At 41.0% G+C, this 72089-nt stretch overlaps 2 protein-coding genes across 3 annotated transcripts in view; one reads left to right on the top strand and one right to left on the bottom strand.

The window, feature by feature from the left end:
- Window positions 1-32375: 32375 nt before the first annotated feature.
- LOC123757417 (uncharacterized) lies at window positions 32376-41890 on the top strand. Its single transcript, XM_045740968.2, has 2 exons — window positions 32376-32804; window positions 41546-41890. The coding sequence occupies exons 1-2, from the start codon at window positions 32481-32483 to the stop codon at window positions 41744-41746; spliced, it is 525 nt and encodes a 174-aa protein (XP_045596924.1). The 5' UTR covers window positions 32376-32480; the 3' UTR covers window positions 41747-41890.
- Window positions 41891-66135: 24245 nt separating this feature from the next.
- The window catches only part of Tmep (Transmembrane endosomal protein), a 101980-nt gene continuing 96026 nt past the window's right edge, over window positions 66136-72089 (bottom strand). Inside the window, exons 9-10 of one of the 2 annotated variants that reach the window (XM_045740970.2) lie at window positions 68778-69019; window positions 66136-67986 (exon numbers count right to left, since the gene is read on the bottom strand). In XM_045740970.2, the coding sequence (XP_045596926.1) occupies window positions 68802-69019 (218 nt within the window). In that variant the 3' untranslated portion in view covers window positions 66136-67986; window positions 68778-68801. The remainder of the gene's footprint in view (window positions 67987-68777; window positions 69020-72089) is intronic. The other variant, XM_045740969.2, reaches the window with a different exon arrangement.

Raw genomic sequence — 72089 nt, 5'->3', positions numbered from 1 at the left:
AATATTAAAAAATATTAACTAGGACGCTTTTTTTAGATTTTGTTGTATTCAAGCTTAGCTATACATAACAATGTGTTGCTACTCTATTCTGTATGAAAGATGACACAGTGTAGATACAAAAACCAAGCTATAAGTTCATCTAATATTCCCATCTCACATAATGGTTAGTCATATATGGAATCATGGGAACAAATACCTGCCTCAATACAAAAACAAATCAACTCAGACTAAACAACTACCTATAAGTTCATCTTTTTTCTTTTTTAAATATCCTGAACGATTCCTATAGCCGGGGACAGGAAGACTTTTAGGTTTGTAGAGATGCCCTCAGGGGGGCCTGATGGGTAAGTAGACAGCGCTCGGAGTTTGTAGTCGTAAGGGTCCGGGTTCGATCCCCGGCGGAGGCGGAAAAAATAGGCAGTTTCCTTCACCCTGATGTATCTGTTCACCTAGCAGTATACATGTAATTGAGAGTTAGACAGCTGCTGCCTGGGTATGTGTGTGTGTGGAAATTAATATTAAGGACTTGCCTGTACCGCTATGCGTGTAATGGCTGTACAACAATGTAAGAACTATTGTATATGTCAATAAAAAGATATATAAATAAAGATCCTCCTAGACCAGTTATACCAACTTTCCTCAGGATGCAAGCCACAACAACAACAACAGACTGCTGTAACCAAGACTATACTAAATAAATATATCACGAAAACCAAGGCGATTGTCTCACTTCATAACGAGTACCGCTTAAAAAAAAATCTTAACAAGCTGAACGTGTACACTTGAGAAGAAGTATTAATTGTAATTAGTGGATTAAGTAGAATTAACAGACCCATTTCATTATCTTAGCCCATCCTCCTGTTTTAGAAGTACTTATAGTAAGGATGAGGACCATAGTATATATATACCGACGTACAACGTAAATAGAAAGTGGAAATCGGTACCACTGAGTTTGTAACGTACGATTATGTTACGTTGTTGGGTAGATTAGATACACGGTGTTAGTGGGTTTTCATATTTATTTGGTAGTCTTGCATACAGCAGTGTCGTAGACGTTGAGACGGAGCTTGGAGTAGAGCAGAGAGCTGAGTGTGGTCGGAGTCGTGGAGCTCTATGTGCGAGAGCGTTGTAGCTGGATGTGGTCCTAGTCTGCTGCCTGTTCTGTGTCGAAGCTGTAGTGTCTTGGGGTCGATTAGAACTGCATATGCAGAGTGCTACATTCTTGACTGGAAATTGTACCGTCCGCTATTCGATTGATTGATGAAGATTAAGCCACCCAAGAGGTGGCACGGGCATGAATAGCCCGTAAGTGGTGGCCCTTTCGAGCCATTACCAGTATCAAAAGATGATACTGGAGATCTGTGGAGGCGCAACTGCACCCTGCGTGACGGGAGATGTCTCCCGGACCAAGTGGTGACCAAATGGTGGTCCGCTATTCACATATCGCTTGCTTATATTCGGTAACTACACCTCAACTCCCTCCAATAAGATAGGAGGATGGTTGAACTGTTACCTGTAAATAGGGATAGGGTTATAGCTTGTGTAGTTAGTGCTAATTAGTTATGCCATTAGGATGATGAGATAATGGAGCGAGTATAAGGTTTACTCGCTACAGGACTCCCCCTGCCAGGGAATGGAAGAAAGCAATACAACAAAAAATACGAGGCTACTGTTCCCTGGGTCGCTGTGGAACATGTTGTCCGGTACCAAAAGATGCAGGCAGTGTGTAGACAAGCTCGGAGAGAAGAATGTGCATGATTGTTGCGTCCTTGGGTCGCTGGTGGAGCATTTAGATCCGGGGCGGATGGGCTCGGGCACCATGACCATAGGAGGTAATGTAGGCACGTAGGGAATCACTGTTAGAGCTAAATTATCCTGGAAGCAACGATCAAGAGTCGGAAACGCAAGCTGTTGGTCCTGTACTGCGCAAGAAAAGTGCTTGAGTCGGCATCATACCAGAATGCAGTGAACGTGTAGATGAATCTGATGAAAGAGCAGCTGTCGTGGGAGTCCCTGAAGGACAAGCAGTGCCCTGGCAGCGACGGAGAGTCTGCAGGCCAGGCTGTAGATCCTACATGATGTAGTTACTGATGAAGCTGTCAGTTGGGTGAGTAACGATCGTGGTGTAGCAAGCTGTTGCAGATAAAAATACAAAGATGATCGCTATGAAAATCATAGCTGAGGTGAGGGTGTCGGCAGCGTTCCATGACAGGTGGCTGCGGTCCACAGTAAGCTGCAACAGCGGTAGAGGTCCAGTGAGAACCCATGTTGAAGTCCGTCGTGGCTGGGTATCGTCGAAACTCTCTGGGATCACCAATGTGGTAAGTCCTATGTGTCTGTACTGTAGCTCACTGAATCTCTGTGGAAATTGTACTGTTGGCTATTCTTGTTGTTTTAGATTCAGCTACTCGGAACAAAAAGTTTGGCTATTCTCATATCGCTGGCTTATATTTGGTGACTACACCTCAGCTTCCTCCAATAAGATAGAAGGGTGGAAGAACTGTTACCTGTAATTAATGAAAAGATTGTAGCTTCTGTAATTAGTGTTAATTAGTTATGCCATTAAGATAATGAGAGAGTGGAGGTTTACTCTCTACAAGGCTTATCCTGTACCATTAGGCCGCCTACTGCCCTTTCCCCAGAATGCGACCCACAACAGTTGCCTAACTCCTGGGTACGGGGTTATGTTTATAATAGTTCACTATCGAGGAATAAGTTGTCTCTCAAGGAAAATGTGAAATATTAATGAGGAGACTTTTTTGTTTTTATTTTTTCCCCTCGACCAAATATACAGACCTCAGGATGCAAGCCACAACAGTCTCCACGGCACAGTGGTAAGACACTCTCCCGGCTCTTCGCGAGCGATTTGGCCATGGTTCATATCCCGGCCAGGGAGGATTGACTAGGCATCAATCCTTAAATGTAGCCTTTGTTCATCCAGTCGGTACCAGGGAATGGGTACCAGGTTAAATGATTTGGCGGGTCGTATTCCAGGGAAAAAATAAGATTGAGAACCTGCCCGAAACGCTATGCGTGCTAGTGGCTTTACAAGCATGTTAAAATTCTTGTGTATATAAACAAATAAAAAAAGACATTTTTACCACATTTGACTGTTTCCTGTAATCCTGCTAATACAGCTTGGAGCTCAGCCTGCGTTGAATAGACATTGTCAATTAAGCGGCGTCCAATAACAGTATCTACAGTGCCGATGTCAGTGACTCCTCATCCTGCCTTTCCATCCCTAGCTACTGACTCATCACAGTATACTGTATGTGTTTTCTGTAGGTCATTTTCTAATTATACAATCATATCTCAGCTCTCCTATCTCGTACATACTTCTTTTCTTTTGCCTGGGAATAATTACTACATCTACGTCACACTCCTCCCATGGTGGTGTGAATTGTCTCTTAGGCAAAGCAATACTTTTGGAATAACATCATACTTTATAACATTAAAACATAAGGTACTCATATATGATCTCTTATTATACTTTAACATAAATTATTCGATATGCATGCTAGTGGCTTTGCAAAAAAAGGAAAAATAGCAATCATATGTAATCTCACAGACCCATTGTACCTTCTTGTAAATTAAAATATTATTATTATTATTTATAAACAAGCTTAGGTATACACAGCAGTGTGCTGCTGACCTATTCTATATAAAAGATTACAGAGTGTAGCTACAAAAAAACTAAAAAAGCTAAAAAACTAGCTTTCAGTTCATCTAATATCCCTGTCTCACAGGATGGTTAGTCCTACATGAAATCAGGAGAGAACATGAAATATAAGGGTGACTGATCTATTTGCCTTCACTAGCACGCTCTAGGTTCAGCACAAGAATATCTTTCAATATTCTTGAGTGCATAAAGTAATTACATAGCGTAAATTACCTCATACCATTTGGTCTGAAATCACTAATAACAGGGCAATAATCACAGATATAGTGTTGGAGAGTATGTCCCAGCTCTTGTTTACATTGTTTACAATTTTAATGTTCACCATTTCGTGATTCATTACCTGCAGCCACCTACTATATATATGAATATCCCAGCCTAATTCTGGCAATTACAATGTCACACTGTCTAGTGGATGTTTTATGCTGCCCGTACATATAATTCTCGGTTTTAAACATGTCATAGCTCTTTATACTCCTGCTTTCTGGCCTTTGAGTGTCAGTAACTGATCTTCTGTTTTCCCTAATTTCCTGAAATATTACGGCTTTTACAGCAGAGTTTGGAATGCCAATATCCAACTCAATTTCAGGCTTATCACATGCAGTTTTAGCTGCCTTGTCTGTGTCATCATGCTGGACAACACCTATGTGAGATGGTATCCATACAAATGAGACTCTGAAACTCTTGCTCTTTGCATTAAAAATGTTATTTATAATGGATGTTACAACATTCCTAATGTCTATTTTGCATGTTGGGTTTTTAAGGCCGAAAAGCTGACTTTGAATCACAGAATCTCCACACATGGACCTAATTCTGCATCTGTGGAGCTAAGCCAGTTATTGAGTCTAACAATTGTGGTCTGTGTACATATGGTGTCTTTGTACATATGGTACAAACTTTGTACTTTGGTACTTTGTACTTTTGTACGTACATACTTTGTACTTTGTACACATATATGTCTGTGTACATATGGTGTCTGTGTACATATGGTGTCTTTTATGGCAACATACAGGATGTTGCAGTGCGACCTGTTGGCATTTGTAATAATTTCAATGGCATAGATTGCCACAAAAATAAAATTGATTCATAAACAAAAAAATCGTCTAAGGTCTAATGTACATATAATTATATAATTATATGTAACGTATTTTTTAAATTTAAATTGTATCGAATTTTCTATGTAAGATTTAAATTAAATTTTTAAAATATCATTATTTTTCTTTTTTGTTTTATAAGCATTTATGTATTAAGCAAAAAGTTTTTCACAATAAGTGTATGCTTTCAACAAAACTTAGAATATAATAGAACATTTGTGAAAGATTTTTCATTTGATGTAAGTTTAAAATAGTCTCTCTGGTTTATTTTTCTAATAAAGAAAATGAGAAGTATTAACTGGGAAGCTATCTAGTTATTTATGTTTTTATAAACAAGCTAAAGTATAGACACCAATGTGCTGCTACCCTCTTCTATATGACAGATTACACAGTGTAGATAAAAAACTAGCAATAAGTTCATCTAAGGCATAGGTTATGTTGGGTGTTTAGGTTCTGTTGGCGATTATTTGTATTTGTAGTACGTGGGTGAAGCAAATATCTGCCTCAATACACAAACAAATTAACTCTGACTAAACTACTACCTATATGTTCATCTATTTTCAGATATCCTAAGCGATTCGCATAGCCGGAGGCAGGAAGACCTTTAAATTTATAGATATGCCGTCAGGGGGGCTTGACGGCTGAGTGAACAGCACTCGGGTTTCATAATTCTAAGGGTCTGGGTTCGATCCCCGGCGGAAGCAGGTAGTAATTTATTACTACCTCTTCTCTACCCAGATGGTAGAGAAGAGGTCGTGGGTGTTCCGTGGTTGTCTAAGAGTGTGTAAGAGAGAGTCAATGTGTTGTTCGTGATAAGAGAGTAGTTTGTCAAGTTGTTTGTCTAATAACGTTTTCCAGTAGACATTGATGGCAGGAATGTTGGTACTATCATGAAGACTTTCGCTGGTATTGAAATCGTCCCATCGAGTGTTGAGTACCCATCTAAGTGCTCTGTTCTGTATTCTCTGAAGTTTTAGTTTATTAGTGGGTGTGGCTAAGGAAAGAGTTATTGGAGCATATGTTAGGAAAGGTCTAATGAGTGCTTTATAAAGGTGCATTTCAGTATCAGGTTTTGCAAATTTTAGTCTGTACAAGTTGTTCATGGCCTGAGGAGCTGTTGTATGTTTCTGTGTAATGTGTGTGTGAAAGAGTAGTTGTCGGTCAAGAACTGTGGTGGAAGGAGATACAGAGATGTTAGTAGGGTTAGGAGAGAGTGAATAGAGTTGAACAGTAATAGGACGTATAGCTCTTTCACAGAAAAAGTAGGTGATTTTTTATTTGTTGGAGTTGATTTTAATGCGCCAGTCATACTCCCATTCCGTTACAGTATCGAGTTCTGCTTGTGCTCTGCGTGATAGTGTATCAATGGTGTTGAGACATCATTAGCGTAGCAGATAATAGTGTGATAAATAGGCTCAGGAATGATGTTGATGTATAGGATGAAGAGTGTCGGGGCAAGAATAGAGCCTTGGGGAACACTTTCGTGTAAGTTGAAGTAGTCAGAGTGTTGTCGGAGGAACTTGATTCTAATTGTCCTAAGAAGTAAGAAGTTTGGTGGTGATGTAATGATCTGGGGCTCAGATCATTGGTTCTCCCTTCTCCCCTCTTTTCCCTCTCCTTCTCCCCTCCTTTCCTTCTCCCTGTCCCCTCCTTCCTTCTCCCCTCCCCTTGGCCGTCATTCGTCTCCTCTCCTCTTCCCCCCCCCCCTGTCGCCCATTTGTCAGGGTCAAGAGGTTGACCTGAGGGTAGGGTGGTCGTGGATACCTTGGCTTCTCCCACTCAACTTCCCCACTCAGATATTTCTCTCTCCACCCCCTCTCATCCCTCTCTGTCCCTCTCAGCAGCGGCCTTCCCCATACCAGGCAGAGTCAAATGTCCCTACTCCTATCTTAGAGGAGACAGGCTTGAACATAAATTATCAGTTTTGTAAACATTGCTCGCAGGTGTCTGGGCTCCATAGACGCGCCTTGTCCCCCTTCTCTAGCTGGGGAGAGCTGACTCAATCTTCAGAAATTCATGTAGCTTTCCACGACAGATCAGTGAAGGTGATTGGCCTGAGATAAGGGCCAAGTCCTTATTGGCCCTAGAGAGCCAGACCTCAGGCCTACGTGTTAAATGGTTGGCCAGGGCCAAAATAATGGGTGAAGCCCTGGGGCTGTATTAGATGGTGGGAGGAGCAATCCTTCCCAGCAATAAGTTGGAAAAACTAAATTTCATCAGTGTGTCTTGGGAGTGTATTAGGAACAGGGCCGCAAGCCCGTATCCTCGGGGCTGAGGGCAGCCATCAACATCGTGGCCGTAGTGCGGGTTTTTAAGGTAGAGTAGCACTTGAGTTTTCGTGTCCTCAATAAATATCCATTGTGCCTCTAGGGAAATAGAATAGGTGATGTGTTCAAATTGTCTTAATTTACATGTTTTCATAAAATAAATTGTATAGCTTGTCCAGTGGTATTCACTTAACTCCCCTTTGATATATTTTGCTACTTTGTCATTTTTAGGTGTTGTATTGGAAGCCCCCATGTTCTCCTACTATTAATAGATACTAAAGTTGCCCTTGGATTTAAATTAGTAACGTAAATTACACAAACTAATTTTCCAAAATTTATTTCTGAAGTTCATATTACCCGGAGTCCCATGGTTACTGATTCCTTGCCTTCCTGGGGGATCGGTGACAGACACATTCAGGTATGGTTGGTCGGGAAGGTGGTGGCAGTGCTTTAATGGTTTTTATTTTATAATTAGTAATAAGCGAATAACCCTTGTCCTTGGTGTATCTTCCTCATTTAATATTCCTCTTATATACGTGGCAGTCCAGTGAGGGGTCATGCTGGACTGTAACAGCGTTAAGCTGGGGTATTGAGTGGAGAGAGACGGAGAATTACAACAGAGAGCGTATATTACGATTATGAGAGATCACAAGATAACAGGATTAATACTGGGGAACATTGGGTTATTACAATAGAGGCCGCGGTTATTACGGCAGAGGGTAAGCGGTCGTTACAGTGATAAGGGGATGATTAAAGTTATTGCATAGTTTGAATTTTAGTCCGTCATGCCAAAGAGTGTCAAAGGCTTTCTCAACGTCCTTAGTGATGAGTGCAGTCTTGAGTCTTTGGTGCTGATTGATGCTGATGTAATTGGTCATGATATTTAAGGCGTCGTGTGTGGACCGGTGAGGCCGGAATCCAAACTGTTAGTAAGTCATTGTCTTCTAGGTGCGTTCTGAGTCTCATGTTGACCAGCCTTTCAAAGACTTTGCCAAGTGTCTCTAGAAGGCTGATGGATCTATAGTTTTTTGGATCAGTGTGAAGTCTCCCAGGTTTTGGAATAAGAACAGCAGTGGCAGATATATGAAGGTGAGAAGAAAATATCCAGAGGCAAGAGAGGCGTTGAATAAGTTAGTGATAGCAGCAATGATAGAAACAGGGAGTTGTCTAAGGAGGGTATGTCCAATGACAGGCGCACCAGGGGCTCTGCAAGGAGTGCCCATGACAGCTGTCTTGACATCAGCTGGAGTCTGTAGTTCAGCGCGTGAGTTGAGGTTGTCAAGGTGGATGAGATCGACAGGTGTAGTTTCATGTCTGTTTTGGTGTACACAGTCTTCAACTACTTCAGTGTTGGGAAGAGCAGTTGGTTCAGAAGGATGTAGATGAAAAATGCGTCCCCAATTGTGTTTAAAATTGATAATTACTTCATCACGTGTTAGTGGCAAGTTGTAGTGCAGCTAATTCTGCATCTGTGGAGCTAAGCCAATTATTGAGTCTCACAATTGTGGTGTGTGTACATATGTTGTCTTTGTATATTCTACAGGATGGTGCATTGCAACCTGTTAGCATTTGAAATAAATTCAAGTACATGTAATGCCTAAAAAATAAAATTTGCTTGCAGATAATTTAAACCTAGATATAAAAATTGTAATGTCTCCAATCTCCGTGGTGTAGTGGTAAGACATTGTTCTAGTGTTCCGAGACAACTTTGTCCTGGGTTCGTATCATAGCCGTGGAGGATTTACTGGGCGCAAATCCTTAAATGTAGCCTTTGTTTAACTCAACAGTAAAATGTGTACATGGTTGTAACAACGATTCTTAGGTGCGGGGATCGTATTCCAGGGAACAAAGAGTTAAGAACTTGCCCGAAACGCTACGCGTACTGGCTGCACAAGAATCTAACAACTCTTGTATATATCTCAAAAAAATGTATTTTTATATAAATATATTTAAAGGTATTTTTGAAATTGTAAAGTACTTACTATGTAAGATTTGTAACGTACGATTATGATACGTGGATGAGTAGGATAGATACACGGTGTTCAGTGGGTTTTCATATTTATTTATTAGTCTTGGATACGCTAGTAGTGTCGTAGACGTTGAGACGGAGCCTGGAGCAGAGCAGAGAGCCTAGTGTGGCCGGAGTCGCAGAGCTCTATGTGGGAGAGCATATGTTGTCTTTATATATTCAACAGGATGCTTATAGTATTTGAAATAAATTTTTGGGCATATAATGACTCAAAAATAAGTTATAATGATCAACTCTGACTAAAAATCAGGAGAGAACATGAAATGCAAGTCTGATCTATTAGCCTCCACTAGCAAAATCTAGATACAGCGCAAGAATATCTTCCACTATTCCTGAGTGTATGAAGTAATTTCAGAGCTCAAAGTACCTCATACCATTTGGTCTGATATCACTGATAACAGGGCAATCACAGATATGGTGTTGGAGAGTGTGTCCCAGCTCTTGTTCACATTGTTTACAATGGGAATGTTCACCATTGGGGGATTCCTTACCTGCAACAACCTGCCATAGATACCGATATCGCAGCCTAATTCAGACAATTACAATGTCACAATGTCTAGTGAATGTTTTATTCTGCCTGTACATAAAATTATCGGTTCTAAACATGCCATAGCTCTTTATGGCCTTTGAGTGTCAGTAACTGCTCTCCTGTCTTCCCTAATTTCCTGAAATATTGCGGCTTTTACAGCAGCGTAAAATGCCCATATACAACTCAATTTCAGGCTTATCACATGCAGTTTTGCTGCCTTGTCTGTGTCATCAACCTGTCCTCTAAAAAATAACATCGCTTTTGACCGTTTGCCTGTATGGCTGAAAGTGACCGTAATTTGAAAATGAAAAAAAATGAAAATAAATTTGGGATTTTTTTTCAACAACAGTAAGTTAAGGGTCCTCTGGTAGGTTAGGTGGGCAGGAAATTCTCTTAAAGTTTCAAAGCGTTATGAAAAACGTTAATTGAAAGTTTCTTCTTCTAACCTTACCGAATAAGCCGGACGACTCAAACAGAAAACGGGACAGTACCTCACTTTTGTGAGTCGATTTCATTTCAAATTACGTTCACTTTTGGCCATAGTGCGCATACGAGCGAAAAGCGACGCTATTTTTAAGAGACCAGGTTGGTAACACCTGTGTGAGATGGTATCCATACAAATAAAACTGAAACTCTTGCTCTTTGCATTAATAATGTGGTTTATAATGGATGTTACAACATTCTTAGTATCTATTTTGCATGTTGGGTTCTTATTAAGGGCCTGAAGAGCTGACTTTGAATCACAGAAAATTACTCCACCACTGTTCTTCAGTGCGTTAGTGGCAAATTATAGAGTAGCTAATTCTGCATGTGTGGTGCTAAGCCAGTTATTGAGTCTCACACTTGTGATCTGTGTTCATATACTGTCTATCCCACATTGCCACCTCGTATAATATGAAATAAATTCAAGGGCATTCAATGCCTCAAAAATAGAAAAACAAGAAATTATAATTCTTTGAAAGACCCTACATGATGTTGACGTCATTTTTATATAAATATTTTTTAATATATTTTTAAAATTGTATCTTGTTTTCTATGTAAGATATAAATTAAATTTTTAAAATATCATTATCCTATGTTATTTTCTTCCTAATATTTAAATCTCTAAAAAACTGTTTCTTAGAAAGAGTATTTTTTTTTAACAAATCTTAGGTCATAATAGAAATTTTATGAAACGTTACTCATTTGATGTAAGTTTAAAATAGTTCACCTCGATAAATTTATCTATTAAAGAAAATTAATAATATTAACTAGGACGCTTTTTTTAGATTTTGTTGTTGTATTAACAAGCTTAGGTATACATAACAATGTGCTGCTACTCTATTCTGTATGAAAGATGACACAGTGTAGATACAAAAAACTAGCTATAAGTTCATCTAATATTCCCATCTCACATAATGGTTAGTCATATATGGAATCATGGGAACAAATACCTGCCTCAATACAAAAACAAATCAACTCAGACTAAACAACTAGCTATAAGTTCATCTTTTTTTTTAAATATCCTGAACGATTCCTGCAGCCGGGGACAGGAAGACTTTTAGGTTTATAGAGATGCCCTCAGGGGGGCCTGATGGGTAAGTAGACAGCGCTCGGAGTTTGTAGTCTTAAGGGTCCGGGTTCGATCCCCGGCGGAGGCGGAAAAAATAGGCAGTTTCTTTCACCCTGATGTATCTGTTCACCTAGCAGTATACATGTAATTGAGAGTTAGACAGCTGCTATGGGCTGCTGCCTGGGTATGTGTGTGTATGAAAATTAATATTAAGGACTTGCCTGTACCGCTATGCGTGTAATGGCTGTACAACAATGTAAGAACTATTGTATATGTCAATAAAAAGATATATAAATAAAGATCCTCCTAGACCAGTTATACCAACCTTCCTCAGGATGCAAGCCACAACAACAACAAACAGACTGCTGTAACCAAGACTATACTAAATAAATATATCACGAAAACCAAGGCGATTGTCTCACCACTTCATAACGAGTACCACTTAAAAAATAATCTTAACAAGCTTAACGTGTACACTTGAGAAGAAGTATTAATTGTAATTAGTGGACTAAGTAGAATTAACAGACCCATTTCATTATCTTAGCCCATCCTCCTGTTTTAGAAGTACTTATAGTAAGGATGAGGACCATAGTATATATATACCGACGTACAACGTAATTAGAAAGTGGAAACCGGTACCACTGAGTTTGTAACGTACGATTATGTTACGTTGTTGGGTAGATTAGATACACGGTGTTAGTGGGTTTTCATATTTATTTGGTAGTCTTGCATACAGCAGTGTCGTAGACGTTGAGACGGAGCTTGGAGCAGAGCAGAGAGCGGAGTGTGGCCGGAGTCGCGGAGCTCTATGTGGGAGAGCGTTGTAGCTGGATGTGGTCCTAGTCTGCTGCCTGTTCTGTGTCGAAGCTGTAGTGTCTTGGGGTCGATTAGAACTGCATATGCCGAGTGCTACATTCTTGACTGGAAATTGTACCGTCCGATATTCACATATCGCTTGCTTATATTCGGTAACTACACCTCAACGCCCTCCAATAAGATAGGAGGATGGTTGAACTGTTACCTGTAAATAGGGATAGGATTATAGCTTGTGTAGTTAGTGCTAATTAGTTATGCCATTAGGATGATGAGATAATGGAGCGAGTATAAGGTTTACTCGCTACAGGACTCCCCCTGCCAGGGAATGGAAGAAAAGCATTACAACAAAAAATACGAGGCTACTGTTCCCTGGGTCGCTGTGGAACATGTTGTCCGGTACCAAAAGATGCAGGTAGTGTGTGGACAAGCTCGGAGAGAAGAATGTGCATGATTGTTGCGTCCTTGGGTCGCTGGTGGAGCATTTAGATCCGGGGCGGATGGGCTCGGGCACCATGACCATAGGAGGTAATGTAGACACGTAGGGAATCACTGTTAAAGCTAAATTGTCCTGGAAGCAACGATCAAGAGTTGGAAACGCAAGCTGTTGGTCCTGTACTGCGCAAGAAAAGTGCTTGAGTCGGCATCGTACCAGAATGCAGTGAACGTGTAGATGAATCTGATGAAAGAGCAGCTGTCGTGGGAGTCCCTGAAGGACAAGCAGTGGCAGCGACGGAGAGTCTGCAGGCCAGGCTGTAGATCATGCATGATGTAGTTACTGATGAAGCTGTCAGATGAGTGAGTAACAATCGTGGTGTAGCAAGCTGTTGCAGATAAAAATACAGAGATGATCGCTATGAAAATCATAGCTGAGGTGAGGGTGTCGGCAGTGTTCCATGACAGGTGGCTGCGGTCCACAGTAAGCTGCAACAGCGGTAGAGGTCCAGTGAGAACCCATGTTGAAGTCCGTCGTGGCTGGGTATCGTCGAAACTCTCTGGGATCATCAATGTGATAAGTCCTAAGTGTCTGTACTGTAGCTCACTGAATCACTGTGGAAATTGTACTGTTGGCTATTCTTGTTGTTTTAGATTCAGCTACTCGGAACAAAAAGTTTGGCTATTCTCATATCGCTGGCTTATATTTGGTGACTACACCTCAGCTTCCTCCAATAAGATAGAAGAGTAGAAGAACTGTTACCTGTAATTATTGAAAAGATTATAGCTTCTGTAATTAGTGTTAATTAGTTATGCCATTAAGATAATGAGAGAGTGGAGGTTTACTCTCTACAAGGCTTATCCTGTATCATTAGGCCGCCTACTGCCCTTCCCCCAGAATGCGACCCACAACAGTTGCCTAACTCCTGGGTACGGGGTTATGTTTATAATAGTTCACTATCGAGGAATAAGTTGTCTCTCAAGGAAAATGTGAAATATTAATGAGGAGACTTTTTTGTTTTTATTTTTTTCCCCTCGACCAAATATACAGACCTCAGGATGCAAGCCACAACAGTCTCCATGGCACAGTGGTAAGACACTCTCCCGGCGCTTCGCGAGCGATTTGGCCATGGTTCATATCCCGGCCAGGGAGGATTGACTAGGCACCAATCCTTAAATGTTGCCTTTGTTCATCCAGTCGGTACCAGGGAATGGGTACCAGGTTGTTAAATGATTTGGCGGGTCGTATTCCAGGGAAAAAATAAGATTGAGAACCTGCCCGAAACGCTATGCGTGCTAGTGGCTTTACAAGCATGTTAAAATTCTTGTGTATATAAACAAATAAAAAATGACATTTTTACCACATTTGACTGTTTCCTGTAATCCTGCTAATACAGCTTGGAGTTCAGCCTGCGTTGAATAGACATTGTCAATTAAGCGGCGTCCAATAACAGTATCTACAGTGCCGATGTCAGTGACTCCTCATCCTGCCTTTCCATCCCTAGCTACTGACTCATCACAGTATACTGTATGTGTTTTCTGTAGGTCATTTTCTAATTATACAATCATATCTCAGCTCTCCTATCTCGTACATACTTCTTTTCTTTTGCCTGGGAATAATTACTACATCTACGTTACACTCCTCCCATGGTGGTGTGAATTGTCTCTTAGGCAAAGCAATACTTTTGGAATAACATCATACTTTATAACATTAGACATAAGGTACTCATATATGATCTCTTATTATACTTTAAAATAAATTATTCGCTATGCATGTTAGTGGCTTTGCAAAAAAAGGATAAATAGCAATCATATGTAATCTCACAAACCCATTGTACCTTCTTGTAAATTAAAATATTATTATTATTATTATTTAAAAACAAGCTTAGGTATACACAGCAGTGTGCTGCTGCTTATATTCTATATAAAAGATTACAGAGTGTAGCTACAAAAAAACTAAAAAAGCTAAAAAACTAGCTTTCAGTTCATCTAATATCCCTGTCTCACAGGATGGTTAGTCATACATGAAATCAGAAGAGAACATGAAATATAAGGGTGACTGATCTATTTGCCTTCACTAGCACGCTCTAGGTTCAGCACAAGAATATCTTTCAATATTCTTGAGTGCATAAAGTAATTACATAGCGTAAATTACCTCATACCATTTGGTCTGAAATCACTAATAACAGGGCAATAATCACAGATATAGTGTTGGAGAGTATGTCCCAGCTCTTGTTTACATTGTTTACAATTTTAATGTTCACCATTTCGTGATTCATTACCTGCAGCCACCTACTATATATGTGAATATCCCAGCCTAATTCTGGCAATTACAATGTCACACTGTCTAGTGGATGTTTTATGCTGCCCGTACATATAATTCTCGGTTTTAAACATGTCATAGCTCTTTATACTCCTGCTTTCTGGCCTTTGAGTGTCAGTAACTGATCTTCTGTTTTCCCTAATTTCCTGAAATATTGCGGCTTTTACAGCAGATATTGGAATGCCAATATCCAACTCAATTTCAGGCTTATCACATGCAGTTTTAGCTGCCTTGTCTGTGTCATCATGCTGGACAACACCTATGTGAGATGGTATCCCTAGAAATGATACTGAAACTCTTGCTCTTTGCATTAATAATGTTGTTTATAATGGATGTTACAACATTCCTAATGTCTATTTTGCATGTTGGGTTTTTAAGGCCGAAGAACTGACTTTGAATCACAGAATCTCCACATATGCACCTAATTCAGCATGTGTGGAACTAAGCCAGTTATTAAGTCTCACAATTGTGGTCTGTGTACATATGGTGTCTTTGTGTATTCTACAGGATGTTGCAGTGCGACCTGTTGGCATTTGTAATAATTTCAATGGCATATATTGCCACAAAAATAAAATTGATTCATAAACAAAAAATCGTCTAATGTACGAGTTCTAATGTACATATAATTATATAATTATATGTAACGTATTTTTAAAATTTAAATTGTATCGAATTTTCTATGTAAGATTTAAATTAAATTTTTAAAATATCATTATTTTTCTTTTTTGTTTTATAAGCATTTATGTATTAAGCAAAAAATGTTTCTCAATAAGGGTATGCTTTTAACAAAACTTAGAATATAATAGAACATTTGTGAAACATTTTTCATTTGATGTAGGTTTAAAATAGTCTCACTGGTTTATTTTTCTAATAAAGAAAATGAGAAGTATTAACTGGGAAGCTATCTTTTTATTTATGTTTTTATAAACAAGCTAAAGTATACACACCAATGTGCTGCTACCCTCTTCTATATGACAGATTACACAGTGTAGATAAAAAACTAGCAATAAGTTCATCTAAGGCATAGGTTATGTTGGGTGTTTAGGTTCTGTTGGCGATTATTTGTATTTGTAGTACGTGGGGTGAAGCAAATATCTGCCTCAATACACAAACAAATTAACTCTGACTAAACTACTACCTATATGTTCATCTATTTTCAGATATCCTAAGCGATTCGCATAGCCGGAGGCAGGAAGACCTTTAAATTTATAGATATGCCGTCAGGGGGGCTTGACGGCTGAGTGAACAGCACTCGGGTTTCATAATTCTAAGGGTCTGGGTTCGATCCCCGGCGGAAGCAGGTAGTAATTTATTACTACCTCTTCTCTACCCAGATGGTAGAGAAGAGGTCGTGGGTGTTCCGTGGTTGTCTAAGAGTGTGTAAGAGAGAGTCAATGTGTTGTTCGTGATAAGAGAGTAGTTTGTCAAGGTGTTTGTCTAATAAAGTTTTCCAGTTTACATTGGTGGCAGGAATGTTGGTACTATCATGAAGACTTTCGCTGGTGTTGACATCGTCCCATCGAGTGTTGAGTACCCATCTAAGTGCTCTGTTCTGTATTCTCTGAAGTTATAGTTTATTAGTGGGTGCGGCTAAGGAAAGAGTTATTGGAGCATATGTTATGAGAGGTCTAATGAGTGCTTTATAAAGGTGCATTTCAGTATCAGGTTTTGCAAATTTTAGTCTGTACAATTTGTTCATGGCATGGAGAGCTGTTGTATGTTTCTGTGTAATGTGTGTGAAAGAGTAGTTGTCGATCAAGAATTGTGGTGGAAGGAGATACAGAGATGTTAGTAGGATTAAGAGAGCAGTCTCCGTGGTGTAGTGGTAAGACACTCGCCTGGCGTTCCGCGAGCGCTATGTCATGGGTTCGTATCCTGGCCGGGGAGGATTTACTGGGCGCAATTCCTTAACTGTAGCCTCTGTTTAACGCAACAGCAAATGTGTACTTGGATGAAAAAACGATTCTTCGCGGCATGGGATCGTATTCCAGGGACCATAGGATTAAGGACTTGCCCGAAACGCTACGCGTACTAGTGGCTGTACAAGAATGTAACAACTCTTGTATATATCTCAAAAAAAAAAAGAGTGAATAGAGTTGAACAGGAATAGGGCTTATAGTTCTTTCACAGGAAAAGTAGGTGATTTTTTATTTGTTGGAGTTGATTTTAATGCGCCAGTCATACTCCAATTCCGTTACAGTATCGAGTTCTGCTTGTGCTCTGCGTGATAGTGTATCAATGGTGTTGAGACATCATTAGCGTAACAGATAGATAATAGTGTGATAAATAGGCTCAGGAATGATGTTGATGTATAGGATGTAGAGTGTCGGGGCAAGAACAGAGCCTTGGGGAACACTTTCGTGTAAGTTGAAGTAGTCAGAGTGTTGTTGGAGGAACTTGATTCTAATTGTCCTAAGAAGTAAGAAGTTTGGTGATGATAGGGGGATGATTAAAGTTATTGCATAGTTTGAATTTTAGCCCGTCATGCCAAAGAGTGTCAAAGGCTTTCTCAACGTCCTTAGTGATGAGTACAGTCTTGAGTCTTTGGTGCTGATTGATGCTGATGTAATTGGTCATGATATTTAAGGCGTCGTGTGTGGACCGGTGAGGCCGGAATCCAAACTGTTTGTTAGTGAGTAAGTCATTGTCTTCTAGGTGCGTTCTGAGTCTCATGTTGACCAGCCTTTCAAAGACTTTGCCAAATGTCTTTAGACGGCTGATGGGACTATAGATTTTTGGATCAGTGTAAAGTTTCCCAGGTTTTGGAATAAGAACAGCAGTGGCAGATATGAAGGTGAGAGGAAAATATCCAGAGGCAAGAGAGGCGTTGAATAAGTTAGTGATAGCAGCAATGATAGAAACAGGGAGTTGTCTAAGGAGGGTATGTCCAATGCCAGACGCACCAGGGGCTCTGCAACGAGTGCCCATGACAGCTGTCTTGACATCAGCTGGAATCTGGGGAGTCTGTAGTTCAGTGCGTGAGTTGAGGTTGTCAAGGTGGATGAGGTCATCAGGTGTAGTTTCATGTCTGTTTTGGTGTACCCAGTCTTCAACTACTTCAGTGTTGGGAAGAGCAGTTGGTTCAGAAGGATGTAGATGAAAAATGCGTCCCCAATGGAGTTTAAAATTGATAATTACTTCATCACGTGTTAGTGGCAAGTTGTAGTGCAGCTAATTCTGCATCAGTGGAGCTAAGCCAATTATTGAGTCTCACAATTGTGGTGTGTGTACATATGTTGTCTTTGTATATTCTACAGGATGGTGCATTGCAACCTGTTAGCATTTGAAATAAATTCAAGTACATGTAATGCCTAAAAAATTAAATTTGCTTGCAGATAATTTAAACCTAGATATAAAAATTGTAATGTCTCCAATCTCCGTGGTGCAGTGGTAAGACATTGTTCTAGTGTTCCGAGACAACTTTGTCCTGGGTTCGTATCATAGCCGTGGAGGATTTACTGGGCGCAAATCCTTAACTGTAGCCTTTGTTTAACTTAACAGTAAAATGTGTACTTGGTTGTAAAAACGATTCTTAGTGGCGGGGATCGTATTCCAGGGAACAAAGGGTTAAGAACTTGCCCGAAACGCTACGCGTACTGGCTGCACAAGAATGTAACAACTCTCGTATATATCTCAAAAAAAATGTATTTTTATATAAATATATTTAAAGGTATTTTTGAAATTGTAAAGTGCTTACTATGTAAGATTTGTAACGTACGATTATGATACGTGGATGAGTAGGTTAGATACACGATGTTCAGTGGGTTTTCATATTTATTTATTAGTCTTGGATACGCTAGTAGTGTCGTAGACGTTGAGACGGAGCTTGGAGCTGAGCAGAGAGCAGAGTGTGGCCGGAGTCGCAGAGCTCTATGTGGGAGAGCATATGTTTTCTTTATATATTCAACAGGATGCTTATTGTATTTGAAATAAATTTTTGGGCATATAATGACTCAAAAATAAGTTATAATGATCAACTCTGACTAAAAATCAGGAGAGAACATGAAATGCAAGTCTGATCTATTGGCCTCCACTAGCAAAATCTAGGTACAGCACAAGAATATCTTCCACTATTCCTGAGTGTATGAAGTAATTTCAGAGCTCAAAGTACCTCATACCATTTGGTCTGATATCACTGATAACAGGGCAATCACAGATATGGTGTTGGAGAGTGTGTCCCAGCTCTTGTTCACATTGTTTACAATGGGAATGTTCACCATTGGGGGGTTCCTTACCTGCAACAACCTGCCATAGATACCAATATCGCAGCCTAATTCAGACAATTACAATGTTACAATGTCTAGTGAATGTTTTATTCTGCCTGTACATAAAATTATCGGTTCTAAACATGCCATAGCTCTTTATGGCCTTTGAGTGTCAGTAACTGCTCTCCTGTCTTCCCTAATTTCCTGAAATATTGCGGCTTTTACAGCAGCGTAAAATGCCCATACACAACTCAATTTCAGGCTTATCACATGCAGTTTTGCTGCCTTGTCTGTGCCATCAACCTGTCCTCTTAAAAATAACATCGCTTTTGACCGTTTGCCTGTATGGCTGAAAGTGACCGTAATTTGAAAATGAAAAAAAATGAAAATAAATTTGGGATATTTTTCAACAACAGTAAGTTAAGGGTCCTCTGGTAGGTTAGGTGGGCAGGAAATTCTCATAAAGTTTCAAAGCGTTATGAAAAACGTTAATTGAAAGTTTCTTCTTCTAACCTTACCGAATAAGCCGGACGACTCAAACAGAAAACGGGACAGTACCTCACTTTTGTGAGTCGATTTCATTTCAAATTACGTTCACTTTTGGCCATAGTGCGCATACGAGCGAAAAGTGACGCTATTTTTAAGAGACCAGGTTGGTAACACCTGTGTGAGATGGTATCCATACAAATAAAACTGAAACTCTTGCTCTTTGCATTAATAATGTGGTTAAAAATGGATGTTACAACATTCTTAGTATCTATTTTGCATGTTGGGTTCTTATTAAGGGCCTGAAGAGCTGACTTTGAATCACAGAAAATTACTCCACCACTGTTCTTCAGTGCGTTAGTGGCAAATTATAGAGTAGCTAATTCTGCATGTGTGGTGCTAAGCCAGTTATTGAGTCTCACACTTGTGATCTGTGTTCATATACTGTCTATCCCACATTGCCACCTGGTATAATATGAAATGAATTCAAGGGCATTCAATGCCTCAAAAATAAAAAAACAAGAAATTATAATTCTTAGAAAGATCCCAAATGATGTTGACGTCATTTTTATATAAATATTTTTTAATATATTTTTAAAATTGTATCTTGTTTTCTATGTAAGATATAAATTAAATTTTTAAAATATCATTATTCTAAGTTATTTTCTTCCTAATATTTAAATCTCTAAAAAACTGTTTCTTAGAAAGAGTATTTTTTTTAACAAATCTTGGGTCATAATAGAAATTTTATGAAACGTTACTCATTTGATGTAAGTTTAAAATAGTTCACCTCGATAAATTTATCTATTAAAGAAAATTAAAAATATTAACTAGGATGCTTTTTTTAGATTTTGTTGTTGTATTAACAAGCTTTTATTTTATAAGTTTATTGAGGTAAAATACACACAAAGGAATGAGGTAGCTCAAGCTATTCTCACCCCGTTCAGTACAACGTGTTCATACATATATACAAACACATCACAAACAATAAACATATTGCCGAACATTCTGAGAGATAAACGTATACATTTCCTGCTTTACACAAGTAGTATGGTATCAGACGTATACACAAATACTTTTATGACTTAGCTATACCGTATAGACAATTTGCAAGAGACATGCAGATAATTCAATAAAAGATTACAGTCTTGGTGCAAAATTCTTATATCTCTCAAGAATATCATCAACCTTTCCGTTGTGACACATCCAGGCTATTTGTTCAGGAACAGACCTTATCTCAGTGTTTCTATATACATTAATCAATGGACAATCAAGAACATAATGGGCCAGGGTGTGAAACCTTAACATACCACATAGCTTACACTTCGTGTCATTATCATGAACACCTGTCCCATATTCCCAGTAATATTTGTACCCAAGCCTGAGCCGCATGTGCACAGAGTCACTCCAAGCATTTCTCCTTTTACCACAAGTGAAATGGGTGTTTTGACTCACATAAATAATAATAAATAAATAAATAAATAAATGTTTATTCAGGTAAGGTACATACATACCAGAGATTTTACAAAAATTGATCGATTTATAGATAGAGCTAGTGCATACAATGCCTAAAGCCACTATTACGCAAAGCGTTTCGTTTCGAACTACAACATACATGTAGTGTTGCATGGTTTGTTGTTGTTGTTACAGATTCAGCTACTCGAAACAAGTTCTAAGTAGCACGGGCTATGGTGAGCCCGTAACTTACCTGGCACAGGAGCGAGGCAAGAAACACAGGCTATGGTTAGCCATGTATGGTTTGTTCATTTGATGCATCACGTTAGTGTGATCTCTGTGTGTAATGATGTAAGGGCGAAGAGGGAGAACGGCCTATTAACATAGCTCGGGTGCAGGGGGGGGAGGGGGGTGTGTAAAATCCTGGTTTGTGCCTCGGAGAGGCTACGGGATTCAGTAAGTTCAGTAGAACTTCGGTTTCAACCCTTTTACCCTGTCGTAGTTCAGTCGATTAAGGCAGTGTCTGGGATGCTCCCGGACGCAGGTTCGAATCCTCGTCACGGCCCTTGTGGATTTGTTCTTATGGTTTGACTTCTCTCATATATTATACCTCTCCTCTCCACTTCTGCCTGTGCCTGAATATTTCTGATTTTGCTTCTTATTTGTCTCATTGTGAATTCACATTCGATGTCAACTTGTGGTTTTGATGTGGCACGTTTGGCCAAGTCATCCGCCACCTCGTTGAGCACTATTCCAACATGAGATGGAATCCACATGAATTTCACACTGTGACCTTTCAGTTGTATCTCAGTTATCCTTTACTTACAATCCTCAACTATTGATATGAAGACTGGGTTTCAACTGTTTAAGGAATCAAGTGCTCCTCGGCTATCGACAAATACAAAAACATTTTTGTCGTCATGACGCACTTCCTCCAAACAAGCCAGAATGGCCTACAGTTCAGCTTGTGTGGATGATATATAATTACTAAGTCGGAGTTCAATTATCCTGTCCACAGTCCCAAACTCAGTATATTCCCTTATTAGGACACCACACCCTGCCCTGCCATCCTCCGCCACCGACCCGTCACAATATACATGTAAACTGTAGCCTCTTGGTAACCGAGATATCATGCTTCCATACAAACACCGTAATTGTCCCGGTTCATGATGAATCTTTTTAACCCTGAGAGGTAAACAATTTCGAGGTCTATTTTCTGTACTTTCCAGGGAGCAGACCTATAACACTGGTAGGAGTTGTTATTGTTGTTTAAGATTCGCTACTCAGAACAATAAGTTCCAGTAGCACGGGCTATGGTGAGCCCGTAAGTGGAGGCTCTTTGGAGCCATTATCTGTATCAGTGGCTGATACTAGAGATATGGCGATGGATGGGGGTCTTCATGATGGTTTTCAGCCTGGAGGGCTGGCTATACCAATTATGGAGCTGGTGGGGTTAGTGTAGACCTCTAGGTTTTCCGTTTTTTCTTTGCCTGCGACTTTGGCTGAGCAGTGCTGTCGTTAGAGTTTGGTGACGTGGCCTCCATGAGGAAGTCTTGAGCCGTGTAGGTGTCGTATTTGTGATGCGACGGTGGAGCTCCTACTATGATTTCCTCGTCTGAGGAGTCCGTAGCCTCCGTAGAGGGCGTTTTTTTCTTTCGCCTCGCAGCCTTAGGTAGGCTTAGGTGTCGTTGATTGGTGGTTGTAGCTATTTCAGGAGCGCTGGTGGTGCTGTTATCGTTTGTTGACAGCACGTCTTCTAGCGCAGCTGCTGAGATAGTGATGGTAGGAGTGTTGGGAGCTGGAGAAGGAATTACCTCTGTTTGTGTCGCCCGGGTCATGGGCGGTCCTGGAGTCGGTGTTGAAGTTGACCGCATAATCGTCCTGGTGGTAGAGGAGGCAGTGAGATTTACGCCAGTGGCTATGATGGGGGCCAGGCCATTGTCTATGTATAATGCGTTTAGTTCACTGACAAAGCGCTGGTTGTCTGGTCCTGCAAGCCTTTCCGCTAGTTTAAGAAGACCAGGGATAATGCCAGCACGTGATGCAGGGGGCTGTGAAGGAGCCTGTGGGACCTTGAAGACCTTGGGTCCCCAATGAGAAGGCTGTGTCGCCTGCTGGGAGGAGCCACATGTTGGTAAGACTGGAAAGTCTTCTGGTCGACTAGTGAGAGCGAAGGTGGTGGGTTGAACGCTTGGGGCTCTGGTCGAGGAGGTAGAAGGGTTGTTTCTCTTGGCTTCAACCTGGGCCTTGATGCTTTCCTGTCTGCGGGGGCAGCGGTAGGAAATTGCGGGGTGATTGCCATCACAGAACAAGCAGCAATGGACTGTTGCCTTGCATATGGAGTAGTGATGGTCCAGTGCGCACAGGCTGCACCTCTGGACAGGGTGTTGACACTTGTTGGTCGGGTGGGAGAGCTCGTAACACTTAAAGCACTGCTGGGTCTCATGGTATCGTTCCTTTTTTATTTGGTGGGGTGGTATTTTTAGGCCGAAGCAATAGAATCCTTGTGTGGTAGCCTGGGTGGCCGCAGCTATGGTGGTGAACGTAATCTTCATTGATGTTTTGTCGGTGTTGCAGAACTCTAGGTTGAATACAACCAGGTTTGGATTTTCGTCCTCGATATTGTCCTTAATATGATGTTGAGATCGCTCAGAGAACCACCGGCTGGTCCTGCTGGTAAAAACAGTTCTTCCGGCCAGGAGCTGACGTGGGAAGTGAGGATGTAGGTGGTGCTCTTTACGAAGAATGGCATCGTTAGTCAGGAGTTTTTCTAGCTCCTCTTCACATGAAAAGAAGAGCACGATATCTTCACCTTCCTGAGTAATATCAGCGGGTTCGAGGCCAGTAACGTCCTTCAGGACCTTTAAAGTATTGCTTCTCCCGAAAGCATGACCGTCAAGTGGAGTCGTTCTGCCCTTAAGACGTTTGGGTCGCATTGTGACCACACTGCTCCGTGTGGTGTGTGGTGAGTGGTGTCAGACTGTGCATCTATAACCTAGACGTAGTCTATATAGCCTAACTGCTATTTCCCTGTGGATTCCTTTGGGGATATTTAACCTTTATAATTTGGTTGCCTGAAGATACCATGTTGCAGAGGGCGAACCTTCTGCTACTCTATTGGCTTTGTTGAGGTGTGAGAGTTTTTGGTGATGATGTTTTTTATGTTCTCTAGGCTGGGTTGAATTGTTTTACGTATCACTGGATGACGAGTTGCCAATTTAGCAATTTCATCAGTTTTCTCATTTAATGGGATTCCAACATGGGATGGGATCCAGTTTAAAGTTATGTTGAGTCCTTTGCCTTTAGCGACTACTCCAAGATACAAAATGGTGGTAATTATTTCCACATTATCTTTCCACTGTTTTTGTCCTAGTATTTGAAGTGCAGCTTTTGAGTCTGTGTGTATGATTGCATTTTGAGTGTTTTGTGCAATCACATATGCGAATGTCTGTTGTATGGCGAACAGCTCAGTTTGGGTTGATGATACTAGTCCTCCCAGTCTCCAATATGCCTGTATGCTGGTCGTGCAAAGAGCAGCGCCAGCACTCTCATATTCTGTGTCCACCGATCCGTCTGTGAAGATGTGGGTGGCTCCTGCTACTGCTATGCTATACATTTGCTCTTCTATTATGCGCCTTAGGATTGTCGGATCATAGGCAGCCTTTTTCATTGGGAGACTTTCTATTACTATTTTGAAGGTAGGCTCTTCCCACGGTGTGGAAGTAGTGTAATTTGGGTGTGGATGATCACCCTCTCTATCAAGAATCATGCTTTTTAGATGTAATCTGTTTAGGACATTTCCTGCTCTGGCAGCCCAAGAGTTTCCATTGTTTTGGCTAAATCCAACCACCAAGGCCTGCCGTACTGGGATTGGATCAGGAGAAATAATTATCTTACTGATAATCGTAGCTGTTCTTTGTGATATTCTTTCTTGGAGAGAGGACCAACCCGTTTCCAGTCTTAGAGTTTCAAGCCTGGTCCACATGGGGGCTCCCAGTGCAGCTCTCATAGCATTGTTTTGAGCAACTTCAAGCTTTTTTCACTGTTGTTGTTATAGGCTTGTGAGTGCAGGTGCGGCATTGTCGATCACTGATCTGACTGCCTGTACATAGTATGTGCGAAGGTCTTGCAGATTGGCTCCTCCAGAGAGGGAGGTTAGCGACCTGAGGATTGCCGTCCGGCCCGCAGTTCTCTCTCTTAAGTGAGTGGCCTCAGCATTAATATTTATGTATGTCCAGGATTATTCCTAGATACTGATATGTGTCCAAGACCATTCAACTGGTCTTGGACACTGGTCTTGAAAATTTCTTAGGCTATTGAAATCAGCTTTTCGAAAATCAGGCACTTTAACAGAATTTTTCCTACAGATCTATTCCATTGAATGCTAAATCTGATTTCTTTATGATCACTGTTCCCTAGCTCACTCCCTATTTCGATGTCCTTAATTTGTGTTTCCCTGTTAGTTAACACTGAATCTAAAATATTATTTCCCCGCGTTGGTTCCTTAATGTGTTGCGTAAGAAAGCAATCGTCAATTAATTCTAGAAAATCTTCTGCTTCATTATTCCCTGTTTTGTTCAACCAGTTTATTCCACTAAAATTAAAGTCACCCATGACATAAATACTGTTAGATCTAGATGCTCTAGATATTTCATCCCATAGATGCTTTGCTTCCATTCTGTCTAAATTTGCTGGCCTATATATAACTCCTATTATACTATTATTTGCTTTTTCGTTTAATTCTATCCAAATAGTTTCTGTGTGTGGCTCAGACTTGATTCCCTCTTTGAGACTACATTTCAAATTGTCCCTAACGTATATGGCTACTCCCCCTCCTCGTCTAATATATCTATCTGTGTGAAATAGTTTAAATCCATTTATTTGATATTCAGCTAATAGTTCTCTATTTTTGTTGTTGTTGCTTAACTCTCAGGTATCTTTCTGCTGATAGGTTTAAAAAAAGAGGCATCAGGTGAAAGGAAACGTGCCCAACCATATCTGTTCCCGACCCGGGATCGAATCCAGGATCCTGAGTGAGTTAAGAAAGGGGACCACTGTACGACATGACCCATATGTATGCAATTTTTGTACCTACGAATTAGATGTCGTATCAGGATCCTATAATATATTTTCTAACCACAATTGTTAATTTTATTATTTCGCTTGATGGTCTTGGCGTCTCAAGACGTTAAGAGTTTTGAAGCTTAACAGTAAGTCTACCATCGTAAATTCTGTTTTCTTTCGCCTATTCATCAGAAAATGGAGCTGGCAAACAATTCTAAACTTAAAATGCCAATTTCTCGCCAGGAGTGGGCTTGCGTCTATTAAACTTGGAAGGGAAATTAAATCACCCACTGTCCTCTCCTCACTAAGCAAGTAACTGCCAAAAGATTAAACAACCGCTGGCTCACAAGTGGCATACTTAAAGCAATTAACAAGAAACACATTATGAAAAAGCATAGGCTTGGTCTAGTAACAAAAGAAGTGAAGAGATACTCATCAATGCTTATCAACATAACACGAAGAGCCAAAGCTTCATTTTATGAGAATAGATTTAAAGAAATAAAAGTAAATATGAAAAGTAAATAAGTAAATAAGAAAGCCGTCTCTAGCATCTTAGGGTCTAAACAACAATCACATAACAAGCAGATAAAACTTTCCAAAGATGGTTACAAACTTGCAACAGACTTAGATATTGTAGCTGAGTTCAATAGTTTCTTTTCATCAATGGGTGCTAACCTTGCCTGAAAAATCCCTGAGATCCAAGCACATGTTACCACATATCTCACAGGCAGCTATCCTAACTCTCTACTCCTTTTACCAGTCAGCCCGACAGACAATATATCCATAGTTCAATTACTTACTCACAGGATTAGTATAGGGTGCACAAAAAATTAAAACTCCCAGGATGAGTATGAGGTGTGCAATTAAGTTCCACTTACAGGATGAGTATGGAGTGCACTTTAAACTAAAAACACTCGCCCGGCGCTTCGCCAGCGCTTAGGCCTGGGTTCATATCCTGGCCGAGGAGGATTGACTGGGCGCCAATCCTTAACTGTAGCCTCTGTTCACCCAGCAGTGAATGGGTGTTGGTAAACGATTTGGCGGGTCGTATTCCGGGGAAAAAATAGGATTAAACGCTATGCGTGCTAATGGCTGTACAAGAATGTAACAACTCTTGTGTATATAAATAAATAAAATAGATAACAAATAAATAAATGAGCGTCGAGAGTCGTCCATCTTCTGACACACAGACAAGCACAAACACTCCTCGAACCTATGATATGATTAGCGGCGCTGGATGACGGGGCACTTCACGAGATAGGCCTAAACACCGTAATACGAAATGGTAATCAGATTATCTACACGCTGAAGATACGGGGCCTCGTAGCCTGGTGGATAGCGCGCAGGACTCGTAATTCTGAGGCGCGGGTTCGATTCTCGCACGAGACAGAAACAAATGGGCAAAAGTTTCTTTCACCCTGAATGCCCCTGTTACCTAGCAGTAAATAGGTACCTGGGAGTTAGTCAGCTGTCACGGGCTGCTTCCTAGGGGTGGAGGCCTGGTCGAGGACCGGGCCGCGGGGACACTAAAAAAAAAAAAAGCCCCGAAATTATCTCAAGATAACGGGTCGTGAAACGGAATATCTGCTCTTCGAGTCTTCAGGGAGGGAATGTAAAATTTAGGTGAGTTGGGGGTTCAATATCGGTTGCTTTATTTATTTATTTATTTATTTATTTATTTATTTATTTATTTATTTATTTATTTATTTATATACAAGAAGGTACATTGGGTTTGTGAGAATACATAGCATAGTACAGTACTTACACTCTTGTAAAGCCACTAGTACGCGCAGCGTTTCGGGCAGGTTTGAAACTTGTTTTAATACTGTTACTTTGAAACGCAATAAGATTTCAATTGCAAACATGTATTATCAGCTATATTGAAATTGAATATAGAATTGTATTGATCATATTTCTATTTGGCTGAGAAACAGAATACTGTGGTAGTTGTTCAAGTATATTGTGGTAACGTAACCGTTAGCCGTGTCTGCTGCACTCTGGACGTGTTCCAGCAGACACCTGCAGGGTGTTCCCGCAGATACCTGCAGGGTGTTCCAGCAGACACCTGCAGGGTGTTCCAGCAGACACCTGCAGGGTGTTCCAGCAGACACCTGCAGGGTGTTCCAGCAGACACCTGCAGGGTGTTCCAGCAGACACCTGCAGGGTGTTCCAGCAGACACCTGCAGGGTGTTCCAGCAGACACCTGCAGGGTGTTCCAGCAGACACCTGCAGGGTGTTCCAGCAGACACCTGCAGGGTGTTCCAGCAGACACCTGCAGGGTGTTCCAGCAGACACCTGCAGGGTGTTCCAGCAGACACCTGCAGGGTGTTCCAGCAGCCCCTGCAGGGTGTTCCAGCAGACACCTGCAGGGTGTTCCAGCAGACACATGCAGGGTGTTCCAGCAGACACATGCAGGGTGTTCCAGCAGACACCTGCAGGGTGTTCCAGCAGACACCTGCAGGGTGTTCCAGCAGACACATGCAGGGTGTTCCAGCAGACACCTGCAGGGTGTTCCAGCAGACACCTGCAGGGTGTTCCAGCAGACACATGCATAGTGTTGGCAAGACGGAATTATAAACCAAGAAAGCTTATTGCAACGCCGTTTTGGTTTCCAAGTTATTTATCGTGGTGGTAATCCGGGGTGTAGCTCCCCCTCCGGTGTGGTGAGAAAGCTGTGAACGTGTGAACCAGTGACTTTCCCGGGGGATGGACAAGACGATTCCTGGTCACTTCAGGTAACAATGACCAGGAGAAACAAACGGGTAACTGTGCGCAGAGAGTTCAGTGATACGAAGAGTGATGAAGAAGTGTTGTGATTGACGGCAGATGGAGACCTGGGTTACAAAGTTCTATACAAACTCAGCAGGAAAATCTCACCAGAAGGATGCAACAAGACCACATTCCCTTTGAGATGTATTTCTTTCTTGTCTCAATAAACATACTTGAACTTGAACTTGAACAGGACCACATACAGCAAGTGGCACAGATTAATGGATGGAAGCGGCTGTTATTTCCCTCGACATGTCAACAAACTTTTCATCAGAAGCTGGAGTGGACCCGTTCAATTGGTCAAGGAATTTGGTAAATATGACCTATTATTTAAGGAGGGTGTTCACCGGCCCTGCACAACAGTTGGGACACAAGAGGCAGTGGAACATCTAACGGCAGACGGATTTAAGAATATTGTTTTGGTTACTCCTGAAGAGAGAATAATTTACACTAAAGTTTTCGTTTTTAAGTATCCGACATACTTGGATCCTGAATTTCTTCATCCCAACAATGAGAGTGTTGTGTGAGCTAAGATAAACATTGTGAAAAAAGTCAGATTGTTGCCTTGTTAAAGGATGAGGCTCCGGAAAGACTTTTTGTTCAAGGACTTGGATACAGGAAGGTGGCAAAATATATTGAGGAGCCTACATTATGCATGAAGTGTTCTCGTTGGGGACATATTGCTTGGAAAGGTTTGACCCCAGATGTTGGTATGTGGTAAGAAGCATGACTCGCGACAGTGTTGAGTTAGGATTGACACAGGACAAAAATTTGTTTCTTGTGTCAAAAAACTTGCTGCAATTGTCGAGGCATCCACAATGCTGATTCCTCTCTCTGTCCCCATGAAACCCCGTGTGAGAGATTCCAAGTCGGCACCCTTAAGCAGGGTAAACGAAGCTCCGAAGGCAAGATCGTACAGTCTGAACAAGGAAGAAACAGGGAAAGACAACGATTGCCTATGTGACCAACTTAAGGGAGAAAGGCACGGCGACGATTAAGGATAGCCTAGTGGCAGTAAGCAACGAATCCGAAAAAGTGTATCCTAGTGGGGATGAGGTACAGGGCAGCGTTGTGGTTTCTGCGGTCGGAACACAAATCTTGGAATACCTCAAAAAGTTGGACAAGAAGATTGAAGCTCTAGAAAAAATTAGCTATGGCAAACAGATGATGTGAAGTAGGGAGTGAAACGGAGGGGGAAGAAAGTAAGGCAGAGGTTGGCGTATCACGGATGGAAGCCTCAGAAAAATGAACTACCACTAACGATGGCAGTGTTCAACCCAGTGTGGTGGAAAATGTTGACGGAGAAGCTCAGTAAAAATGGTTTACAAAAAAACAATTTGAAGACATTGTTAAGAATAGTTACCATCAACCTTTGATGGTAGGTGGATGTGTACAAGTGCTGAGCAAGAAGAAATTTCAAAATGTTGGGAGTCTCTGACTAAGACCATATTTCTGCCCAATCAGTCACTTACAATGTGGGGAGGCTGTGGACAAGGCGATGTCGATTATCAATGAATTGACAAACCCCAGCAAAGTTAAGGGTCTGGGAACATATAGGGAAAAATTACTGCATCTACTTTATATTCCTCCCATGTTAATGTTAATTGTTTCTTTGGCAATGAAATACATTCTTGAAGGACATCATGCTTTGTAACATTAAGACATAGGGATCTTGTTATGCTTTCACATGCATTATTCATTTCTTCCTGCCATTTGAAGTGAGAGGATTAATTCATTAGCTCCCTCGCCTCTCATTAGTCTAATCGTCGAAGCTTCATTTATCTCTGAAATTCTATCCCAAATACTCTGTAAGTTTAATCATATCATCATTATCTCGGTAATGTTGACCAAACCACACACTAGAAAGTGAAGGGACGACGACGTTTCGGTCCGTCCTGGACCATTCTCAAGTCGATTGTGAGAATGGTCACAATCAATATGAGAATGGTCCAGGACGGACCGAAACGTCGTCGTCCCTTCACTTTCTAGTGTGTGGTTTGGTCAACATATTTCAGCCACGTTATTGTGACTCCTCGTCTGCATTTCAGAAATAGTATTTATTGGGCTATGAGAATAATTATTCTCATAGCTTTATTTTGTACCTTCTCCAACTTGTTTAATCTGCCTTCACCAAAACAAGAAATGACAGGGGTACCATAATCAATAAGAGATATCACAGTATGCCATGTGATTACCATTGGAATGTAAAATAATAATAAAAATGATAATAATAATAATAATAATAATAATAATAATAATATTTTATTTAGGAAAAGTACATACATAGATGCAGAGTTACAAACATAATGTTGGATTTATAGATAGAGCTAGTACATACAATACCTAAAGCCACTAATACGCATAGCGTTTAAGGCATTGTATGTACAAGGTGCAAAGACATGCTACTAAGTGGCTCCCAAGTGATTAATAATAGTGTCCGTATGGTGATTGATAAAGATTAAGCCACCCAAGAGGTGGCACGGGCATGAGTAGCCCGTAATACTATATGGTTTGTGAGCAACCTGTCCTCTTAAAAAGAACGTCGCTTTTGGCCGTTTGCCCGTATGGCCGAATTTGGACGTAATTTGAAATTGAAAAAAATATGAAAATAAATTTGGGATTTTTTTTTTCAACAACAGTAAGTTAAGGGTCCTCTGATAGGTTAGGTGGGCAGGAAATTCTCATAAAGTTTCAAAACGTTATGAAAAACGTTAATTTAAAGTGTCCTCTTATAACCTCTGCGCGTACGCCGGACGGCTCAAATAGAAAACGGAACAGAACGTCACTTTTGTGAGTGGATTTCATTTCAAATTACGTCCAAATTTAGCCATATCGCGCATACGAGCCAAAAGTGACGTTCTTTTTAAGAGGACGGGTTGTTGTGAGCCCCTTATATAGACGAGGGTAGAAACAGCCTAAGCTACTCTATCCTTTTGAGATGTACTTACTTTTTCTCAATAAACTTACTTGAACTTGAACCAGTGTGGTTTAGGCTTGGAGTTGAGCTCCAGGCCTACCAACTCTCTGAAGTATTATTAAAGTCCAATCATCAAGTATAATTTTGTCCTCATCATAGTCCAAGATCAAAGTACACTCATTTTACTCACCGAATATATATATATTGCATTTGTTGACCTACAACCATATTGTAAATTATTTTTATTTTTTTGGCTGATACGTAAGCAATATATAATTTATACATAGAGAGGCGCACCTTCCGCTCCTCGGTGTATATATATATATATATATATATATATATATATATATATATATATATATATATATATATATATATATATATATATATATATATATATATATACACTGAGAGTTTACTTTCGTCCTAAATATCTATAAGGTTAAAGTATACTTTCAGGTTGGTCAGTAAGTGGCCTTAATTGCTCTCCAGACTTAATAGGTTTTATGTACAGCAACTAACCCAAATCTAATTCAGAATCATACGAAACAATTATGTATATTAAGTTGTATAATGATAATATACAGCGATAATACGCTCGCAGTTTGACTCAAAATGAAACGCAAAATAATAAACATACTAAGATAGCTTATGGCGCCCTTATCAGCTAGAACAAGTAATCGGCAATTATGTGTTGATTCACTGCCTCGAGGTCTACAGTTGGCAGCCTGAAACACCGGGTCAGCAGTCTTACCACGCATTAGGCGAGCGGAACGGCTCTCAGTACCTCGTCTGGTCGCGTTGTGTGTGGTTCAGCCAAAGAACTGCTTTCAGAAGTTGAGTTTTTAAATTATTTAACTAACGTCATGGCGGAAGCTGTTGTATCCAATGTACGCTATCTTGCAAACGCGCTTGAATCTCCTACGGTGGAGTGTAGTGAACGATCACCTTCCGTCAAAGATATCGCGGATTATTTTACGTTTGATGTACGGAAGGTGAAGCATGTCATGAAGAGTCGAAAGGAAGGGAAATGGAGAAGATTGAGTTACGACTTTGACGATCAGAGTGCACGGAACAGTATGAAGAATCGACTGACCCGCTTGTTGAGTGTGGGCTCTGGACACGTTACAAATGAGGAGACGTGGCTGCTGTCACGGCGGAGGAGCCGGCTCCACCCCTCTCAGCCACAGGTGAGGAAATGGTTCTTTAACTTTTTAGTTTGTCAGTCAATCGACATTTGTAATGTTCGTTCCATACTTGACGGTGTACCTCAATCCTGAACATGGGGTAGACTAGTGTACAGTATACATACAGACGCTATGGGGATACTGCTCGTTGAATGTCTTTTTAAAACTTTGGGACTTGTGGCGTGAATTTAAACCGCTCTACACTTGGAAAAAAAAAAATTAACTTTTTTTTTTTTTTTTTTTTTTTTTTTTTTCTCTTCCCCTATGGATCACTTGCGCAAGATCTTGAAGGGCTCGTCAGATGTTCTAGATTCAGCTACTCGGAACACGTTCAAAGTAGCACGGGCTATGGTGAGCCCGTAAGCTCGTCAGAGTTGTATCTTGTAGTGAGCGGATATGGACACTTGAGAAATTTTGGGATGTTTACTCTACTTCCTTTGCAAAGTTGTATAATTATAGCCATCTCTCACTCCAGGCCATCCTCGCAAAACTGAAGTATTTAGTAATATTTTAAGTGTACAAATATGGACGTAAAAGAAAGTAAACTTTTATCTTAAATTTGGACAAACTTTTCAAATTGCTAGTGGAACATTAACTTAACCAATGTAGATCAATTACACTGTTTGAGGACTAATAGCGCGTGTGCAGTATTAGACCTAGGAAAATATTGTTGTGGCTTTTAGCTTTTTCCCTAACTAAAATAAATGGGTACTAAATTCCGCTTGTCTATTACGTCTATATATGTAAAAATGTCCACATGCAAAATGTCTGATCTTATCAGGAGGATTGAGCAACAAGAACCTTCATGTTGGTAAGCAACAATTCTTGCCACCTCCCCCCCCCCCCCTCCTAAAGCCAGGCTGCAACCCATCCTCCGAATTGACAGTACGATTAAAAACTAAAATTAAGTGAAATAAGTACTCTTACCATCATAAACGGTGCATAATTGCACTTTATGGGGCTGTTACATTTACCCAACTCCCTCCCCCGATTTAATTCTCGTTTTCTGTTAAGACTCTGAAATTTAGGACGTTTTCAATTTCACTTTGCAATACACAAGTTTTAAATATCAGGAATTTTTTTTTCAGCTTTATTAAGATATAGATTGTATACAAAATTTTAAGATCCTGAGTTTACAATTTATTGATATATTTTAATTTTGTTTTATTAGTTCTATAAAACTGTAATATCAATAGTACTTAACCTATAGCCGATTGTAATTAAGAAACAATAAAATTATCTTCATAAACTAAGACGGTTAGGTGAGGTCGTGGTTTTCTATTCAGTTTTTCAGGTAAACTCAAATATTCACAATATATTTGACAGTATGATTTAATACTAAGTGAAAATAAGTAAAATTCCTAACTGCTATGAACAGTACATAATTGCACTAATTTGTCTCCTTACATTTACCACCCCATTTTTGGAGGACGTGCTGCCAGATTGCCTGCTGCCGGCGAGCTAGTTATTACATTAACGTCCGAAACCCATCACCAAAGCTATCGGCCTCGGGAAGATAAAGACCACTACCTGCTTATTGACGAACTAGCAGAAATGTTAATACGGCACGTAGTCAGTTTATAGTAGTATATATATCTATTTCTATATGGTTATACAGATTATATCAATGAAGTGCACCCCCCCCCCAGTAGTGGGCTGTAGTCACTGAAGCCCGCATTAAGTTTACGCTCTTGGCAAGCTGCACAAAGTCGCCTGCGGCTTCGTTAACCTCTTGGGACAGATGCGCCACATGCCCGAAACTGCGCATTATTGGTTTTTGGTAGTCTTAAGGCAAAGTTGTTAAAATTGGAACCGTAAGTTGTATTAATTGGGTGCACGAAGCTTGTGAAAGTCGCTAAAATTTAATTGCATTAGTTTTAATTTAGTCGGGTTTGTCATCTGTACAGTCATTTAGTCATCAATTACGTAATTTTTAGTAGTGACGTAATTGATAACGGGTAATTATATTAATCTTTCCTTACTTTTGTGCGAAACTATTGGGGAAAGCAAAATTTACTAAATGGCGTATTTTACGGCAATAATTTTCCATAGTTTTGAAGAATGTGGTTATGGCTTTTAACGATCCTTTACTCAGTATGGTAAATAGGCGAAAGGAACCGTCTTGCTAACCCAGTCAACGACCAACTTGTATTGTGGGACAAGTCTAATATTGCAAACTCGGTAGATAAATTTACTAAAGTTTTTAGAGCAATTTATAAAGTCACGGCGACGTTATCAATCTGATCACAGTACAATAGTACAGTATTTTGGGTGTTTATATAAACAGATTTAATCGGTTATCCCATGGATTAAATGAGATTGGATATAGATATTTTGTACTTAAATTGTATTCACTTACGCGGCCGCATCCTGTGGACGGTAGTGAAATGGTAAGGCCTACAATGGTCTCGAGCCTAACCCCCAAATCTAGTGAATTTACTAGTTATATTAATGTAGCTAGATCAATTGTGCTAAGACTTGTAAAGACCTGGATTAAAGGTGTAAATTATCGCAATTTGACCAGCGAGGGAGCTGCAAGGGTTTGAGCGTGGTTGGTAGATTAACGCTCTGGTCAACGAGCAATTAGAGCTTGCTGCTGAGGTTTAGCTTTTCAAAGCACTCGTGAAGTTCTTGAACGGCACGCAAATTTGTAAGAGCTAATTATTAGCATAATTTAACTTATTATGGCTCGGTCTAAATTACGGAATTCTATAAACCTTGAAGTCTGCTGAAGTGCGTCCTGTAGCACTCTTTACAAAGGGATTTAGGGCGCCAACAGTTTAACGATGTTATTTTGAAGTTCCTCGTCGTGCAAGAAACTAACCTGTGGAGGCAGATGCATGGAAACATAAATATTATGGCCCTTTTAAGTTACTATAGAGCAAGTCTTAGCATGACAATTGTGAATATAGTAAATGTTGACTGGTAAATAGCGAGATGCAGGCGAATAGTCCACTGATCTGTTTTGAATCGCCTTTCTTGTTCGGTGAACTTTTAAGTTCTTCCCCCAGAAATGGAAAATTATTTTTAATCATAATATAACTAAATTCAACCCCGTGGCCAAATTAGGAGAGGGGAGGTACTAGGCTTTAACCGCCTGCCGTTGAAAGTCTTAACGCCGTGGGTTTCCTTAACTCTGGAGGTGGGGGCAGTGATGCTCTAGCTAAGAGTTGCTTCGCTCGGTGACTTTGATAAAGTGTGGTAACTTAGTCTCTGCAGTAGTTCTTTTCCTTAATGTCAAAATTCTTGTATTTTGGGGCCACTAAGGATCTCTCGTAGCTTTGTTGGTTTACTCGGGGGTGGAAACGGTAATAAACCTCTAGCCCAGTTGTTCCTTAACTCTTTGCAGTCACTGCAGATTTTTTCATAGGCCTAAATGGCCCCTACACTAGGTATTGAACAATTTTGTAGCAACATATCCACTTGCTGGACACCCCCCCCCCCCCCGGTAACCTGTACACTGCCTCAACTTAGGGCCCCTACATATTTAAAGGGCCACGGCCCCCAGTCTGGGAACCATGGTTGGTTCTTAACTTTATTAGAAATGAGTTACCCCCCCCCCCTCCTACCTCCAGATTACTCCAATTCCCCTGTATACTCTTCTCAGACCGAAATACTGTACTCACCGACCCTTGTCCCGCTCAGAATATTAAACTGGGCATGAATAAAACTGGTCTGTTACGTCACGCATCTTGTGCATACCATGGGGGGGGGGGTTGGACTTAGTCTCGCTTAGCTCAGGGTTAAGCTACTCGAGTAATAAAAATAATTAACATCTTTATTGACAATTACAATTTTGCCTAATCTGAGGATTTTAATAAGTGATTTTTTTTCTTGTGAGGAACCAGTACGACTTCAAGAAATTGTCAAGTTTCACTTTGTTCCTGGTTATTTATACGGATTAATTGGTTAAACAGCTGGTTTAACTTCTTCCTAGTGTCCCATACCCCTATTACTTGGCTTCTATGGGAACCAAATAATTTAAAACGTTCCAAATTGGAAAGATACTCGTGGAAGGACAGATGGGGTTACCGTCTCCTGATGGTTCTATTCACTTGGCAGTAAATAAATACCCCATTAGTTGGTAAACTGTTCAGGGTTTCATACTAGATAAGTATACTAGTTGTCCTATGAGGGGCGGGTGGGAGTTGAGACTAATAAGCTTCCCATCTTCAACATTGGTGTGACAGTCTGCTCCGAAGTCTCTGGCTGAAAGAAATCTTGATTATTATGGTCGTAATTAAAGTAGATGCATACTAGAAGCATCTTTTGTCCAGTTAAGATGGCTTTTGATCTTACGGCTACAGGGTCCGTAATTACCTTGCTGGAGCAGTGGGTTCTGCACTGTAGATAGACCACGCTTGTCTTCTAACAGGAAGTCTAAGTATGCAGTAGTTTTGGTGTTTATATTTTCTCCCTGGTAGCAGTGGCATACAAGGTGGTGTATGTATAAAACTTGTCAATAGATTACCTTAGTCCTGAGCATCGCGAGGGTCTAGGTATTGTTGCTGGTTGGAGAGTAAGCACCTGTGGTTGTCTCTAACCTTTCACAGGTGGAGGCCTTAAGCCCAACACCAGACCATGGCAGATTACTGCTTAAAACGCTATAAATAACCATACCTGCTCCACGTATGAGAAACTACTACAGCTGTCAATAACAGCCATATATAAGCCCTATAAGAATCTAACCCATAGTCAATATGGCTACACCAGAAAAGACGAAGAATTTTGAGGCCAAAAGTCACTTGACAAGGCTACTCAACAAATGATAACTAGATAGAAGTGGATCCAGTTGATATCATGAGGCTAGGAATCTCAAAGTGGCTAGCCAAAAAAATCGAACTAGTAAAAATGAAGTTTTATAGAAAAGAGCTCCTTGTCAGTAACTGACAGATGAAATGGATTTAATCGAATCTGACCTTGCCAACTATGAAGACGAAATTCAGGCCAGGTTAAATCGTTATAACAAGGTGCTAGCAAGAGAAAATATTCCTGCTGGGTTGGAACTCTTCATAGTAAACCCCCACAAAGGAAAGCATCCAGCTCGTCAGATAAAATGAGCAAAATCAATGAGGATACTCTTAAGTTAGGTCCTTACACTGGATCAATAATAGAGGTAAAAACCTCATTCTCTACAGCCTCATCCAACACAGCTTTACCCAATGATACACTAACAACCTGAATAGTTTTCAGAAAAGTTATCCACATTCTATCGATTCGGAGAACTCGATACATGAGGCTACTGAATCATTATGCCTCAAAGGTGAACAGAGGAAAGTAAAGCTGAGGCTGAAGATAAAGCTGAAATTAAAGATGAAGCTAAACCAGACTATTTAAACCAAAATAGTGATAGTCCTAATCACTCTAACCCCCTAGAAATAATGGTGATAATGATAGCACTAATGAAGCTATCAAAGTCTAAGAGAAAATGCTGACAAGAGAAAAGGCTATCATAAATCTCGTGCACCAGTTACTGGACTTAACCCAGCCAGATCAATAGGTCGACTCCTTGCAAGCCTTTAGCCTAAAACTAGTCACTGCTAAAATCATTCAGCAGTGAAGTGGATCAGCCCACTGATCAGTGGATGATTAAAATTGTCATGCAAAGAAAATTGTCAAAGGTGCTAAGAGTTATATTAGAATCAAAATAACACCATCCTGACCGTGCAGGTTATCATAGAAGGGTTTGCGTTCAGTCGTGAATAAGACAGACCAGACATTTAAAGCCTATGCTAAATCTACAGAAAAAATACCTACACACAATACTTTAAAAGGTTCAGTTAGTCATTGGGTAATAAGGGTACTAACAAGCAATCTAACATTCACAGGTTAAACTGATTAGACCTAAAGGTACAAAAAGTACTCCAAAGAAACGACCAAAAACTTTCAAACCAAAGTTGAAGAAACAAAGCAGTAAGTACATGAAAGTAGCAAAGCCCTCGAAACCTTGTTACTGTTTCACCTAAACCGGTGACCCTTAAACATGCTGTAGGCTGAGGGTTATGCCTGTTTTGCCATAAAGAACATTCTCTAACTGTAAAAATTATCCAAAGTCAAGACTCGAACAGCTACACAGATGTACCAGGTGACTCACAGCTGTGAGACCCCCACTGAACACCTGCAATAGGCGTCAATGGAGCCAGCATCGTGCTACACTGTACAAATGTTGAACCAAAATATTCAAACACCAGGGTAAGAGATAAAAAAAATATACAAAAGTACAGTGCTGCAAGGTGCGAGAAAACCACAGCGTACAATCAGACATTGCAAGTTAATGCAACATTGCCCACTGCCCAACTCCTAGTCAGGGATAAAGGAGCCAAGATCGCCATTCGTGGCCTATTCGCTCGAGGGTCCCAGAAAATTTTAATCACACAGAAAGCAGCAGAGGCACTTAAACTAAAATCGGTAACACAGGTTGAATTTAACCTGTCAGGGTTCATGATAGAGGACCCCAAGAATACGCAGTAGTCCAACCACTAGTACTCTTAGACGGTTATGTCAGACATTTTCAGGCCATAGTAGTCGATCATATCCCATTTGACCTAACTGTTAAGGGTCTAGGGAACACGGCTAGATTACTATGGAAAAATGGAGTTAGTGGCTGACTAGCGATAACGTCTATCCGCCTCGCCAGAATAAATCTACTAGTAGGGGCAGACTACTACCAGTTTATTACTGGTCGAACTAAGCAACAGGGGCATGAATCTGCTCAGATCAGTAGACTGTCTACTGACAGGTTCAGTTATAAACCTGAAAAAGCCTATGCCTGATAACAATTGATATTAATAGAAATTTAAACTCTACTGAATAAAATTCTCCAGCAACAAGCATAAAGAAAAAACTGATTAAATAAACCCAGATTGAGTCTGGTACAATTAATATTAGCCGGGATGTTTCTATGGGTCTAGGGGATAATGTGGCCAGCAGCCTAACAGTTGCAAGTCGCAGCGACCATGCCACTGACCCCCATTGTAGACCCAGAATTATTCTAAGACAGTAATAATTGACCACACTAGCTACTCTAATGTAAAACAAAGCTAGAAAATTCTAGCACCCTAGGAATCTCTCGGGAAGATGAAATCGTAAAGAAACTTCCATACCTGAAAATCCCACAGTAAAAGTAAAATGTGAACTGGTGCCAAAGATAAGCCCCCCCCCCCCCCCCCAAAAAAAAAAAAAAAAAAAAAAAAAACCTAAGATTAGTCTTCACAAGACCGCATTTCAGTTTCTCTGAAATAGAATTTTATTAATCCACTTAAAGAAATTTCCACTTGCAGTGTTGCATCAGTTTTGTTTGGGGCCACGTCTTTGCTTCTGCCCTTAAGCAACCTTAGAAAAGATTTTTGAAGTGTCTTTAGCACAAGGAAAAATGGAAGACTTGCAATAGTCTAAGTGAACATGTAACAAAACTATAAACTGTGAAACACACAGGTTGGGATAATCAGTTACAAAATGCCTTCCAAGAAAGATTGGTCGTAGTAAGTTAAATTTTTTCTAGCAACCTTAAGATTCTCAACATGATAAACAAAATTAACACTTAGAGTTGCTGTGATCAGTTATGCCTCGAAGGTTACAGCACTAACTTAACATGCTTAAAACGAGCAGACTCTACTGTTCACACATAAAAGATTAAAGTTATGTGCCTAGTTATACCTAGAGGGTTATACCACTGTAGCCTAACCTGTTCACAAATGAGCAGTCTTAACTGCTCACAAATTAGCTAAGGTGACACTGTTGAAGAAATGGCCAATAGTCACAATTAGCATTAACCTTCTACCAGAGTAGATTTAGGGACATTAAAGCCTTTACTTAAGTTTAGGAAATTAGGGTCTGCAGAGTACCAGCCGAGTCTGTACTCAAAAGAAATATAGCAATTAATACTGGTTTAAATTAAATGTTTAATGATAAATGGGAAAAATATCATCATTTAAAGTTGAGGCTGAATTAATGAGTCATAAGTGACAAGCCTGTGAGCTGTAACCTAATAGTCACAACGACTAAGCCACTGGCCTCACTGTCTAATTTTTTTCTTTTTAATGAATAAAAATGCTGTTCTCTAAAGCTAAATATTAAATTTAGCTAGCTTAGAAAGTTAGTAAAATCATGCCGTAATCTAATGTCTGGAAGGACTGATTTACAATAATGTAAACTTATTTATTTACTTATTTTATTTATGCATATAAAAATGTACATAAGGAATGTGAGGATACAAATATGGTAATTAGTCTTGTAAAGCCACTAGCACGCGCAGCGTTTCGGGCAGGTCCTTAATCTAAGAAAATTTTAAGGAGATAAATACTTGCAAAAATTATAGACAAAAAAATAACATTACATGAAATGAAAAAAAGATGAGAGAAAATTGTAGGTACAGTATATTAAAGCACATAGGTAGCAGAGATTGATTGCAATGACAGCTTGAATGGTAGTTGACAAAAAATTGGTAGGCACAATACAGCAGAAACTTAAACCACATTTAATTCTGAATAAGTGCAGACAATTCCTAGTTTGGAATTCCTAGGATGTTTCATCTGGTAGTTTGTATATTAGAATAACAAGGCTTAATTTTCATCTGATTAAAGTACCTGTACCAGTTCAATTTGGCTACAGATAGTCCATTATAAGCTCGCATAGCCCGTGCTCCTTGAAACTTTGTTCAGAGTAGATGGATCTAAAACGGCAGTAGCTACAGACTGTTCTTGGTGGATAGGTTGCATCATTCACATCAAACTTCCGTTCCACAGGTGATGAAGAGTGGTATGAAGGACGCGGTGGTGGAGGCTGGCGTCCGCCTGCGCGGAGCTCTTCGTCAGGCCGGCAACTGGCTGGTCGACGGGCTGAGAGGCTATGTAGAGTTCGGCAATCCCAGCATCAACCCGGGAATGACCGGCTTCCGTGAGGCGGAGAACCTCTACTACCCTTACTGTGCTACGCTTCCTTACTGAGCTACACTCCCTTACCAAGTCCCAGCGCCACTCTTCTCGGCCGCTACTGACCGCCTCTTTTGCGTGTCGTCATACTGTGATACGTTTTGCCTTAAAGTTTTTATTGCCTATTTTTGCAGTATAAATATAAATATTTTAATGATATTTTGTTCTTGAATTTTCCTAAAATGTAGGATATGATAGACGCTGTACAGAATTTTCATTTTCCAAGTATACTGTAATGATGTAGGTTGTCCCAGATCATTCATGACGGGGTACTGTGTATGAACCTGGAAATGGGTAAAGGTGTGTTTCCCCTGCCACTGCTGAAGTTTAGCACCCACTAAATGGGTGATTAAAGTGTTTATTATGTATTTGGTAATAAAGTAGCCACTTCATAACGCTATATAGTCCAATTAAATGGGTTTCTACCAATAGAAGCTAAACTAAAGTAAATCTTGCCTCGGTGTAGGGGCACCAGTCTGTGGACGATGATACATCTCCCGCACTCCCATTTAATAATGGACGCCCACAGGGTAATATACTTTGTTCACTCTTGATGTATACATCAATAACCACGCAGCAAATTGATTGTAAACTGCTCCCTATACGGCACTCACGGGATGTGTATGGGGGATGGGTCCCCTACCCCTCGCTGTATGGGTATGTTGGGGGGGGGGGGGGACCACCAACTCTTGCGGTCAGGATTTTGGGTGGAATTAGGGGTAAACTGAAGCAATAGTCAGCAGCAGCAGCAGCAGTAATAATGTCCCTACAACATGCAGGTTCTGAAGGCGCTACATGGTCAGTGTCGTGCTGCGTGTCGTTCCCGAGGACCGCCTTAATCCTGAACTGTATCTTGGATGGTAGCAGCAGGACCCATCCACGACACTGCCATTGAAATGTCCAATTTTAATTATTACACCCTTAATGTATTTAACTTTTAATGCAACACTGCTGCACTTGTTAATAAATTAGTTTGTCCCTAGCTTCGATTAAATACAAATGATTATATTCTTTGTAGATATTATTTTGAATGTACAATTCTAGGAATCTTTGAATCTGATGCATTTTCATATTACTCGGTTTGTCCTTTTCTCGTATTGGCATACTGTGATGTTTAGCTCCTTTATGAATATCCAGCGAGACTGATGGCGCTACGTAGGCTACTCGGCTTGGTGCTTTCGTTCGATAATTATTTAAAGATTTGTTCCGTTAAATGTGGAAAGTAACATTTACACAAATTCGCGTATGCTTTTATCCTAAATATGACTACTAGTTTGCTGCGGTTGTAAATATTAAATATCTAATGTTACTTCTGAGGCTACAGAAACTGAATTGGAGATCTGCCCGTCATAATCATTGCTTTGGTGTTATTTACAAACTTGTAGTATTACAGTAACTTCTCACTGTATAGTTAGACCAAAAAAGTTATTCAAATTGTCCCGATAACGCTTCGCGCGATTAGAATAATTCAATTGTTAAATACTTTATATCCTAAAATGGCTCCAGATTATAATCAAATTATCCATAATATTAGCAGGAAGGTCTCTAAAATGATGTACGGTTCAAACCAATGACTTGTTGCCAAGCGCCAAACAATTAGAACTGCTATTACTTAGTCTAATGACCTGGAGAATTATAAAGGTCAAAACAGTTTATTGATCAACCAGCAAGAATAATTTGAGTGGACATTATACAATTAAATATATCGGTATTTCTTAAGTTTTAGCATAACTTGGTTCTTTTAGCTTCAACACAAGTGTAAATATTTGACATTTAATATAAACTTGTTAAACTGGCCAAAATTATTTAATAAAGGTATTTTTAAGTACAAATTCTATTGTTTATCACCAGAAAAGTGTTAAGATCAGTAAATTGAGTACACTTATCGTAGTGTCGACTTGTCCTGGTGAGAGCCTCACGTACGACTCCTGGGACAGGTGAGGGTTGCCTTGTGGCCCCTGTCCTCCCTCAGGGTGTTGAACGTGTCCAGGTGTACACCCGTAGGGATCTTGTCCCGGTCAAGACCTCTCGCTGGAGGGGCTGCCCTTGGGGGGTGGTTGGGTGTCCAGGCTGCGGCGTAAGGGAGAAAGGTCTTTGTACCAGTGTGGGAGAGTGTAAGAGGTAGGACTCCCCCTGTTAAAACGGGAGATCCCTGTTGGGGACTACGTACCCCCTCCAGCACTGGCCAGCGCTCGGCCTCCCTAGCAGGTGGTATCCCTTGGCTCGGACCCCGTTCTCGCAAATTCGTAAAGTCAATATTGACTTATTAACTACGTGCATAGGTGATATACTAAACATAATAGATACCCTTAAAAAGATTCATAGAAAACACCGACCTTACCTAACCTTGTTAGTATCTTAAGATAAGCATCTTATTGCTTCGTAATTACAATTATTACTTAACCTATATTATAGGTTAGGTAATAATTGTAATTACGAAGCAATAAGATGCTTATCTTAAGATACTAACAAGGTTAGGTAAGGTCGGTGTTTTCTATGAATCTTTTTAAGGGTATCTATTATGTTAAGTATGTCACCTATGCACATTTAAGTCAATATTGACTTATTCAATTTGCGAGAACGGGTTGCTCAGACCAGTCTTATAATTGATGTATGGAAACTGAACAGACTACTCCTACCCAGGCTCTTGGGTAGGACGACCAGGCCCCAGTCTGTGCTGGAAGGCTGGGCTCGGCTTCTGCAGACTACCCCCTCTCTGCTCCCCCTCCCACCTCTGTGGCCGGGTTGAGTTCCAAGCCCTCCTGTGGTGATCACCTGGAGTGCCGCAATCTTTCATTGTAAGAATTGCTCATGTTTACCCCCCCCCCCCCCCGTCTTACGGGGGGGGGGTGATCGGCGCCGTCACATCCACACTCGCAAGATTCCTTCCGGTTGTAATGCATTAAAGTTTTTTCGTACTGCAACGTGGACTCAGTATTTTTGTCATGTTAATTCTAAGCGTTCTCATTTATTAATCTCTCAACACCTCGTTGATTCGGTGGAACCATAGTCATCTTTTCCCCTCCCCGAGGAAGCCGTCCTCGATTTAGAGCACCGCAATATTTTTTTTTTTTTTTTACTTTTTTTTCTTCGAAGCGAGACAGTCCGCAGTCTCTCCCCTGTTTTTAGATTTAGATTTTCGGAACGAAATGCCCACGCAGCACATGCTATAGTGAGCCCGTAATAGTTCAATTATTCACGATAACCTTGTTACTGTGATATTTGGATCAAAGTTGTAAATGGAGGTGGGGTTTCCTCTTCGCCAGTTTCTTTGTCACTTCTGTTTTAGCGCACTGGTTTTAGTCTTGTTTTAATAACTTTATCTTGGTGGCGGATTTAGATGCGGAATATTAATTGGTGTCCCATTCTTCAACTGCTTTTCTAATCATTGTAGTTGCTGTGGAATTTGCTTCTAATGCAGCTGCTCTCATTGGATTAATGTAGTTTGATGCTCAGGGCTTCAGTTGCTTCACATTCCAGTAAGTAATGCAATAGTGGCGCCTCTGCTTCTGTTCCACAGATATGATACACTTAACTATTGGGCTTATTACCTCCCAGCAGCACTTGTAACAATTTGAGTCTGTGTATGGCTACTGCAATGTCTCTGGATATCTTTTTTTTTTTTTTTTTGCCAGGCTTGAAAGAGGAGTACCCAGTGGCTTGTTTGTACCATATCGCAGTGGATCTTCCTTCTGCTACTTTGGCTCTGTGGCGATTTTTGATAATTAAGAATTTTCTCAATTTGCTATTAATCTGAAAAAACTTGGAGGTATTTGAACTTGTACAACAGGTAGAGTAGTGGCAGTTTTTGCTAGTGAGTCTGCCATTTCATTACCATCTATGCCAATGTGACTTGGTATCCAATTTAGGGTGACTGACAGCCCTAGATTGTGGACTACTTTTCTGTAGGATTTGTGATAAGTTGTATATTATCTCTATGCTGGCTGGATAACAATGTCTGGAGCGAAGATTTAGTCGGTATGAATGATTGTAAATTAGTCTCAATTGTATAATTTATGGCCTCTTTCAGGGGATGTAATTCAGTTTGCAATGTTGAGCACCCACTATTCATGCTCCAGTAAGCTTCATGGTTGCTAGTGTAAACTGCTGCCCCAGCAGAACTTTTCTTGATCAACTGATCCGTCTGTGAAGATCCTGGAAACACAAACCGTAAGTCCCCATTTTCCGCTTGTTATAACTTGTAATAGTTGTTACATCTTGGCTTAACGTGTTTATGACGTATTAGAACGTTACAACTTGCTATATTGGTTATAACTTATTAGGTGTTAAAACTTGTTCGAACGTTGTACCACCGTCGTAGTTTCGCTGTGTGCGCTGGGATGCGAGTCGTTGTGGGTCTTGGTTTCCATTTGTTGTTCTATGACTGCTTTGAGCCTCTGCGGGTCACATGCTGATTTTTTAACTGGTAATCCTTCAATAATTATCTTTAGACAAGATTCTTCCCATGGAGGAGGCTGTCGGAAGTGTTGATATGGTCTATCTTCCCCTTTGTTTTTAATGCTCCGTTTAAAGTCCACTTTCTATAGAATCTTGACCAGATTATCCGTCCATGCACTTGTTCTATATTGAAGGTTTCTCTGAAGCGATCTGTGTATGCTGTCTTTGATTGACAGTTTGGCGGTGGTTCCAACAAGTTTTGCTGTTATGGTGACTATTCTTTGTTTGATCCTGTTCTATAAGGCTGGTAAGTTGGTTTCCATTCTTAGATTCTCTCTACGCGTCCATATAGGTGCTCCCAGCATTGTTCTGAGGGCATCATTTTGAGACTCTTCCAGTTTCTCCCATTGGTTATCACTGAGGGATGTAAGAGCAGGAGCAGCATAGTCAATGAGTGACCTAACTGCTGGAACGTAGTACATTTTGAGTACTGGTAGAGATGCACCATCTCTAAGACTGGTCAGGGAGCGCAAAACTGAATTTCTGGCTTTACAACGGTGCCGACGATATTCAATTTCTTGGGTGAATTTCATCTGGTTGTCAATTATAACTCCAGGGTATTGAAAAAATAAAACGCTCAATTTCGTGTCCTTGTATTGCCAGTCTGATGTCTTGAATTTTTATTTTAACGACCTTTGCTTTTGTTTTGTTTATGTTCACTGCTATGCGTTCCGCTTCCCTGCTGGTGTCTAGGCCTTTCTTGTGCATGGTTCCTGGCGCCTTTGCCATTAATAATAATAATAATAATAATAATAATTTTATTTAGGTAAGGTACATACATAGAGATTTTACAAAGTTTGTTGGCTTTATAGATATAGCTAGTACATACAATGCCTAAAGCCACTATTACGCAAAGCGTTTCGGGCAGTCATAATGACCGCAAAGTCGTCTGCATAATTAAGCTGTTTGGCTTTTGATAATTTGAGCTTCATGAATTGTTCCATGAGACAGTTGAAGAGGAAGGGGCTCAGTATTCCTCCCTGCGGAGTCCCATTTTCCAACCTCTTTGAGGTCGATGTTTTTCCTTGGAATTTGACTTTAGCTTCTCGGTTCAGCAGGCTTCCTTTGGCAAGAGCGTGTCCTTTGATTTCCTTATCCACAAGGCAGCACAGTGTAGCTGGACCCTTAGCTAGCTCGAAGGCTTTTTCTAGGTCTAGAAAAATAAGGATTCCTGGTTTGTCATTGATTTAATCAAGAGGGAGGCAAGGCATTCTGTGGTTCCAACACCTTTTTCTGTAAGCAAACATATTTTGGTGTAGTGGATTGGCCTTTCCAGTCAATTCGATAGTCATTCTTTCCGCAGTTTTCGCCAGACAGCTTGTTAATGAGATGGGTTTTGGATTTCGTGGGTATTTGGGTTTTGGAATGGACACTATAATTGGACTGTTCCAAGAGTAGTAGAGATCTTGTCACCCATACTTGTTTGATGAGATTAAAGGCTTCTTCACCCTTTTCTCTTAGTTTGGTCAGCATGTTATGATTTTGTCTTCACCTGAAGCTGTGTTCTAAGTCTTTGTAGCTTTTCAGAGTTCTTTCAGATTGAAAGGTTGGTCTAGTTCATCAGGTAAGGCTAAAACATCGTCTATTTTCAATCTTGCTGCTTGAAGTCTTTGTTAGCGAGTCAAGAGTTGCTTGAGGAAGTAAAGTGGAACTGGCTCTTGAAGCAAATAGATTTGCTAACCTTTCTGCTTCTTGCTCTGGATGAACATGTGGCGGAGCAAGAGGCGATTTTCCTTTGGCCTTGATCTGCCGCCAGATGTCACCCAAGGATGTCGCTTGGCACACCACTCGAGCCATTTTTCTTCAGATATTTGCCGTTTCTTCATGCACATGTTTTCGGACAGCTCTAAGTAGTCCTAGATTAGCTTAGGTTCTCTCATATCTGAATTTATTTCATGCACAATTTAGTCTGTTATGTAGTTCTATGCTCTTATCACAGTAATACCAATGGTCCTTATGTTGTTGGGTAATTGTTTTCCTCTTGTGGATGGCGTGATTTGCTGCTCTATGTATTGTATTTACTAAATCTTTTTCCATTTCTTCGGTGTTGTCAGGAGGAGTGTAGTTTTCGTGCCAAGTTTCGAGAGCTTCCTGAAATTTCGTCCAGTCTGCTCTGATAGTCCCATCCGGGCTCGGGAGCTGGAGGTCTGGGAGGTATAGTGCTATATTAATGACTTATTGTAGCAAAGTGGTCACTGGTCAGAACATGGTCAACTGACCAATGACACAACTCAAATACTGGTGGAGACAAACGTGAGGTCCAGCTTCCCTCCGCCAGTGTGGGTTGGTTCCGTCGAGTTAAGCAGACGGACTTCAGGCACTTCATCCACAAGGTGTTCAATGTCTTCCGTCGGCGTCGGTTCTTGGTGAATCAAGGAGTATCTCACTATGAGCGTTGAAGTCACCCGAGATGATAGGTGTGGTGACGGCTATTTCAAAGATTGCAGAGAGATCCATATCGTGTTCTCTATGGCTCCTGTATACATTGAAGATGGACAGCATAGAGTTCCTCCTAGTGAGATTAACTCTTATAATTTCGACTTTCTCAAGAGTCACGCAGGTCTGTGATTGCCGTGGCATTGATATTTTTTACTAGTATTGAAGTGCCACTCGTGCCACCTCGTACAATTGGGCAGTGGAAACCTAGAGATCCTGGGATATTGATACTTTTCAGTCTGGTAAATGTTTCTTGAAGTAAAACAATATCAATGTTGTCCTTTAGAATCACTGCTCTGAGTGTGCTTTGTTCATGAATCCTTAGATATTCCATTGTGCATCCTTGAGATTGTCCATTATTTTGTTTGTGGTGAATCCATTGAGTCCATGGTAGTTTCTAATGTGCTGATTCACCCAACGACTTGTCTTCTTGGTTGGAGTGCAGACTGCCATTGGGTGCTGAAACAATTCAGTTTCGTCGCCGCCTTCGACTTCTACTTCGTCAACCTTTTCATGTAGGTTTTTCATGTAGAGGAAAATAAGTTCAGTTATTTTTTAACTCTTAGCATTTCTTTCCTTGACTGAGGGTTAGTCTGTTCCAGTGCTTGGAATGTTTTGTCAAGCATCTTGCTGAAGGTCTCTCTCAGGGGTGTCAATAAACCTTAGACAGTAATCACTTGGTATGCCTATGGCTGCCATTTTTTTTTTTGTCTTAGTAGGTGAGGGGACCCTGGGATGGGTGACTCTTGGTCGTGGTGAGTCACCCATCCCAGACTGCTATATCAGCTACTGGGGCATTTGATGTACACCATCTGGTCACCATTTAGTCCGGGAGACATCTCCCGTCACGCAGGGTGCATTCGCACCTCCACAGATCTCCAGTATCATCTATTGATACTGGTGATGGCTCAAAAGGGCCACCACATACGGGCTATTCATGCCCGTGCCACCTTTTGGGTTGCTTCATCTTCATCTTAACACATTCACAAGGGAGACATCTCCCGTCATGCAGGGTGCATTCGCACCTCCACAGATCTCCAGTATCAGCTCTTGATACTGGTAATGGCTTAAAAGGGCCACCACTTACGGGCTATTCATGCCCGTGCCACCTTTTGGGTGGCTTCATCTTCATCAATCAATCAATCTTGATGATGTAGGGGTCGTCATTCGTGCTTGTGATGTCTTGGAGACAACAGCAGGTGTGTTAATTTTGTTGCCCTGATCTGTTCGGTTGTTGTTGCCTTGTGGAGTAGTGCTTTGTTTTCTCCACTTGTTCGAGGTCCTGTTCTAGTTTAGACTGGAAGGAATTGGTGCTCTAGTCTGTTGCTGATTTTTATTTCCATTTATATGGACTTGCCGAGGAGTGTCTCACCCTTTCGCTGGTATATCTTATGCTCGTGTTGCGTTCCACCTCTCCTCGCCCTCTTCTCTCTCTCTCTCAGCCGTTTCCAGGCCTTGGACCCGGACCCACCCACCACCACCTCCCCTGCTCCTTTACGTTCTGAACCAGAAGATCTTCCTCCTGGTTCTCCATCTGGTGTTTCCCTCCTTCCTTCCCAGTTTGCCTTGTCTCCTGTCTTCTTTCCCGTCTCTTCCCCCCCCGGGAGCCGGTCGGCCGAACGGACAGCACGCTGGACTTGTGATCCTGTGGTCACGGGTTCGCTCCCGGGCGCCGGCGAGAAACAATGGGCAGAGTTTCTTTCACCCTATGGCCCTGTTACCTAGCAGTAAAATGGGTACCTGGGTGTTAGCTGTCACGGGCTGCTTCGTGGGGGTGGAGGCCTGGTCGAGGACCGGGCCGCGGGGAAACTAAAGCCCCGAAATCATCTCAAGATAACCCTACCCCGATCCTTCTTCCCAGTCCTCCCCCCCTGTCTCTTGGCCCTCCACGCCGCCTGTCTGTCCAGACTGCTGTCCATGATACTCCCAGCACTTCATGTTGATCGCTCCCTTTCTCTTTCTCCTGTTGAGACTATGGAGCCTGTCACCCAGTACGGTGTTGCTGGCACATTTGTCTCTTTAAGTCAGAAATGTAAGTCTGGCTCCTCTCCTTCCTCCCCGGCAGGTAGGAAGGCGTCGCGTTCTTCCGCTCCCTCCACCTCCGACTCTATCACTGTATCCCCTCCCATTTAGGTGGTAGAGCCTCCTGTCCCGGCTATGGAGGCGTCTTTAGCCCTCCCTTCTCTCTAGGTTGCGGCCCTTGCTGAAGTGTCCTCCCCTGTGTCTATACCCCCCGTCCTCCCGCTCCCTTGGCTCCATCGTCCTTGCTAAATTTACCCCATGCCCCCTAACCCTGATTTCACTGATCCTGATCTTTAGTATACTGTGGTCTTTGCCTTTCTCTTCATTGTTTTCTGTTGCTGTTCTCTCTCTCCACTTGACAACGTAAATTCTTCAGTGGAATATTCGTGGTTTTTATGCCAACTTCCATGAAGTCCAACTTCTGATAACACAGTTATCAACACTTTGTGACTATCTCCAGTTTGGTGCTCGTCCTGGTCACTTCCGTGGTCATTCCTTCCCCCCCCCCCCCCCCTCCTTTTTCCAGCATTTGCTGGGACCCATAACTCTACTGCTCTCTTGATTCGTACTGGTATTCTCTCCGTCCCCCTACTTTTTTCGCCGCTTGTCCAATGTTCCCAAATTTCCCACTTACTCTTCCTGATCATAAGCACCTGTTCGACTCCTTACCAGAGCCAGTGCTCCTGTTGGGTGATTTAAACTTTTATACCCTCTGGGGTGATGCTCTGACAAACTCCCGGGGCCGCCTTCTCGAACCGTTTCTCCTCTCTTCTGATTTCTGGTGAACCCATTCATGTCTGCTCGTCTGCTCTTTACTTAGATTTCACGTGGCGGGTTCTTTATGACCTACATAAGTGATCATTTCCCCATCCTTGTCACCTTTTTCTCTTTTCACCCTCCCCTCTCCTTCCCCAGGTGGCAGTATGCCAAGGCTGGAACCTATTCACCCTCCGTGCTACTCTCTCCGACCTCTCCGCTCTGCCTCTCCCTCCAGCCCTCCTTCTTTATCATGACACGGTATTCGACGCTGCTCTCCGCTCTATTCCTCGCTCTACCTCCCGGGGCACGCGGAAGTGCGTTCCCTGGTGGAATGTGGACTGTGCTCGGGCTGTCCGCTGTAAGCGTGCAAACTGGACGAAACACCGACGCCGGCAGGCGGCCGATTCTTTTATTTTGTTTTGGAGGGCGAGTGCGGTGGCCTGTAAGACCATCCGTACAGCTAAACGTGTGAGTTGGAAATCTTATGTCACCTCTATTCCGTCCGATACTTCTCTGCCGCAGATCTGGAAGAAAATCCACAAGATAGCAGATAAGTTTGTTTCAGATGTCTCGCCAGTCTTTCACCTCCATGGTACTCTTGAGGTGGATCCAGTGAGGGTCACGACCGAACTGGGTTCTCACTTTTCGACTGTTAACTCCAGTTCTCACTTTTCGACTGTTAACTCCAGTTCTCACCTTCCTCAATCCTTCCTTCCTTCGTAAGCCCGTCCTTGAATCTCACCCCTTAGATTTTCGCACTCATCTCCGGCTGCCCCTATAACGATCCCTTTTCTCTCTTTGAACTTGTCTGCTCTGGTCCTCGGCGGTCTACAGCAGCGGGCTCAGATGACATTCATTGAGATGCTTCGCCATCTCCCTCCATGCGCGTCTCGGTATTTACTGAGTCTGTATAACTATCTGGGAGTCGTCGTCAGTCCCCGAGGACTGACTCGAGGCAGTGGTTCTCCCTATTCAGAAATCAGGGTCTCTTGGGACATCCCTTAAGGACTTCAGCGCCATTGCCCTCACGAGTTGTCTGCAAACTCTTTGAACGTATGGTCAATGTTCGTCTGATGTGGTTCTTGGAACACTATCACCACCTCTCCCCTTCTCAATTTGGTTTTCGTAAGTGCTGCAGCACGACTGATGTCTTGGTGAATTTGGAGGTCTATATTCGTACTGCTTTTGCTGTGAAGACTTCCGTTGTTTTTGTTGCCCTTTTTGAACTGGAAAAGGCTTACGACACCACCTGGAGATAACATATTTTGTCCCAACTTCGTTCTTTTGGCCTTCGTGGTAATCTCCCTCTCTTCCTCCAAAGCTTCCTCTCTCGTCGTTCCTTTAGAGTGAGGCTTGGTGCCACTCTCTCTGCTTCTTTTCAGCAATACGAAGGTGTACCCCAAGGTAGTGTTCTGAGCACTACTTTCTGGTTGCCCGCAATGGTCTTCTTTCCTCCCTTCCTTCCCGCGTCTTCTCCGTTCTCTGTTGACGATCTTACCCTTTGCTGTCGAGGTGATGATTCGCCTTTCCTTCAATGGCGGCAAAGATTCTGCTAAGCTTTTCGGGTTAATCTTTGACACTTGTTTATCTCGGTTATCTCGTATCTCTTGCCTCAGAGTTGAATGCTTTAATGCCCTTAACTTAAGGTCTTGTCCCATACCTCGTCTTGAGTACTGCTCAGTACTCACTTCCCCTTCAGAGCAGGAGAGATTGCTGAAATAGAGGGAATACAGAGTACATATACGGCACGCATAGACGCCATAAAACGCTTAAATTAGTAGGATCATCTCAAAGCTCTCCAAATGTATTCACTAGGAAAGAAACGAGAGAGAGATAAAATATACACGTGGAATATACTGGAAGGCCAGGTCCCAAATTTACACGGTAAAATGATATACTGGAGTGAACGATATGGAAGAAAATGCAGAATAGAACGAGTGAAGAGCAGAGGTGCCATAGGCACAATCAGAGAACGCTGTATAAACATCAGAGGTCCGCGGTTGTTCAACATCCTCCCAGCGAGCATCAGAAATATTGCCGGAACATCAGTGGACATCGAGAAAACTAGATCATTTTCTCAAAGGAGTGTTGGACCAACAGGGCTGTGGTGGGTATGTGGGCCTGCGGGCCGCTCCAAGCAACAGCCTGGTGGACCAAACTCCCACAAATTAAGCCTGGCCTCGGGCCGAGCTTGGGGAGTAGAACAACTCCCAGAACCCCATCAACCAGGTATCAAGCAGGTATACTATTTGGGGAGCTGATAGGCGCACGCTCCTCTTTACGTTCCTCTCGTTCTGTTTAAACTCGATTATAGTTGTCCTGCTTCTACCTCTACCCTTCGCCATCTTGACGCTCTGCACCATACTTTGTTACGCCTCATCTCTGGTGCCTTTCGTTCAATTCCAACCTTAAGCCTGTATTATGAAACTGGTGTCCTGTCTCTCCAGGTCTGCCGTGATCGCAACCTTGCGCGGTCCATGCAACACCCTTACTCTCGCTTATGTCATGCCTTGACCTTTACCCTTCCTGTGGTCCCTGTTCCCCTTCACCACCTCCCTCTTTCTGTGCGGTTGTCTCGCTTACAAGATGCTCTTCCGATTCGTGTTACCAATATTTCTCCTCGTGTCATCCTTGCCCCAGTGGAGGGTCCCCCCCCCCCCTTTTAAATTTTGTAAAATCCTGCCCCACGTGACTAAAGCTTTTACCCCTTCTATAGTTCTGAAACGCCTTTTCCTTGAACACTTTTCTTCACACTCACTCAGTTTCCGTCTTCACCGATGGGTCTAAGTCTGCAGACGGTGTTGGCTACTCTGTTGTGTTTCCTGACCACACCATTATGTGTCGCCTGCCTCCGGAGACTAGCATTTGCACGGCGGAACTTTATGCTATTCTGTATGATCTTTCTCACCTGCTTTCTCGTTGTCAATCCTCCTTTGTGGTTGTAGTTGACTCTCGTAGTGCCCTCATGGCTCTGGAGTCCTTTATTCCAGTCCATCCTGTGGTAGTCGAGATTCAACATTGGCTGTTTATCTCCAGTAGATTTAAGACAGTTGAGTTTTGTTGGGTTCCCAGCCATATTGGTGTCCCTTTAAATGAGAGTGTGGACGCTGCCGCTAAGGACGCTATCCACGCTTGCCCCATCTCCCGTAAAGGTATTCCTTATTCCGACTTTTACCCAGTTATTCATTCTTTCATTCCTCCCTTCTTGCCCAATGGCAGGGTCGTTGGTCTTCTGTTACTGGTAACAAGCTACATGCTCTTCAGGGTAGTGTGTCCCTGTGGCCTTCCTCCTACCACCGTAACCGGCGGTGGGAAACGGCTCTGGTAAGGTTCTATATTGGTCATATACGCTTAACTGATGGACACTTAATGGAGCGCCGCCCTGCTCCTTATTCTCCAAACTGCATTGTCCCTCTTACAGCCGTGCATATCCTTGTTCTCCTAATACAACGTCGCATTTTGACACATACTCTAAGGCCAAAATTGTCATACTAGAAGATGGTAGCGGCTCGTGAAATTTACATTGTCCCGTTTATAATGGCCAATTGCACAAACCAAACTTCTCCCTCTTTCCCCCTTCCCTCTCCCCTTGCCGTCGTTCGTCTCCCCCTCCTTTGTTCATTCCTCCCCTTATTTCCTTCCCCCTCCCTTCCCATTTGTTACAGTCCGACCCTCACTGGTTATAAACCTTGAAGTCAAGAGACCCCTGGAGGCTAAACAGTCCTTCTCATTCCTGGCCCTCTCCCAGCCCACTCCTTCCCCTCTTCCTCCTTCCTATAGCCATCGACAAATTAGAGGAGCAGTAAACTCAGTGCCATAAACCGTAGTTCTCAAATTTCGCTGGAGGGGGGGGGGGGGGGTGGCTGGTGCCATATAACACCTGCTTGGTTTCCTGGATGGAGCGTGGGAACGTTTCGGAATTCTATGGGAGTAAAACATACTTTCAGGGCAGGCCTATAGCCTAGCCAGGAGCCTTGATTGGTGGAAGCCAGGGAGGCCTAGGGGCGGAGCTAGTCAGGGCATTTTGGCTGGCCTACAGCAAGACTGAATTCATTGGCTCTAGACTTTGAGAGGCAGAGTTTATGGGTCCTAAGGCACTTAGTTGGTGGAGCTTGATTTCCACTAGTAGCTTGTTAAGGAAATTAGTCAGTGTGTCTTTGGTTTGACTGTGGTACAGGTCTATGACCTGGGGCGCGGCCATTCAACATTTGGTGCCAATTTTTGCAGGTTAAGGGGTCCTTTAATCCGGTTCATCCGGTAGTTGTCGAGATCCAGCATTGGCTGTTTCTCGTTCACAGTAAATTTAAGTCGGTTGAGTTTTGTTGGGTTCCCAGCCATATTGGTGTGTCTTTAAATGAGCGTGCGCGGATACTGCCGCTAAGGAAGCTGTCCGCTCTTGTCCCATCTCTCGTAAAGGCATTCCGTATTCCGACTTTTACCCAGTTATCCATTCCTCAGTTCTTACCCGTTGGCAGGCTTCTTGGTTGTCTGTTACTGGTAACAAGCTACGTACTCTTAAATGTTGTGTTTCCTCGTGGCCGTCCTCCTTCCACCGTAACCGGCGGTGGGAAACAGCTCTGGCGAGGTTGCGTCTTGGCCATACTCGCTTAACCCATGGTCACTTGATGGAGCGCCGCCCTGCTCCTTATTGTCCTAGTTGCATTGTCCCTCTTACGGTCGTGCATGTCCTTCTTGAATGTCCTGACTTCCAAGACGAGCGTGTGTCTTGCTTTCCGACCGCCCCTCGCGGTCACCTGTCCCTCGATAGAATTCTTGGTGACTCGGATACTTTTGATATCATTCGCCTTATGCGTTTTTGTTCTCGTATTGGCATCCTTGGTGATATTTAGCGCCCTCTGATTATTTTGCGTCTTTGATGGTGCTACATAGCCTTCCCGGTTTGGTGCCTTCTTTTGATAATTACTTACTTACTTGCAGGTTAAGGTAAAGTTTGCTTGAATATTATGCTCATCATTGAGTCAGACCATTGCCTCTTAGGAATTTAATTAGAGTAGGATACATTTCAATTGATTTCAATAAATTTGTAGAGTAATAAATAGTGTTATTAATGTGTTTTGTGGTTTAGTATCTGTTACCCCTTTGTTACTAATGCCGAGTCATTTTTATATGTGGTATTGGAAGCCCTCTATATTCACACTAAGTTTTATATAATTTACTCAAGTATTATTTACTAAGGTTCCTATGCCCTTGAGTTTATGATTATCTATTTCGGTCCTTCCTGGGAGATCAGTAATAGACACATTCAGAGGTCAGGGAGGTGGTGGCAGTGTATAATTAAGTTTTTATTCATTATTATAAAATTAATAAACACTTCATCTGTTGCTCTCCCTTCATTTAATATAAGCTGGTAGGTGAGTGAGGGTCACAGTGATCTGCAAGCAGTGTTAAGCTGGTGGTATTAAGTGAGAAGGGGAGGAGTAGGAGGGGTTATTACACGTTTTTCTGTTTTGGGTCCTCTGGTAGGTTAGGATAAGGGCATTTTAGCACGACAGTTTCTTTACGTTGGAAACGCTCGCGAGAAATTCCAAAGGAATAAGTAACAAGGCAGCTGAACTGACAACAATCAATTTATTGAAAAAGGTAAACATTAAAGTGGTTGAACCACATAAGTGAGAAGACGCGCTGCTGGTAATGAGGAGCTGTGGTCAGTAGCGCGGGGTGAACCACGCCATCTTTATGTAGGATATCCTGGAACACCATCACCTCCTCTCCCCTTCTCAATTTGGTTTCCGCAAGTGCCGCAGCACGACAGATGTCCTGGTGAACTTGGAGGTCTATATTCGTACTGCTTTTGCTGCGAAGACCTCCGTTGTTGCCGTCCTTTTTGACCTGGAAAAGGCTTACGACACCACTTGGCGTTATCATATCCTATCTCAACTTCATTCTTTTGGCCTTCGTGGTCATCTCCCTCTCTTTCTCCGCAGCTTCCTCTCTCGTCGTTCCTTTCGGGTGCGCCTTGGTACCGCTCTCTCTCCCTCTTTTCAGCAATACGAAGGTGTGCCCCAGGGTAGTGTTCTGAGCACTACTCTTTTTCTGGTTGCCCTCAATGGTCTTCTTTCCTCTCTTCCTTCTGGTGTCTTCTCCGCTCTCTATGTCGATGATCTTACCCTTTGTTGTCAGGGTGATGATTCGCCTCTCCTTCAACGTCGGCTTCAACTTGCAATTGATGCCGTGTCGTCTTGGGCCACTGATCATGGCTTCAAGTTCTCTACTTCTAAGACTTGTGCCATGACATTTACGCGGAAACGGGTTGTTCTTCGTCCCTCTTTGTCACTTTATGGTCATCCCCTTGAATACAAAGATTCCGCGAAGCTTTTGGGGTTATTCCTTGACACTCGTTTGTCTTGGTCTCCCCATATCTCTTACCTCCGTGTTGAGTGCTCTAAGGCCCTTACCCTCCTTCGGGTCTTGTCCCATACTTCTTGGGGGGCAGATAGGCGCACTCTCCTTGCTTTACATTCCTCTCTCGTCCTGTCTAAGCTCGATTATGGTTGCCCTGCTTACTCGTCTGCTTCTCCTTCTACTCTTCGCCGTCTTGATGCTTTGCACCATACTGGGTTGCGCCTCAGTTCTGGTGCCTTTCGTTCGACTCCCATCCTTAGCTTGTATGTTGACACTGGCTTCCTGTCTCTCCAGGACCGCCGTGATCGCTACTGTCTTCGCTATCTTGCGCGGTCCTTGCAACATCCTTCCTCTCGCCTCTGTCGTGCTTTAACTTTTACCCCTCCTGCGGTTCCTGTTCCTCTTCACCACCTCCCTCTTTCTGTCCGGTTATCTCGCCTGCAGGATTCTCTTTCCGTTCGTATTTCTGATGTTTCTCCTCGTGTTGTTCCTTCTTTGCCCCCGTGGAGGGTCCCTCTTTTGCGGTTTTGTACATCCTTGACCCGTATCACTAAAGCTTTTACCCCTCCTACGGTTCTAAAACGCCTTTTCCTCGAGCACTTTTCTTCTCACTCCCGCTCCGTTTCTGTCTTCACCGATGGGTCTAAGTCAGCGGACGGTGTTGGCTACTCTGTTGTTTTTCCTGATCGCACTTATATGTGTCGCTTGCCTCCGGAGACTAGCATCTTTACAGCGGAACTTTATGCTATTCTCTATGCTCTTCGTCTCCTACTTTCTCGTTGTCAGTCTTCCTTTGTAGTTGTTGTTGACTCTCGTAGTGCCCTTATGGCTCTCGGGGTCCTTTAATCCAGTTCATCCAGTGGTTGTCGAGATCCAGCATTGGCTGTTTCTCGTTCACAGTAAATTTAAGTCGGTTGAGTTTTGTTGGGTTCCCAGCCATATTGGTGTGTCTTTAAATGAGCGTGCGGATGCTGCCGCCAAGGAAGCTGTCCGCTCTTGTCCCATCTCTCGTAAGGGCATTCCGTATTCCGACTTTTACCCGGTTATCCATTCCTCAGTCCTTACCCGTTGGCAGGCTTCTTGGTTGTCTGTTACTGGTAACAAGCTACGTACTCTTAAATGTTGTGTTTCCTCGTGGCAGTCCTCCTTCCACCGTAACCGGCGGTGGGAAACAGCTCTGGCGAGGTTACGTATTGGCCATACTCGCTTAACCCATGGTCACTTGATGGAGCGCCGCCCTGCTCCTTATTGTCCTAGTTGCATTGTCCCTCTTACGGTCGTGCATGTCCTTCTTGAATGTCCTGACTTCCAGGACGAGCGTATGTCTTGCTTTCCGACCGCCCCTCGCGGTCGCCTGTCCCTCGATAGAATTCTTGGTGACTCGGATACTTTTGATATCGTTCGCCTTATGCGTTTTTGTTCTCGTATTGGCATCCTTGGTGATATTTAGCGCCCTCTGATTATTTTGCGTCTTTGATGGTGCTACATAGCCTTCCCGGTTTGGTGCCTTCTTTTGATAATTACTTACTTACTTACTTACTTTATGTAGGATATGAAAGCTTAGCCTCTCCACTGTTCTGTTACCATGATGGCAGCCTCTCCAGCGTCAGCGTAGAGGCCCCTCTCGGGATGGGGCCTCTAATTTCTGCAATTTTCTTGAGGAAATCCGTCGTATCTTGGATTCTTTTCGGTAGTAGACGTAGTAAGGGGTTCAGGAGGGCTGTGCAGATCCAGTCAGACTGTCTTCAAGTCTGCAGCACTTGCACAATTGACTTGAGAATGGTCCAGGACGGACCGAAACGTCGTCGTCCCTTCACCTTCTAGGGCAAGGGGCCTTCCTCACAGGAGAGAGGTAGCTGGCACTGCCCAAGAGCTACCAAGCAGGGGATGACAAGGGCACCAGCCTGGGTCAGATCATTGGAAAGAGATTATGCAAGCTTCGGCAAGTAATGCCCCCCCCCCCCAAAAAAAAAAAAAGTTCCAGGATGTCATCAGAAAGAAGACCCCAACTGGAAGAGCTGCCTTTAATCATGTTGGAAGATCAGTAGATGGGGCCTATGTTTGGAGAGCCCATGCAATCCACATTCTCCCGATATGGTGCAGTTGAATGCACATCAGGGTATCCAAACAGACATACATTGACCTGAGAGAATAGGCTGGAAAAAGACGAGAGGAACACCTGTAGGTTAGGACAGGCGAGCAGACAGAGCTGTGGAATGAGGGAAGGAAAAATTGTGTGAACCGAGGAACTAGGGTAGGAGGGCAGAGGAGCTTGCCTAGCTCTTATCTTCATAAGCAAGCACACACACATAAGGTGCCTTCCCTGTGAGTGTCTAGAAAGCAGGCAATGCATCATCTTGCATTTTCTATTTAATTAACTAGACACTTTTAAGTTGCACAAAAAATTGGATACTCTACAAACAGTTTCTTGGGTGGTGGAAAATATTCAATTCCGAGAGTTATGGTTCAACCCACATTCTCTATGCTTCAAAAGCTTTGACATTATATAACCGTTTATATTTATAACTAGCTGCCTTTTTAGAGAAATATAAAGCATAAAATGTCCTGTAGCTGGTCTACCAAGCATACACGTACACTTCTTACAAGGCCTCAAGTGCCTCAAATGTCCTGTAGCTGGTCTACCAAGCATACATGTACACTTCTTACAAGGCCTCAAGTGCCTCAAATGTCCTGTAGCTGGTATACCAAGCATACATGTACACTTCTTACAAGGCCTCAAGTGCCTCAAATAGAAATTCTCGCTCAAAAAAAAAAAAAATAATGCAAACAAGCAAGTTACAGTTTTAAGTCCATTTGCCGTTTATTCACCGCCAAGAGAAGTACTAGAAGAGCTGGCTGTCGCATAAGCTACACAGGGGACTAGTGTATTTTGCTTTACTGATCTAATTCTACTTGCCCCTACAAAAGGTGCTATAGAGAATTTTATAGAAGTTTTAGAAGCAAGCAAGTAATTATCAAAAAAAAGGCACCAAGCCGGGAAGGCTATGTAGCACCATTAGAAATTTTAGAAGTGCTCAATACCTCAATGTTCAGTCTTGGCAAATAGTCATCTTTTTAACTAGGAAAACTTCAGGTTACAAGTTACACAGCATAGTTAATTTGATCATCTTGACACCTGGTAGAAATGTTGACCATGGTAAGCAATAGTGTGTATGAAAGAAGTGTTCAAGACTAATTTGGGTTTCTTGCTGTCAAGACTGATGACCAAATGTGCATTAACCATACTTTTGACTTCCATTTTGTCTTCAATGACTATCAAAAGAAGGCACCAAGGCAGAAAGACTATTTAGCAACATTTGTAGTGTGAACGTGTCGAACCAACCCGTCCTCTCGGATAGTACATTGCATTTTGTTGTACAAATTCCTAAAGGCCAAAATCATAGTGGCTCTTAAAATTCACGTGATGTTCGATTTCTATTAAGTTAGTTTACGAAAATTTAGTACATCAGTTTATCGACATTGTGAATGTTCGAGAGGATGGGCTGGTCGAACACCACCTTTAAACTAATATTTCTGTTCATTTGCATCTGTAGCAACTATATGGTAAAAATAAAACACTGGATGAAGCCACTTCAATTATTTCAGAATTCCTTATATATACATCTATGGGCTACATGGTACACGATGCTCGTTACAACATATCAAGGTTACAATTGCCACAAGAAAAACACACAATTATGATGTGGTTAGATACACAAACACACAACTGCTTTATATCAGAATTGGTTTGTTAATGTGTAAAAAAGAAAGTAGGGGGGGCAGGGGGAACGAATAAACTTTTTTTAAAGCACAAAATTGGAAGCAAATTAGTACTATAGTTCGGTATATAAAGGTGGATCAGTCCTTTACTTAAAATAAAAATATGCAATGGTGCTATTGTAACCAACACCAGTTAAAGGAACCAAGTGTCTTGTTTAGAAGTGGTAATGGGATTAAAATAAAATTGATAAAAAATTACAATGTACAAAATTTAATGAACCAAGACTTTATCGACTGTACAAGGTAACTACGTGTCCCAGTCACTGCTAGAACATTTTATATATAAAAAATATTTAATTCTTATATTTTCCTTCAACAAGTGTAATCTGAAACAATCAATCAGTTATAAGTCACTTGTAAGTAATTTAAATATTATCCTAATGATTGAAAAAACTAAAGAGCATCCATGGACTGCAAAGGACATCTAGCATGTTCCTTCACAAGATACAAATTCATTTGCTAAAAGCGAGTGAATTGCCGTGTAAATTTTCACAAAATTAAGTAATCGTCAAATGAGGGCACCAAGCCTTTTCCATATGATTTTTTTTTTTTTTTTTTTAAACCAGACAAACCTAAACAAGTCAAGTTTTGCATAGAGAAACTTGCTTTAAGCATCTTCCTTAATCAGTTCTCTTTAAGATCAGTAGCATCAAATACTAAGAACCAATTGCTGGCACATCTAATATCCTTGTTGCAATTAGAATAATATACCCTGTACTGTACTTGTAATTTGCATTAAAAAGAAAATATTAAGCTACAGTGGAATCATGATCAATTTTATTCTCTAATGGAAACCAATTACATTTTTCCATCCACAAAGCTTAAATTAAAAATTCCTTAAACAAAACACTTATGATGACCAAACCACACACCCGAAGATGAATAAACTAAGTACTCCGTTTCAGTCTGTCCTGAACCGTCATCAAGTCGTGTGTGTGTGTTGACCCACATACAACTTAATAATTCTCCAGGATGAACCGACGCGTCGTCATCTGGAGTGTGGTTTGGTCGTATCTTCAGCCTCATTGTGATGTCTGGAAACACATTTAAATTTTAAAGTACAGTCTAAATATCCTTTTTGTCAAGTTATGGATGCAGTGACTGGAAAATTACTTCAGCGTAAATCACCAGCACGCAAAATGTTCAATGACCATCAGTTCAATATCGTTTGTCCAACGAGTTTTCAGTGCAAAATTTTTAACCAAGTGACAAATAAGAGCTGAATACACATCTTTCATTATTAAAAACTAAGTTCAATATATGCATGCATGCACACAATGCAAGCAAGCAGATGCACTCCCAGACACTGCAATGCCTAAAAGCAATTGCACTCAAAATATAATCTATTCTAGTGACTATACTTTGTTCAGCTCTGGAGTGCATGTGCAAACATAAGACCCTCAACTCACAATATTCACCTATAATAAATATTAATACCCAAATCATAAGGTTCTCTCAATTTAAAAAAAAAAAAAACTTACACATTATAAAAATCAGAACAGACGGCTTCAGTTTTGTAGAATAAAACTATGTAACAATGATACCCAGACATACACGAGCCAGAAAACAATTGTTGAATGTTTACCATGCGAACTACACAGACGTTATACTGGCAAGGTGCCAAGACAAATGCTCATTTCATCTTCCTTAAATATACTCTCGAGCTTCAAATAATAAAAGTCGAAATAAACTTTTTTCAGCATTCAATTTAAATTATTCACACGTACATTTTATTACACACACGCTTACATATAGGCATGTATACAGTATATTGCATTCATACATACCTATCTTTACAGTCACACTAAATGTAGAAAATTATAGAACATTCTGGCTCAAGTTAACTTAACATTGCAATAATTATTTGTCTATAATAAAAAAAAATCGTGTGTACACATATACAGTAAAGTATATATATATATATAATATATTTATGGAGTCAATTTGCATACAAATGTAATAGGAAAATATAATCAGAGGATTAACTTAAAAATCAGCAACCCCCTATTTAAGTACATTTGCAACATAACATTGGCGTGAACAAAATGTTCAACTTGTGCTTTCCATTTGACTTTTGAAATCATTATAGATTAAATAATAAAAATATTACCATGCAAATTGTAAATGACCTTTATTTTTTTTTTTGTTAGTTTTGTTTGTTTGTAAATATACATTAAAATATATATTAATAAAATATATGGCAACATTTTCATAATTTACTCTAAGCCAAAAGAGAAAAAAATATATATTGCAAATTTCATTAGGAATCAATGTTGGAATGATATTATTCAATCTTTGGTTTGGTAACATTCTCTCTCAAGTTGATCTATAAGTTCCCCTTACAGAATACGAATATTTATTTACAATTCCTTACACGTAGATCACTGGCATAGGTCATGGAGAAAACTGTATAATCTGAAGAGGAAAACCGATTTAGGCAATAATGTGTTCATTCCAACTTTTGTCCAAAAACTATAATTATAGCACTAATGGCAACAATTTCTCAAGCCTAGATAAATGGACTTGTACCTCAAAGTGTTTGTTTTGTACTACTAATTTTATAGAGGAAACGAAAGGTGACAACCAAACCTAAACTTGCCTAGGCCTCGTACAGCAAATATATACTAAATATATGCATTCTTAGTCTTAGGATTGGTTATCGTGCCTAGAATACGTTAGGTTATCATTTTACTCTCTTTTTTGGGGGGGCCATGCCATTTGGTGCATTCTAATAGTACAAAAGCTTTTTGGGGAATAAAACAGTCCATTTAACCATGTTCGACCAATAATTGCTATAAGCACTATCATATTTGGAGGACTAGTTGAATAATTCATCATGACTTGTGATAACTGGGAATTTGTGATTGATCTATACTCAAATATACAGAAGCTCTTGAAAATTATAGCGCACAGTGAAATCACAATAACGTGATACTATTTCAGAAAATCCGGAGGACGGCGGTGGAATCTTGCCACCATCCTAGGTCACCCCAGATTCATGCCTCACCCATGGACCGTCTTAAAAGTAACAGCTTGTTATTCTTTAGCACACTGTGGTCCATGGGCAAGATGTGTGCGAGGTGATACAAGACACTAGTTTAATTCCACCGTCTTGCTCTAAAAGAAAAGTCTCAATTACTGTAACATTATATTACATCCTGTAAATATTCTCCCACTTTTACGGATGTGTTTACACAGACGCGCTCTCCATTACGGTATAAACCAGTTACTGTACAGCCACACATTCTCAACCACCATTTGGCAACTTTTACACTAGCAAAATAATATCCTCTTTCAAGCAAAAGTTTTATTAATATGAAATGACCGATTTCACGTGGGATGAGAAATTTAGTATTCCATTATTAAAATTAAGGGCAGGTGGATGGTGGTGGTGCACATACAACCTTGCCTCAAACATTGTAAATGTCAACACCAAGTGCAATGGTACACTTGCTAAAGAATAACGTCGATATCATTTCTTTAATCACAAAAATGTATATTGATATAGGAAAGTGTTATTCTGCTACAGCAACGGTCTTATTGACAATCTTCACCAATATAACAAGCTGAACTAAAATATTTCTGATATAATAGATGTAAGTGATATACAGTATTGTATAGATTCTCTAAATTTGCTAATGATCCTTCTCTCGGCAGTTTCTGCGTTTCCAAGCACATCTGGGTGCGAGCATGTCCATGTGCACGTGGAATTGCTTATTTGGAGTCGCAGAAATACAGCAATATTCACTGTCTGGTCTTCGTGTACTTTATATACGTACAGTTTTTTCACGTTGCCAGTGGTTCATTTACTTCTAGGGTGTAGGCAAGCCATCCACAAAAATGAAAAAATATTTTACATTTGTTTTTACTTCATAGTTTAAAACTCTGCCCTCTTTTCCACAGCTTCAAAAACTAGCTTTCATCCCTACTTAAAAACATATAATAATCATATTGTCTAACCGTCTTGCCGTCTACTGTGTCCGAACCCTTGGGAAATGTGTGCATTCATGTGTATGTTGGGTGGGTTTGTGTGCACACGTGCACAAGTGTTCCTACTTGCAGTCACAAGAGAGCTATACATAGGGTGTTCCACCTTGTTTGTATATTTTATCAAACAATTTGGAAACCGTGTACCCGTGTTTGAGTCTACCTTACCGTCTACGGGACTAAAGATGTAGCTCTTGGGGCCCCGCCTTTTAACGTTCTAGTGCCACTCTTGTCTGTGTATAAAATAATTAGTGAACCAGTCTAGACAATCACTGTTAATGTTACAAAAGTATCAGCTTTGATGCACTACCTACATTATAAAATGGTGTAACGCAACAAACTCACAGCACACCCATTACCAAATACAGTATCAACATGAAAAGTATGCTTGAAATATATATTCCTGATGGGACACATAGCCGGATCTAAGAGTAATCATGTCAATAGTTAACATCTGTTTCTAGCCTAAGCTTATAAATTAAAGTTGCCCAATAATTCTCAACTTTGCTCAACTAATGACAATCTGTCTAAAGGAGAATATATTTTTCCATCATACTATTGCATTTATGAAAAATAGATCACTATGAGGTCAATATATATTATTTGTGTGACAGCTGCTGACCTTAATTAAAAAAAAAAAAAAAAAAAAAAAAAAAACTTGCATCAATATCTTTTAAATATACAACCAACCTGCTGCCTCTAATTGAACATGGCTCTTTTAAAACTCCTATCTTACAAAAATTAATCCTTGCAGAAATGTAACCAAATCAAGTGTAATAATCCCTGCAGCACGAAGCATAATTATAAGTGTATTTAAGGCAATGTCTCGGACATCACCACCTCTCTCTCCGAGCTACAGCCACGAGGCAATACAAACCCATACTCTCGGCATCACATTACCAACTTACACGTTTAGTAGTTGCATTATCTTCAATTATCACACATTCAATATGGTTTACTATGGATAATACAGAACAATGTATCCCTCTTATTACCTTTCCCCGTGTCTGATGTAACTACACATTATGAGAGCTCTTCCTGGCTTTGGGACACTGCCTGAAAATGGCCATTTTGAGGCAGCGCTACAATACTTTAACCACCTTTATTACCCTTGTGGTTTTGTAATGCTCAAGCATTTATGTAACATCTAAAATTTCTTTTAAGTGGACTTTAAACCTTTAAAAGAACCTGAAGTGCATTATTTCTATTATATTGCAAATTGTAGACCAGACGACATAATTTCACAAGCAAATACCAAATCTTGCCAAGATAGCAGTTAATATATTTAAAATAAGTGTTTTTAAATTCCACTTAAGTTTTCAGCAATGTACCACATCTCCAATGACTAAAGCAATTTTATTTTACTACATAAAATACAAATATTAACACACGTGACAAACGAATTTAATACTTTCTGGGGTTCAAAAATTTAAAACAATTGGTTCTGTCTGTCTCTTAATCACACCACCAGGTTCGTGACAAACATTTAATCCAATGATTCCACAAATAAATACAAGTGGCATTTAATATACAAGTCAATCAGAATTGAAAATGTCCAGGTAAACTGATTTAAAATGCTTTGCCACTCTTTGGTTTAATTTAACCGTTAAACCTTCGTATTAAATTAGGTACAGAAGAACAAGGTCCCAATAGGTACATTACTGTCACCTCATTTCCACGCGAAGTAGCACAACTATATCGGTAAAGCACGCTGCCACCAAAATTCAGTTTCCTGGGATCAATCTCAAAGTATTATTCAAATTACCACTTTATATACAAGAGTCACAAGTCGAGCCTGGCCTCGGGCCGGGCTTTGGGAGTAGAAGAACTCCCAGAACCCCATCAACCAGGTGCCACTTGTTACTACTGTACTCTGCACACAAGTGGTAGTGTTTACCACCACTACGAATACACAAGTGAGGTTTTCTAAACATCCTTCCAAGTTTCTAGGTACAATATCATGTCTATTTTCCTCATTACCATCAACTGAAATTTCTAATGTGTCAACCCGGTTTTAGCACCTGCTTATGAGGTAGCTCATTGAACTACCAAAAATTTCATCTAATACACTAGAAAATATAGTGACGTACCGTACTTTTCAAATGCTGTGCAAAAGGATCTCCGAAGGCTTAAAATAAAAACTTTTAAATTCCAATAGATTTACCTCATTGGACTACTACACTTCATTAACTAGCATCAATATAGCATTGAATTTATGCACACACACACACTTACAACTGGCCAGAAACACACGAATCCTCCTCCTCCTGCTGGACTGTAGCCCGGCACAAATGTGACCAAGCAATTATGGTGGAGCTGTACTTGCACCAATTGACGGGGGAGGATGGGGGTGGGGGGGGGGGGGATGCTTCATATGGGTTTACTTCTTGAAGAGCTTCTGAAGAAAAACTTGACTTGTCGAACACCAGACGACTGGTCATCTTCCCAACCTGAAAGCAAGTCAAAATACAATACTTAAGTATGCTGATAAATATATATAGGGTAGTCTAGTATAGTACCAGGCTGCATAATCATTGTACTACAGAGTCGTGTACAATTAAAGTATTATTTTGGGACTATATAATAGCATACAACAAAAATGTATAATTATAGTCTACACACTCGAACACTATATCTTGGATTGTAGTAAAATTGAGCCTTTTAGAGATAAATCTAAGCTCACTCTGTATGATATGGCAACCTATCTTATTACCATGGATAAATTACCTGAAATCCTTGCACTGTACCCACATTTCGCTTCCAGTAGATGAACGACATATGAGATTGAGAAACGAGTAGTGTATTGTGAGGACTAATAATAAACCGAAGCTCCCCTATGACTCTGTAATATCCCCATTGGTCAAACTTATGTATTAGCGATAAGACCTACCATTAATGTATGATGACTTACTGTAAATATGTAGCTCTTGTAATAGCACTTTAACTAGCTGACATTGTAATTATAAGGTGTGAAGGATAGAAGAAATTGTTTATGTAATAATCTAAGATGAGGTCTGATAAAGACCTTTTGTGCCCTCTAATGCTTTTGCACTACCGCTCGCAGGATGAGTATGGGGTGCACAATAAACTAGACGCCTTCGGCGGCAACAATCAATCGATGTTCAGTGTTAAGAATGACCGGGGTACCGTAAAGATCTTATTTAAGCAATAAATACCTGTAAGTTTTCAATACAATTTTTTTTTTTTAATAAACTTCCAAAAAACATTCCAAAACTCTCACCTAGGATACATTTCTGGACTCATTTCACTGAAATTCATCATCAGAACTCAATAGCATTGTCTTCTCATTGTATGCTGTACGTCCATTGCCATTCCGCCCACCATTTAGGGATCTGCCACCCACTCCTCCGTTGCCGCTTCCAATCCCTCCGCCACCCATTCCATTGTTTCCATTTGACCTTGGAACTTCATCAGCATCGTACGTACTTACTGCAGTGTGGCCAGAGCCTCGCGTAGTTCCACCTGTGATGAATCAAATTTTATTTAATCACTTTCCTTTGGCATCCAAAATTTATAAGATCTTACTAGACTGAATAAACTTCTGCTGCCAGAGTTAAAATTACAATGAGATAAACCAATAGCAAAGCTTAATTAAAACAAACCAAATGTTACTTTATTAAGCCATGCTCAAAATATTAAACAAATCACAAATATAGTTTTCATGCTTCATTAATGAACTTGAAAAGAACTTGTGACAGCTTTAACAGAGTACGTCAAGAGTTGAATGCACTTAAAAATAAAATTCCCTGCCAAAAGCTACATAAAGCATTAAAGCACGATGCTACTAGCCCAACAGATCATGCATTAGAGAACATTTTAACGCATGTACTCAGTGCAAACAAGTGCATTCTGCAAAATTCATTACACAGGGGCCACACATTTTATAACACTTAACTGACAAAATGTAATTCAATCATCAAAAATCGTGCAACAGAGCAAGTGAGGAAAATGCTACAATACTGGAAACCTCATTTCACATTAGAATTTATGGAAATGCGAATAACTCTTAAAGTAAAATGAACACCTGTTTTTCCTACGATGCCTGAAACATACTTGAGTAAAAAGTAACAAACAACATTACCCACATCTAGTAAAACAGAACTGTACAATGGAAAAGGTACACAGGAACCGAGGCGATACCTTGGATGACAAGATTTACGTACCTAACTTTATATCCAAATTCAATACTGTAGGTGGATTTTACCATAAAATAAAAATTTAATTTTAGAAATTCTCGATTAGAAACTGGCTTTATCACTGAAATGCACCTCACTCATGTATGAAAATTAAAATCTTTACAAGTATATATTGGGAATAAGGTCACCTTAAAATTCAGAGGTTGACAACCAAATCTAAACATACATTACTGTACTATATTCCTGAATAAATGGAGACCACGAAATAAAATCAAACCCACACACGAACTCCTTGAGCGCACACTCTTTGTCAAGAGTGCACAGGTGCCCAAAGAATCCTGCCCCCCCCCTCTCCCGTGGAGTTCAAGGACATGGCATCGATTCAAAGATGGCCTTTGAACTCTGATTCATCAATTTCTTGTGGTTACGTTGTGTTATATACTTAACAGCATGCACATCAGTTAAATTTTATGCCGATATAAAAAATAGAAAATACACCTGCAGAGGAAACGGCAGATTTCTCAGCTTAGGTATTACTGTATCTGCTAGTGGATAGGATGTGTGTTTTTGGTCCACCAGCTGTAAGTATATTGCATTTACATGCATTAATTCATACCTTTTTTTCCTTTACAAAACTATTTTAAATCTCCTTCAATAAATGTATAATGAAATTTACTAAAATTGCTTTTCAAAAAATATCTTTGTAAATTATATGCATCTTATAAGGCAACATGATAAACTACTGGATTTTATAAGCGATAATCAAGAAGCTCAACATTTCCCTGGGTAAACTATTTCTTTCCAGGGATAAATCATGTACATAACCGATTTTTTATTTTTTTCTTAACACTTTCACTGTCCCGGTAGGCAACCCGCCTCGCACCTCAAGATCGGCCAAGCGGGGCACGCTAACTCGCCACCACCCACGAATGTTTATACTCTTTCAGCTTTCTGACCTCAATTTATGTGCTACATCGTTCAATTTGGTATCATATTGTCCACAATAGAATGCTGTAAAAGGAATATTTGCATATAAGAAAATGTCGCTTTTTTATACTTTCGACAAAAACTCGATAACTTTTCCCCTCGTACGCATTTCTTTTAAAGCTTTCGTCATGGATTGGCTCTGTTCTTAAGTAATATCCATCTGGAAGTTTATAGCAATGTTTATAAATCCAGAAACAATCAAATACCAGATATAAAAACGAATGGGAAACTTTTTGAGTCATGGGGAGGCCGCGGCTGTCACGCGCGAGGTCACGAGAACAGAGCCTCCAGCGTAGGTGGGCATCCACACGGCAGGGTTCAGATGCCACGTTGGGAGATCTTCAGAGAATGGGAACATTTGCGCACATTTTAAAACAAGTCCCATAGTATTTGGACAAATGGAATCTTTTAATAAATTTTAAAATTATTGACGCCATTTGCATCGTGCCACCCACTCCGTATTTTCGTTTGACGGATAAAGCGGCATCAGGTACCAAAAGTGTTAAGTGCCTGAATTGCATAGTATGTAAATTTAATATAGGCCATCTATATGCTTATGTACTGAAACTTATGGTAGCTAAGGAAGCTGGTCAAGTATTTATACAAGGAAGGCAGCAACCCTGGAAGACTTTAGCACCCTCAATACTTAGCATGCCAATACAATGGCAAAAAGATAAGCGATGTTAAAGAAAACAGATTCGCAGAGGACTTTATCAAGAGGGCACGTCACAAAGAACACTGGGAAAACATTTTCCCGTTCTGGGAGAAAAAAAGTGCACAACCAAGCAAAATATTGTAGCTCTAGAGATTGTGCGCCAATACACGCCTCCAGAGTTAATCTATTGTGATTAATACAATCATGCCAAGATGCTTCCCATATCTGTATGTACTAGATGTACTGTGATATTTGTACATTAACAGCTAACCATATATCCACCTAATGGTTTCACAAATGGGACCCACAGGTCCTCAAGGCCAGCCCTGCTTGCAAAATGCTTCAAGCAAGAGTTTCTTTGATCAAGTATCACAAGGCAAGCCTGGCCCCAGGCTTGCCTTGGAAAGTAAACTGCTAGAAACCACTCCAGGTATGACTGGTATAAGTATGAGTAACTGCTTAGTTGAGCAAAGGAACGGGAACTATCAGGAGAAAGGGTCGAGTAAGTAATTATCAATAGAAGGCACCAAACCGGGAAAGCTATGTAGCACCATGAGAAAGGGTCAAGCCATTACAACTATGAAGCACTTTGAAGGGATAAGGATTTGGGATGGAACGGGGGAAAGGAATGATGCCCAACCACTTTGACGGTTGGAGATTGAATGCCAACCTGCATGAAGTGAGACCGTTACCCTACCGTCCAGCCCAAGTGGTTGGGCAAGCTTGGTTGAGCAAGTATCAAGGATGGTCTATA

The sequence above is a fragment of the Procambarus clarkii genome, chromosome 19, assembly GCF_040958095.1.
Source record: "Procambarus clarkii isolate CNS0578487 chromosome 19, FALCON_Pclarkii_2.0, whole genome shotgun sequence".
NCBI lineage: Eukaryota > Metazoa > Arthropoda > Malacostraca > Decapoda > Cambaridae > Procambarus > Procambarus clarkii.
This window is presented reverse-complemented; position numbering and strand designations above follow the sequence as displayed.

What these genes read in the sequence shown, in the direction of transcription:
- LOC123757417 (XM_045740968.2), top strand. Translation starts at nt 32,481, where the DNA reads ATGGCGGAAGCTGTTGTATCCAATGTACGCTATCTTGCAAACGCGCTT. An exon ending in TCCACCCCTCTCAGCCACAG is followed by an intron (nt 32,805 to 41,545) that starts GTGAGGAAATGG and finishes TCCGTTCCACAG; the next exon opens with GTGATGAAGAGTGGTATGAA.